We start from the raw sequence: 62,509 nt of genomic DNA, 5'->3' as shown, positions 1-62,509 counted from the left end.
GCACAGAGGTCACAGCTAGATCTTGTCCTTTCTAACTTTGTCTCACACATAACGGTGAGCTGCGCTGATCTCTGGGGCTTTCTTAGGGCAGGTGGTAGATGTGAGTCATTATGCTCTAGAGATGAGCCTGACCAAATGAGAAAAACTGAAAAGACTGTCTACTACTTTGGCATCTGGGGACAAACATCAACAACAACACCTCCAATGATGAGAGAACAATTACTGCAGCACTGCTCTCTCTCTCTCTCTCTCTCTCTCTCTCTCACACACACACTTGCTCACTCTATTTTCTCTCTTTTCTGTCACTCTGTGTACACATTGTTTCTGTCCAAATGCCTGGATTAGCTGGAACTGGGGACTCATAGGTCATTGTTCCAAACAATAGTTCATTTTCCTTGACAAGATATTTTGAAATTTTCCAGGGCAAACTTAGCGAGAGACCTCCCAAGTGGAAGATGGATGATTATGAGCATAAACATGTTCCGGGTGCAGGCCAAGTCTAATATGCACTTTTGGGACCGTTGCAAATAAAGAGCAAGTATGTCTTTTAAAGGAGAGCAACCAGGGAACAATATTGCCGTGTGTTTGACGTAGATGACATTTGCCACTTGCAAGCAGGTAACATTTGGGACAGACCATAATGTTTGGGACTCAAGGGTAGTAAGCAAGGCAATAGATCAATGTAACTAAGCAACTAAACACAAGGCAAACTGGGATTATACATTCACTCTGTTGATAGTTTATTAAAGCAAAAAAAACCAAAAAACACGCTGAATGGCTTGCATATTAATCTTTATAATTAGCATCAATCTTCAATGGTGCCAAAAATTACTTTGTAATGAAATTCTGAGTTGAATTTTTAAGTTAAAACTTTATTTACATGGAAATGACCCACAATGCCATTTGACAACCTGTGATATTGGCACCAGTGGGATTTAGCCCTTGCTTCATCTCTACCTAAAGAGAGCGATGAAGCAGCACTTTAGAGCTTTTTAGTGCTCTTCCTCAAACAGATCAGGTTCTAAAAGTTCAACATTCATGCTAACACCACCATCAGTAAGTCACTAACTAGCCGAGCCGAGTCTCTGCCGTAACTCAGCGCAACTGTGTCATATAGCTATGCTGCATTCTGGAACAGTGAGTCCAACTAATCTATGTTGTATTTCTCATTAATATTATTTTTAAGATGGCTGGAAAATGTTGAGTAAGAAAAGAAGCTCTTGCTCTTCTGTTTTCAGGAGCTAACAGTCAAACCTGACTGTTATCTCAGATCATTAAACTTTTAAAATAGCAATATCCCCCTGTGATGCCAGCATGGCAGACAACATCTCATGGGAACAAAGAAAATATTCAACCAACCAACCAACCAGCAAATTGATACAGACTTTCCCTTTAATTTCACCCAGGCTATACCTGCCTTATCAGATACACCTACTATATAGGTCACTTTCTGTGTACAGTTATTGACTTTAGCCTACCTGTTACTACAGACAGTTTGTCCGACCTCCTCAACTCCATCCATCAATGCAAAGATATTATCTGGGCAATAGTTTATTCTCAGTACAGCAGTGACACTGATATAGTATACTGATGGAAGTGTGTGTTGTAATGAGGTGAAGCAGCAGTGCTGGGATTTTTATCCACAACCCAGTGCTTCAACCAAAAACATGTATCCAAACATATCCATATGTTTAAAGAAACTGACACTGATGAAGGGCTAGGGAACAAATAATCCAAGCGAATCAATTTTTCCTCATGATTCACTGTGAAATTCTGAGATGTACAGCAATGTAAATTCTAGTAATTTGCAACAAAACAGAATTAGAGGGATGTTTGCTGGTAGCTTAAGTACCCTGTGAATAATGAATGAATAATGAATGAATAATGAATGACCAATTCAACAACAAAACAGTAATAAGGAAAACCCTCATCAAAAACAAGTCTCATCCTTGAGCAGCAGGTGTTTTTTTATTATTATTATTTTGAATCGAATGAAATATTTAATTTGAAGTAGTGTACATGTGACATGAGAGAACCTCATTGTCGGTACAGACAGAAAGAGAGAGAGAGATAGAGAAAAGGTTTTACATTTTGAGGTTGTGCCACTCTACTGTTTGTGTGTGAAGCAGCCGTGGCACACGTCCTCTCATGATCTGTATAATTAAAAGGGAGGGAGGGAGCGAGCGAGTGAGCGAGCGTGGTGATGAGTGATGGTAACTCATGCTGCTCCATAATTTAATTAGAGGCTTCTTAAAGAACGTTCACACTGTCAAACACACACAGTCAATGTGTGTCAACAAGCTCAATAAGTCAACAGGAAATAAAGTCTCAGGTCCAAAGAAATAAAAGCTGTTTTTATTGACACTAATAAGGGTTTATTCATTAAAAGCTGACTACAGAGGAATTGCAGAAATGGTTTGGTCTAGATGTTTTGTGAGTTCGCTGGTAAGATCATCAATAGCACTTGATCAACAGGCAAGTGTGACCTAAATCCCAGCAAGCAGAAACCCTGGATTGACATAAGCCATGTGATTTAGTGTTAGGCAGCATGAAAATAGACTCGGACTGTGAGTTGAATTTGATTGTAGTCATTCCATCTGGAACATTCAATTCCAGTCAGCTGGAGTCTGAGCATGAGCTTGTATACAATGAACATTCAAATAAAAATGGTAGAGAAAGGGTATTTTTTATTTGGTGATCCACATTGAACAAAGAGACAGAGGCTCAGGGAAATAGCAAGTGTTTTAAACCTGTAGTTCTTAAAGTGGGCTTAAGCATTGTTATTGTAATTCTGGAAATATTCATGTCTATATATAATGTTAAATCATAACAGCCCTTAACGGTCTCTTGGTTTAACAATTCATTGTGTCTCTTAATGTATCTTAACTCCATTTTGTCCTGATTTTGAGCATCACTAGAAATACATGTAGTTTTTTTCCCCCTTTTAACTCTAATCCTGTGTGTTTGGGTGGAGTGGGGTAGTGTGGGAAGGGGGGTTAAATTGCTAAGATGTTCCATTGTTTAAAATTTTCTCTTTGTATTACATAATACTGTATAATAGTTCTTCTTAAACAGAAAATACGAAAGTCAGCATTACAAGCAAATGTAATTATTTGTTCATTCATTCATCTTCAGTAAGTAATTTACAGTGGTTAGCGATGAATTGGATCTGGAGCTTATCCTGGGAACACTGACCACAAGGTGGGAGAATTCACCTTAGATAGGACAGCAGTCCATCACAGTAGTATAATTATTATCCATTTTTATTGAATTGCAACTTGTAACCATTTTACTCCCAGACCTTAATTCAGTTACTTGTCATAAAGCGTATATTCAGTAACTACTGTGAATTATTTAATAGAGTGAATTGAATAGGAATGGATATAGCCCTGAGAGTGAGGAATATGTGTCTGGTGTTAATAAACCTAGGAAAAATCTGTTTTATGTGATATAAATAATTAAAATCCAAAACCTTTTTATTCTATGGGTGAAAATGCATGAATGAAAGTTCTAACAGTTCCAGTATATAAACACAATGGTACATGTTTGTCATATTTATCTGTAATAATACAAAGGGGGATTTACACTAAAGTGAGTCCTAAAGTTTGCAACCTCCTGACTTAAACTTTAATGTTTTGCAGCTGAACGAAGTAACTCAGGTGGAACTCAGTTCCAGTGCTGATGGCACACTGCCATGCACAGTATGAAGTTTACTCCAATACACCTGATCCAACTTATGAAGCGCTTGACTAATATCTGTTCTGCTGGATCAGGTTTTGCCAGCTGCAGAGAAAATGTCAAGCTCTACAATGCATTGTGTCCAGAGGAGTGAAGAGAAAAATCCTTGTATTAAATATAATACATGTAGTTACATAAAATAAAATGAATGAAACCGGCACACTTGCATCACTGTTACATTGGTCTATAGTCCTCATTCAGGAGCGTCATACACAAACAGAAACTGACTTCTGTTCCTATGTTGTGTGTTGAGAGGATTGAATAGGATCACACAGGGAATTAAAGTGCTGCTTGTTTTGTATTATATGCATCAATTCATATCTTCTGGCCCTCGGTCTACTTCAGACTTCATTGGGAGCAACAAGTGACCACTCAAAGCTCTACACCATTAAATGAGAACAAGGCTGTTGTCATGGAAATCCCTGATTCGGATTTCTATCTTGTTTAGAGGACTCGAGGACCCCAGGGTTTAGAATTACTCGAGTGAAACAGGTTGATTTAGTGCTAGTGACACTTATGTATGCCAGTGACAGCACATTTCACAAACAACCTGATGGCCTCATAATGCCATCTCAGCAGAGAGGCTAATCATTCTCTTCTTTGCTTTGCTAACAGCACCTCACTGGGAACAGTTTATTGGTGTCATTTGCTGTTGGCCTGTAGGCTGTGATGTTTGGATTTGTTTTATGATGTGTGGGTATTAAATGCACGAGAGGCCTGGGGCTGAATGTTGTGCCTGATCTGTAATGAAATTTCACATCTAGAGTTTAATGCATTGATTTAATTTAACCTCTTGCCCGAATTGATATGACTTAACATAAATGCCAATTAGAGGTTAAACATACCCAGAAAACATTCACATGTACAAGACAAGGAATATAAATACTTTAAGCCAGCTATAAATTATGCACATGGGACACATTCACAGCCTGTATGCGATTTATCAGAAGCGACATGGACAACTAGTGCCTCCATTTGGGACAAGTGTGACATTGCAGGTTTGTTTTAGGGGCAGTTTTTAAGGATGGAAAAATTCTCCTAGTAATAACTTGAGATGGAAGATGATCTAATCCAGAATTACTCAAGGATCTGATACCCCATCATGATCACACATTTTCCTTTTCCTTCTGACAAATCAGAGGACTGCTGGAGTCAGTGCAGTTTTATTGAATTCATATTTATTAGAAAGATTATGTTCAGGTTATTTGTATGAAAAGAAAAATAATAAAAATAAAAAAGTGGACTTTAGTAAAGAAATTATCCTATGATATACTTCTTATAATAATACAATAGCTAGATATTGGTCAAAAGCAAAAAAAACTCAGGATTCTAATGAACAGGTCTACTATATCACCAGTGTGAAGCAATAAAAATATAAAATTATTTAAAAAAAATTGGGATATACTAATACGTGACAGTATCCTCCATGATTCCTGGACTGTTCAAACAAAGAGAAAGCAAACGGGAAAACTTGATCATTTTAGATGATCTTTTAGATGAACCCCCAGAAACATTTAAATGACCATCCAAATAAAAAATAAAAAAATTAAATAAAGGATAGATAATAATTTTTTGTACAGTGCAGCTTTGGAGCAACATATAATATGTATTCAAACAGGAAATATAAAACTATCAAGCAAATAACAGTGATGGCTTTGGTCTTATTTACATGAGGTGAGATATTGTGCTAATTAATATAATGTGCAAATTAGCTGTTTTTGTGACTTGGTATAGTGCCGTAAAGCGCATGCTGCAGCATTTATATATTCAGCGTGTCAGAAAGTGTGAGGGGAAGATGGAGGTGGAAGTGGGGAGGTGTCTAGATCTAAACCCTACCATATATCCACTGTATTTCATGTATTCCTTCAATTACCAGAACAAAACATGGATTTTGGCTATAATACAAAGCAAGCATACAGAAACTGGCAAGTGAAATAAGATGTTAAAAAGTGGTCCCTGCTTGTTAAAGATATAGTACATATAATGGCTTTAACTTCCTGTATATAAATCTCACTGATAAGATAAGATAAGATAAGATAAGATAAGATAAGATAAGATAAACTTTACTGATCCCACAGTAGGGAAATTCACTTATCACAGCAGCTCACAGACAGTTAAAGTGCAGGAAGAAAGAAAAGGAAGGAAGAAAGAAAGAAAAGTTAAAACTATAACTATATATGCACCCTTAGGAATAATAAAAGAAATAAAATTATATAAAATTATATAAAATTTATAAAAATATTGCACAGATAAACGGTATTTTGTATGGTATTAAAGATGATAATGCTTCTGTACTACTGTACTTTCTACTACTATTTTACATTCAAAACTACTATATTTAAAAATGTGTTTTATTTTCTTTGATACTTTGATTTTCTGCCCATGTGTCACATTTAGCATGTTAGACTCAGACCTTGGCATGGTCTGATGTTGGCTCTTTTTGCTAATCTCTTCTGTTTGGTAAGTTATTCACAATAACTGCTATAGCAGGACAAAGAAATGATACAGACCATACTGCACATTACTCAAAACAAAGATCAGCAGCAAAACAAAGCACAAAGTCATACCTGAACCTTTACCTTCAGGTTTATCTTGAATTCCAAGGTAAATCAAACTGATATGTTGTTAATATTTGACATTTTTGTGAAAGCCTTATTCATAGATAGACAGATAGACCTTTCTTACTACAATCTCACCTAAAATGCCAAGCCCACACTAAAATAATTTGCACACACACTTACTCAGTGAAATATATAAATGAGGGGGTTTGTTATAAGTGCGTATAAGAGAGTCAGACCTGCTGCAATTCTGCAAGCTGCAAATATGAATTCTCTGTGGATTCTGTCCTGCCTTGCCTTCATTAGCACAGTCTATGGTAAGATACATCTCTGTAGGTAATATTACTTATAAGAATATATTTCTTTTACAGGTATGGGTCATAAACTATCAAGCTAAAATTAATTTGGAATTTAATTGCTTACGCAGTGTTACAGCTCATAGTCGAAAGTTATATCTGGCGTGTTTCTCCCAATTTGATTAAATGATTAAGGTTGAGTGAAGTCTTTGATAGAAGCTTTAATAAAATATATCTAAATATACCCATCTATCACTATATAGATATATGGATATAGATATAGGTATAGGTATAGATATAAATATATCAATCAGGATAGAAAGTATGAAGTGATTTGTCAAGCATTTTTCATCCTCAGGCTGTGGGGTTCCTGCCATTCCTCCAGTCATCAGCAGCTACTCCAGGATTGTGAACGGTGTGGAGGCAGTGCCTCATTCCTGGCCCTGGCAAGTATCTCTGCAGGTAGTACGAGTTATTTTACTATATTTTATTGTCTTCAAAAAAGAATTCCAAGAAATCAGTCAAACATTCAAAGATTTATCAAGCATAAAATGGCTGCATTTTGTTGAACTAGACCAATAAATCCAATGAAATATCTAAAAGTACTTCAAAAAAACTTCAAAAATAAAATCCAAAATATACGTCTTATTAAATTCACTTTTTTTGCAATATTTCACTATTTTGGATTTTATACTTTTTTTTTTTACCTAAAGTCAAAGATTTGCCAGGATTTCCTCAGACTTTTAAAAAGTGTGTGAAGTCTATTACGTCTGATATATGTGCATATGCGAGATGGCACCAATCTGATACCCAGGATTGGTATCTGGACCAATAACAGCAAAAAAAAATAAATAAAAATAAAAAAAAAATTTGAGGCGATGCTGTAATGGACCAGAAAAGATTGGAATTGGATTTGGAAAAGATTTTTTTTTTTTTGGAAATGTTTATATACTGTAGACTGTATAAAGAGAATTGATTGTATTATTTTTGTTATGATTGTCTTTTATTATATTCATATTTTATAATTTATTATTATATGTTTTCTAAAGTAAGTGATTTTGTGTGAAAGCTGCGGTTTTCTGTAAGTTGTATTTTTAACTATGTATATTTTCCTGTATTTTTTTTTTTTGTGTTTCAGTTAAAATAAATCATTTTAAAGCATAGTAGGTTTAAAAATAATAATAATAATAATAATTGGATTGGTATTGACTGAAGTTTCAGTATGAGTATCGGTTTCAGAAAAGAAAAAGTGACATTGTGTCATCTCTATTATTATATCATCATGTTTACCACTATAGCATAATGTTATTTCATAAGGAGCTTTCCATTATGGCTTGCTTGAGAGGTGGAATCATGAGTACTACATTATTGTTGCAAAGCTATTATCATCATGTTGTGCATGATCATCTTTAAGAAGAATATTTACTGTATAATGCAGGGTGCGACTGGTTTCCACTTCTGTGGCGGCTCTCTGATTAATGAATGGTGGGTTTTATCTGCTGCCCACTGCAATGTCCGGTAAGCTTACATGTGTAAGGTTGTGAATCTTGTTTTTAAGAAAAAAAACAACAACTTTAGTCTATAGACTGGTCCCACTGTGGTTCTTATATTAAATCTTGTACATACAAATGAATATAATTTACCAGCTGGTTGGGATGATTACAGCTCTTATGCAGCATGTGGGTCACACTGTACTGAAGCATAATACAAGTTTGACCTTGCATGTATGAGCTTTAATTAAATTTCATTTGCAATGCAGGACTTCCCATCATGTGGTCCTGGGAGAGCATAATCATTCTGCTGATACTGAGGACATCCAGGTCTTAAGAATCGACAAGGTGTTCACTTTAAAAATATAAGCACTCGTTTTAGTTTGTTAACAATGAACGCAAATATCATTCTCTAAATAACAATTCTAAATTCTAAAAAAAAAAAAAATGGAAAAAAAAGAAAAAGTCTAAAAATCTAAAATAAAATTGTTTATTCTAAAAATATAGAATTCTAAAAAAGCCAAAAAGTCTAAAATAAACTAAAGTAATTCTAAAATAGATTTATTTATTCTAAAAATATAGAATTCTAAAAAAGCCAAAAAGTCTAAAATAAACTAAAGTAATTCTAAAATAGATTTATTTATTCTAAAAATGTAGAATTCTAAAAAAAACTTTAAAAAACCCTAAAAATATAAAATATTTCTAAAATAGATTTCTTTATTCTAAATATATAGGATTCTGCAAAATCAGAAAAAAACAAAGATATTCTAAAAATCTAGAACTCTAGATAAAAAAAATCTAGATAAAAATCTAAAAACATAAACCTAAAATAATTCTAAATAGATTTTTTTGCCCTAAAAATATAGAATTCTAAAAAATATCTAAAATATAAAATAATTCTAAAATTGAATTCTTTATTCTAAAAATAGAGAATAAAGAATTAGAGATATATTAACTGTAAACTGTATTGAAATATGCAAATGAGGAAATAGATACTGTATATAAATACATGCTAAATTGGTTTTTTCCCCACTAATGCATTTTTTCACAAAAGGATTGTTATATTAAAGGGATTACTTAAAAAGATATACGGCAAGTGCAAATTTTGTTATAGTTTTATGGATAAAATGTCACTTCAAGTCAAAACTACTGAAGATGTTAAGAAAATCTTTTCGTCAAAGTCCAGCTTTAAATCTTATGAACTAGCATGTGAATGATGTTAATGTACTTCCTTTGAAGATGAATAAAAATGACTTATTCTTGTCTTGGAATACAAAATGGGTAATTTTTCAGAAATGACAGTGAAACATAACACCTTTAATGAACAGAATCCTGGGAAACAATGAATTTTTCATTTCAAATCACTGATTTATCTAAGAAAAAGTCTATACATAGAACTGGACTATAGAACATTATGTTTTAGGTAATAAATTTTACAGTAATATTTGACTGAAATTAATTGTCAGAATAGCTGAAATCTACCTGAAAAACAACAACAAAAATACAACAATGTTATGCGTAGTATAAAAGTACAAAAATATTGATTTAAATTATTGAAATGATTTATATCAATAACTGTCAATTTCTTTTTTTTGTTTTTTTTTTACATACTCTGATATTATGAACATTATAAATGGAAAACATCTAAAATAAAATCTCAAAGGAAAAGCAATAGGAAGCAAAATCACCATTTTCACTTGTAGTGCCAGGACTACTTTACTGTTCTTTTTTACTGTCACTTGTCTCTTGTATCCCTGTTCACTCTGAACTTCTATCCCGGATCAGGTTTTTAAACACCCCATGTTTAGTTCCGTCTCCCTCGGCTATGACATCGTTCTGATTAAACTCGCATCCCCTGCCCAACTCAATGCTCACGTGTCTCCTGTGTGTGTGGCTGAGACCAGTGATAATTTCGCAGGTAGAATGACGTGTGTGACCACAGGATGGGGTCTGACCAGACATAATGGTGAGTTCTTTAGGTTTTTTTTTTTTTTAATTATTGTGCCAATCCTGTTCTAAACTTGCTTTTTGTTCTATTTCCTGTTCCAGCTCCTGGGACTTCTCCTGTTCTCCAGCAGGTGTCTCTGCCTCTACTGACCAACGATGAGTGCAAGCGTTACTGGGGTGCTATGATTACTAAAACGATGATTTGCGCTGGAGCATCTGGCATCTCCCCCTGCATGGTACAATCCTCTGGTCTGTTGTTCTGATCGCACTTTTCTTCTTTACCTTTGCTAACAGTAGATATTTGTGTACGTGTGTGTTTCAGGGTGACTCTGGTGGCCCTCTGGTGTGTAAAACGTCTGGAGCCTGGACCCTGGTTGGTATTGTCTCCTGGGGCAGCAGTAGATGTAGCACCTCCACACCTGGAGTCTATGCCCTTGTTACTGAGCTCCATTCCTGGATAAACCAGACCATCACTGCTAATAAAGTGCTACTTTGAGTAAAATACATGCATTGTGTTTATGGTGCTATAATAAATGATGTCAATCATTTACTGACCTCATTTATTATATAAATGCACCATATCACTGTATATTACTTTCACTTTACAAACCTTACACGTTTTTGTTTCTCCTATTTTGTAATATACTTCATTAATATATGAAGGTGAGTCAAATGAAAACCTTAAAAGTGTGACATAAATTAGAATTGAACTTAACCTTTTCTGGAGGAATCCACACACTTGTTAGGTAGTGTTGACTTTAAAGCAAATCAGAGGTCTATGTTAATTCCCTCATTCTAATAAAGTTATCATTTCTATAGTAATGGATCATTCACTGCGACTTATAGCTGACTCTCAACATCATATAAGTCTAATAATACACTATATGGCTAAAAGTTTGTGAACACCTGACCATCACACCCATGTGTGTCTTCCTCATACTGTTTCAACAAAGTAGGCAAAAATAAATAAAATAAAATAAAAAAAAGCTTGTAATGCGAGCATAAGGTCTATAAAAATATAGCAAATATCTCTTACTGGAATGTGCACAATAATTGTGCTATTCACACTGTGCAAAATTGTATAGCCTTAAACTTTTTACTTAATCAAACACTAATTATTAGATTATAATAGTTTTTTTTTATATTATATTAGCTTCTTGACAAACTTGAATAGAGAAGAGAAAATATACAGGCCTTAAATTGTAACATTCCAGGATAATCAGCATGAAAGAATCCTCATGAGACACCTTTGTACGATTATATGACTTTGCATATAGAGAATGATCTAATATGTAAAAGTGCATAGAAAGTGAGGAAAAAGTGGCTCAAGAGACAAAAGTTCATATATTTCTACACATGTACAGAGATTACAGCGACACCTTTGTAATACACATTGTGTGGGAAATGTACAGATGGTTGCTTGGAAACACAAATATGCAAAACGCAAACTCATTTGGTAACATGTTATTTAAATAGTCCAAAGTAGACACACTGCAAACTACCTATAGACTGTCAAAGCAACCTAACTTCTGATTCTCAACCACATGACAACTGGCATTTATTATTTATTATTTTCCAACATGTTATAATGTCCACATGAATGGAATTGAAATTGTTGATAGTCAGTGTATGAGCTACTATATATAGAGCTATAACCTGGACTATTTAAATTAAGTGAAAGAAAAGTGGTGACAAATTATCAGCCTATAGAGTGTGTATCTACTAATGAACTTTTGACATATTGGTTAAAATACGTTGACAGGCTGGTTGATGACAGAATACAGATTTTATATATGATTTTCCTGAATGTAGTCTCACACTATAAACCATTACAATATATATATACAGTGCTCAGCATAAATGAGTACACCCCCTTTAAAAAGTACGAATTTAATCAGTAGCTCAATGAACAAAAGAACAATTTCCAGAGTTTTCACAAGGCTGAGTTTTATTGAACACTTATTTAACTCCATAACATGAAATTAAGGTTAATAATCTAACTTAGATCACAAAATCTTCAGTTTTACTCAAATTGGTTGAAGCAAAAATGAATACACCCCGCAACAAAAAGTATTTTGTATGAGCACCGTGATTTTTAAGGACAGCACCAAGTCTTCTAGGCATGGAATGAACAAGTTGGCAACATATTGCAACATCTATCTTTTTCTATTCCTCAAGAATAACCTCTTTTAGAGCCTGGATGCTGGATGGAGAGTGATGCTCAACTTGTCGCTTCAGAATTCCCCACAGGTGTTCGATTGGGTTCAGATCAGGAGACATACTTGGCCATTCAATCACCTTCACCCTGTTCTTCTTCAGAAATGCAACAGTAGCTTTAGATGTGTGTTTTGGATCATTGTCGTGTTGGAAAAGTGCACGACAACCAAGTGCACGGAGTGATGGCAGCATCTTCTCCTTCAGTATAGAGCAGTACATTGTTGAGTTCATGATACCATCAATGAAATGCAGCTCCCCAACACCAGCAGCACTCATACAGCCCCACATAAGGACACTGCCACCACCATGTTTCACTGTAGGCACCAAGCATTTTTCTTTGAAATCCTCACCTTTACGACGCCATACAGTTTTAAACTCATTAGTTCCAAAAACAGTGATCTTTGTCTCATCACTCCAGAGTATAGAGTCCCAGTAGTCTTCATCTTTTTCAGCATGGGCCCTAGCAAATTCTAGGCGTGCTTTTTTGTGCATGGGCTTTAGGAGAGGCTTCCTTCGTGGACGATACCCATGCATGCCATTCCTCTGCAGTGTGCGCCGTATGGTGTCACGGGAAACGGTCACTCCAGTTTGGCTTTCTACTGCTTTAGCTAACTGCAGTGAACTTGCATGGCGATTTTCTTCAACCCTTCTCATCAGAAGACGCTCCTGTCGAGATGTTAACTTAAGTGGCCGGCCTGGACGTCTCTGTAAGATGGTTGCACTTCCATCTTTCTTAAATTTTTGGATCACTTTTGCTACAATATTTTGACTGATATGTAAAGCTTGGCTGATCTTCTTGTAGCCCTCACCTTTTTTGTGTAAAGAAATGATTTCCTTTCTCAGATTTTGGGACATTTCTCTTCCATGGGGAGCCATTGCTGACAGCATGAAATGGGAAGGGCTTTTCTTTGTTAAGTAATGCCCTTTTATAGTCACCTGTCTGCTGGACACCTCTTAAATGAATCATTAGACTCACCTGTGGTTGAATGCCTGTTAAGTAGAATTTTGTAGTCTTAAGTGTGGCTTTTCTCCTAAGACGATAATTGGGGTGTACTCACTTTTGCAACATGGGCTTGAATGAATTTGTTAGGAAAATCACTTTTTTGTGTGTGCAAATTAACAAATCTTGTTTGCAATCAATGGCCCACATTTGTAGGAGTATTTTGTAGTATAGTATCTCATAGAAAATGTTGATTCTGAAAGGAAACTAAAAGTTTTCTGACAAATGTAGTGGGGTGTACTCATTTATGCTGAGCACTGTATATATATATATATATATATAAATACTCAATTTTGTTGATTTCTTTTGTTTAATAAGTGAAAAAGTGATTTTTTTTTGTTTACATGCAATTACATCACTTTCATCTACAGGTACAAATTAAAACAAGAAATTGACATGATGACATTTCTTAACAAAGAACTGAATATTTAATGGGGTGTCCTAATTTTTTTCACATGACAGTACATTATATATATATATATATATTATATATATATATATAAAATATATGCACATTTCAAAACAACAATCACAAGAGGCTAATATTAAGAGTTTTTTTAACTTATTAACTTAAGAGTTTAATAAGTTATACCATACAAAGCCATCTATTACTAATCAATTGATATATCATTCTGAATTCTCATGTCTGCTTAGTTACAAGGTGTTGTTTCATTTTCTATAACAGCAGCTCTGACAGTAGTTCTGACAGAGACTTCGCAGAGACTGTTCAGACACTCCATATACAGTAAATGGATGAAAGTGTGCAACATGACAACTTCAAGAGAGCGAAAGGGGCAAAAGTATGTTTACACCTTACCTTCAGACCCATACACTCCTTTGCAAAAAAAAAAAGGCCTTTTCTTCATGGAGCTCACTTTGTACCCAAGGGTATTGTCATGTTTGCATGTCTGGGCCCCTTAGTTCCAGTGAAGGGAAATTGTAATGCTACAGCATACAAACACATTCTAGACAATTGTGTGTTTCCAGCTTTGTGGCAACAATCTGGGGAAGTACCACATACACTCCTGGGGGAGGGGAAGGGCCAAGCCCAAAATGGCAAAATATTAAGCTTCTGATGGCCTTAACATCAGTCGCTAGTCAGGAAATTAGCAAGAATTAAAAAAATACTGTACCTCTCTCCCTGCTCTATCAATCCTGGTTCCGTTTGTGAGCTTGTTATTAGGCCCTTGATGGGCTGCATCAGGTGTATCAGATAACCAAATAATGACTAATCTTTTAAGGAAAAAAAAAACATCCCAGAAGATATTTAAAAACAATTTTGTATACCCAGATGTGTTAGATTGATGTAAAATTCAAACATTTTAATCACCATCATGATTTTACCTTTGCGTACAAGAAGACTATATAAGTAAATTTCCCCGTTTCTAGATTTTCTCCAAACAGTTCACTGCAGGAAAAATAAACGAGTTGGGGGTGGCTACATCTGGAATGGGATGTTCAAAAAGCACATATGGGTGTGCTGGTCAGGTGTCCACAAACCTTTGTCTACATAGGGTATTTATCATTCAGTAAATGTTAGTCTTCGTAAAGTCCTCATTCGCAACTCCATACATTTTGTTAAAATTCTTATCTTAATCTATCGTATCTATCGCCTAGATCTTGTATTATTTTAAATCTGGCATTTTGGCAAACAAAGTGTAAGTACATACAGCGTGTCTAAAAGTGTCTCTCTTTTCCAATTCCTGAATGTTTTAAGGTCTGTGATTTCCGAGATGTAGTTGGGCTGGAAATTTTGCTGAAACCTGCCAAACCTGGTTAATGATATGATGGGGCATTCTATCTAATGCTCATGTTTTATTCCTTACTTGCGGTATCTTTAATTAAACATAGCTAGATAAACTCTTATAAACATTATTTAGCCGTATAGTTAAATAAAGTTTTATGTGTGTTTGACGACTGATCAAAAACAAACAAACAAAAAACCCACTCTCTTAATAAGTAAAACAATTCCTTCTGAAGTATAGGTCTCATACATACTATATACATGGTACTGTGCAAAAGTCTTAGGCACCCTATCTTTTTTTTTTTTTTTTTTTTTTTTTTTTTTGTGCTAGGTATTTTTTTTGATGTACATTGCTACATAAGTAAAAACTTTTAAATGTCCAAACATTACTTTTCCAACAAAAAATAAATGTTACAAAAAATGTTTGTCTGTCAGTAAAGATACTAACATATTATGTAACAGACCACTTTTTAGGCACAAAAAAAAAAAAAAAAACGAATGCTGGTTGTCAGGGATTACGTGGAAAAACAGAAGTGTATGATAGTTGACGTCTCTAGAAGAACTCCAGATTCTCCAAAATGTTCAGTAAAAAAAGGCTGTCACATCAAATGCTGACTTTGTTTAGTTTATTATTGTTTCCTGCGCTTTCTAATATTTTTTTTATGTAGAAACATTTAACATATCTACTGTATACATATACTTTATATATAAATAAATGTGAAATACATTACCATTGAAATTTTCCAGCCGAAATGTCAAAACATAGAAACCCAATGACTCAAAAGTTCACACACAGAACACTATACAGAACATTATATAGAACATTATAATACTAAGAATAGTTTTGAAACTTGAACAGTGTTTGTGATGTGCCTCCTATTGATTGATCATGACACACTCATTTATCAATGACAACACTAAGATGAATCTCATTTCATTGATGATAATGTGGAGAATTTGTCTCATGTCATTCTGGCACATCTGTGAAAAGTTCTATTTCAAGGTCAATTGACATATGCGAACTTTCCAAAAACATGCTCCCTCCCTTACAAGCTGTACATTATCCCACAGGTTTGAGATAAGATATCACGCTTATGGCTTGGTGTGAGGTATATAATGCCCTCGGAGTGAAGCACACAATGAAGCTGAAACCATGGCTGCCCTTTGGATCCTCTCCTGCCTTGCTTTTGTCAATGCAGCCTACGGTAAGGTTTAGGGGAATCTCTTTGATTGTGTTGCTTTTGAAATTTTGTGAAATGGTACAACACATATGATTTGTGTATCTCTGTCTCAGGATGTGGGGTTCCTGCTATCCCTCCTGTCATCACTGGCTATTCCAGGATTGTGAATGGTGAGGCAGCAGTGCCTCATTCCTGGCCCTGGCAAGTGTCTCTGCAGGTACAGATTACATCGTTTCTTATTTTTCCAGTATCAACTAATCATACATATTATTACAACAGTAGTATATAATCAAAAGTTGAATATTACTATTACGTTTTCAGTAAGGAGAAGTTAATGCTAGATGTCTACTGAACGTTGTTGAAGCTATTTGTTTAAGCTCATTTATGGTTATAACAGGACTCAGCTGGTTTCCACTTCTGTGGTGGCTCCCTGATCAGCGAATGGTGGGTTGTTACTGCTGCCCACTGCAATGTGATGTAAGTCTCTCTTATTCCTAGTGTGTCATTCCCCTCCAACATTCCCAAAAAACAGTTTATGCCTATGTCTCAATCTTTCTCCTGTGGATAATGTCACTTCAGTGCTGTACTAAGAGCTGCTGCTGTAATCATAAAGACTCTGATGCTCATACTGAACATCCCTTCAACACACTCAAGTATTGTTTTACTTTATAGTATACAGTTGATGTAGAGTAATGATTTATTATCTCACTATCTGCTGTCTCCCTTCTGAGTCTGGTTTCCCTCAAAGTTTCTTCCTCGTGTTGTCTCAGGGAGTTTTTCCTTGCAACAGTCTCCTTTGGCTTGCTCATCAGGAATCTAAATATAACTCCACATTCCTCCACATTTCTATAAACCTGCTTTGTGACAATGCCTATTATTAAAGCACCATAGAAATAAAACTGAATTGAATTCTGACTGTAACTGGTATTCTTATACCAGGGCTTACCATCGCGTGGTCCTGGGAGAGCATGATCGTTCTTCCAATGCTGAGCCCCTCCAGACCATGAAGATTGCCAAGGTGTGCTTCTAAGGAACAACAGAACCCATTTAATCATAATAATCATAAAATTATTCAGTGTAGCAGTCTCACAAATGTTTAATTAAATACACTGCTGTATCCTGTTTTACACTAACCATGGCTTCTTACTCCTGTGATTCAATGGCCAGGTTTTCAAGCACCTACGGTACAACCCTCTCACCATCAACAACGATATCACTCTGATCAAGCTCGCCTCTCCTGCCCAGCTCAATGCTCAGGTGTCTCCTGTGTGTGTGGCTGAGCACAACGACAATTTCCCTGGTGGCATGAAGTGTGTGACCACAGGATGGGGCCTGACCCAACACAATGGTACCTTCATTATATCACTAATCACCACCTTGAATACTACTACTACTACTACTATTATTATTTCAATAAAACCTGAATGATTTCAAACCTTAGTTAGCAACTGTAACACTGGTAATGCTTCTGTAACAATGTTCCTCACAAACATCATATCTTTGTGTTCTGGCTAAACTAAAGTTACTTTCTCTGGAAAAATACATTATAGTACATTATATAGGATGACATTTGTTATATAAAGAGAAAACAATATTGGGCCTAAAACAGAACCTTGTGGAACAGTGCACTACTATAGTTTACTGTAGTATAGGGTACTTTAGATTAGTATAAGATCCTTTAGTATATTTTTGTATAGGCAGAATGGAGGTGCAGCAGGTAGTGTTGCCACCTGACAGTTCACAGTTTGATCCAATAACTTAAATTTTGTATGAATTTTATATAGTCTATAAACAGGAAGTAAGAGTGTGAGATGGTTGGTGAAGAAGGATCTGGAAGCTGTTGCAAGGTTGCGACAGACTTTAACAGGAAACATGGCAAGCACATCAGACATGACACTGTTGCCAAAATTATTAACAAATTCAAAAATACTGGAAGTGTTGCGGACCAACCGAGAAGTGGACGTCCATGAACATCCACTGACGAAAGGCATACATAGTCCCCTAACTATGGACATTTTTGGGACACTTTGTATTTGATATTTTGGTTTACTCTAGTATATATTTGTATAGTAATGTATAATATTTTGTTGTAGCCCATCTCTTAAATTATTTTGCTTTCAGCTTTGTCATCATTTAACACTTTTTCTTCATTACTGTGTTACAGCTCCTAACACCCCTGCTGTTCTTCAGCAGGCCTCTCTGCCTCTTCTGACCAACGATGAGTGCAAGCGCCACTGGGGCAGTAAAATCACTGATGTAATGATTTGTGCTGGAGCCAGTGGTGCCTCTTCCTGCATGGTAAGGCATAATACCTTATTAACCAGCAATAAAACTTGCTAAAACTGAAGACCTCTGATTAACTACAAACACCTCCATGTGTTTTTAGGGTGACTCTGGTGGCCCTCTGGTGTGTGAAAAGGATAATGCTTGGACCCTGGTGGGTATCGTGTCTTGGGGCAGCGGCAAGTGTAACACCGCAACACCTGCAGTCTATGCCCGTGTCAGTGCACTCCGCTACTGGATGGATGGGATCATAGCAGCTAACTAAAGATCCAACATTAATAAAGATGATTTGATATCCTAATCTGCCCTTTGTACACTGAACTTTCTACTGGAGTTTCACAGATAAAGTGCATATCTTTTGTGCTGGTGGCAAACATTAGTACAATTCATTTGAAGCTCTAAACTGATTCACAGAAGAGGCCATACATCACTGAGTTGATATTTATGGACACATTATAGGTGAACCATGTTGGCTGTCATACCTTGGTCTTAAAAAAGTATCACATTTTGATAAACAGGCCTGATAGCTGTTGTAACAAGGGGCTCAAGGAGACAGAAAACAGACCCATATGCAGAGATATATTAGAACAATGCTCAAAGTCAATACCAGTCTGAGTCATTTCCAAAATACATGAAAAGCTAACTAAATCCAAATCAAATGTCAAAAACATGGTCACAAGACCAGGCAGGGTCAGAAATACTAAATATCAGAATTAGCAACAAAACCAATGGGCTAAACAAAAGGCAAAACAGGCAAGGCATGGTTACACACAAAAGATCAATCCACAAAATATACAACTCAGAACTCACAGGCTTGGTAGGCAGACTGTAAGGCTTTACAAAGGTGTTCATGTCTTTTATATAGCAGTTTAACAGAAGTGCTTAAGAAAACAACTCAAGTGTTTCAGAATTTGAGGGAGGGCGCCCTCTGGTGGTCTGGAAGAAGAGTGTCAGGACAAGATGTTAGAGCTGTATTTAGGTGTTCAACTCCACCCTGTCACCCTGTTATTTCACAGCTGAAGCCTTCTTGCAAAGAGTAAACAATTTCCAACAGTAAAGAGAGACTCTTTAAATCAAGGCACACCAAATTTTATAGCCATACTAACTCCAGCTGCATTAAAAAAACTCTTTGTTTAGTTCTTTGTTAAGGTCTTTGGATTTGGATAATTAATGGTCTTTATTTTCCTGACAGAAAAAAAAAAAAAAATTCGAATGTGTGTATATATATATATATATATATATATAAATACACACACACACACACACACACACATACAGTATATATATAAAACACCTGTATACCTGCATCTAATCAGCAGCACAGCTGGCACAAACTGCTGAACAAAGGTACAGCAGCACCTTTGTAATACACATTGTGTGAGAAATGTGCAGATGGTTACTGGGAAACACAAATATGTGACCAGCAAACTCAAGGAGACACACTGCAAACTATCTCTAGACTGTCAAGCAGCCTATCTACTGATTCTCAACAAAATGCCAACTGGCATTTATCTATTTTTTCAGTATGGCCTAAAATGTATTAATAGAGATGACATGAACGGAATTGAAATTGTTGATAGTCTATACCCAATCTACTAAATAGAGTAAACTTTCAAGAGCTGTAAACAGGACCATTCAAATAAAGTGGTGTACACTTCTATAAATAAACCTGAAATACACTACCTTAGATATTTTTAGCTGAAATGTCAAAACATTTCAAAACACCCAATGACTAAAAAAAAAAAAAAAAAAAAAAAAAATGTAACTATTCTTCACCCAAACAGAACATTGTAATACTAAGAATAGTTTTGAGACTTGAATGACCTTTGTGATGTGGCTCTTACTGATTGATCATGACACACCCATTTAACAACAACAATATTAAGCTGAATCTCATTTTGATGGTAATTTGATATTAATACTTTGATAACAGGGGAAGTTGCCTGATGTCCTTCTGCTGCATCTGTGAAAAGTTTTATTTTAAGCTCTTTTTTTAAAACTTTCCAAAACTATTCTCTCGTCCTTACAAGTTGGCCATTATCCCACAAGTTTGAGATAAGATATCCAGCTTACAAGCTGGTCTAAGTATATAATGCCCTCAGAGTGAAGCACACAAGGAAGCTGAAACCATGGCTCTCCTTTGGATCCTCTCCTGCCTTGCCTTTGTCAGGGCAGCCTCTGGTAAGGTCTGGGGGAATTTTTTTGACTGCTATACTATTGAAATTATGTGTAAATATGCTATAGTTGCAATAACTGAATTTTAACATTCTGCTCTGTCTCAGGATGTGGGGTTCCTGCTATCCCTCCAGTCATCTCCTGCTATTCCAGGATTGTGAATGGTGAGGCAGCGGTGCCTCATTCCTGGCCCTGGCAAGTGTCTCTGCAGGTACAGATTACATCGTTTCTTATTTTTCCAGTATCAACTAATCATACATATTATTACAGCAATAGTATAGAATCAAAAGATGTATATTACTATTACATTTTCAGTAAGGAGAAGTTAATGCTAGATGTCTACTGAACGTTGCTCAAGATATTTGTTTAAGCTTATTGTGGTTATAACAGGACTCAACTGGTTTCCACTTCTGTGGTGGCTCCCTGATCAACGAATGGTGGGTTGTTACTGCTGCCCACTGCAATGTGAGGTAAGCTTATGCCCAAGTCTCACCCTTTCTTCAGTGGATAATCTCACATAGATATCATACCTATAACACTATGATGCTCATACTGAACAGTGTTTCAACACAGTACTATTTGACTTGCATCTCTTCTGTATAGTATGCAATTACGGCAGAGTACTGATTTATAATTCCACTATGTAGTGTCACCTAGAAGAGGATGGGTTCCCTTTTGAGTCTGGTTCCTCTTCAGGCTTCTTCATATCATTTCCTTGCCACTGTTGCCTCTTGCTTGCTCATTAGAGATCTATACAAGTGCTATACAAACAAAAACTGAATTGAATTCTGACTGTACCTGTTATTTATACCAGGACCTCCCATCTTGTGGTACTGGGAGAGCATGATCGTTCTTCTAATGCTGAGTCTTTTCAGGTCATAAGGATTGCCAAGGTGTGCTCTTGAGCAACAACAGAACTCAACAGAACCCATAGTAACAATCATAATATTATTCAGTGTAGCAATCTCACAAATTATTAATTAAATACAATGCCGTATCTCGTTTTACATTAACCACAATTTCTAACTCCTGTGATTCAACGGCCAGATTATTAGGCACCCACAGTACAACGCCTACACCAACAACTATGATATCGTTCTGATCAAGCTCGCCTCTCCCGCCCAGCTCAATTCTTATGTGTCTCCTGTGTGTGTGGCTAAGACCAGTGACAATTTCCCTGGTGGCATGAAGTGTGTGACCGCTGGATGGGGCCCGATCCAATACAATGGTACCTTCATTATATCATTAATCACCACCTTGAATACTACTACTACTACTACTACTACTACTACTATTTCAGCAAGTCCTGAATGACTGAAAACTTTAGCAACTGTAATGCTGGTAATGTTTAACACTTACATGAGTCTATAACACAAGAATAATCAATCTTCCCAATAAACATCATGTATTCAAATTCTGGTTACAGTAAGATTGCATTCTTCAATTTCTAGTTTCTCCGAGTTTCCTTTAGAAAAACATCTGATTCTCATTAAAAAAAAATTGTATAATCTATATTAGGGATGCAATTTCGGAGTGAACAGATAATGTGTTCTAAACACATTAATGAAAACACATTAATAAGAACAAGAGGCCCACTATTTGTTTGTGCCTTTTTAATTTTTAAAAAAAATTTTTTAGAACGCGTCTGGGATAAAGAAAGACAACTGAGCATTGCATTTAAATGCCTCCTTAGTAACTGCCTGCTCAGGGTTGCAGTGATTTAAATTAGGCAGCTACTTTGTTTATATTTTGGGAAATAGGACCAACTAGCAAATAACGAGGGCCTGTACAAACAAAAATAATAACTATGCAAGCTAGATTAAAACTAGCACATCTCTATTTGAGCCCAATTATGACCACAGAGCCAGAATTCACACGCCATGCTGACAATGCTGATATTTCTACCTCTTCACATCCCTGAGTGTTTTCCAGTGTTTCTGGGGGCGTAGTGGTAGGGTTCATAATTAAATAAAAGTACAATGTGGCCACACCCACTTTGGGTTTAAATCTGAATAGAAATACAGATATTTGGAGCACAAAACAAATGGAGATACAGATAGTGGCATTACATTACAGGACCCTGTGGGACACTGCACTATATTTTACTGTAGTATAAGATACTATAGGATATTTTGGTTTTCTTTAGTATATTTTTGTATAGTAATGTATAATATTTTGTTATACCCAGTCTTGCCATCATTTAACACTTTTTCTTCATAATTTGGTACAGCTCCTTCCACCCCTGCTGTTCTTAAGCAGGTCTGTATGACTCTTCTGACCAACAATGAGTGCCAACGTTACTGGGCCAATAAAATCACTGATTTAATGATTTGTGCTCGAGCTAGTGGGGCCTCCTCATGCATGGTAAGGCAAAACGTGATCTATTATTCACCAATAAAACTTGCTGAAAAGTTCTGATTGCCTACAAACAACTACATGTGTTTCAGAGAGACTTTAGTGCCTCGCTGGTGTGTGAAAAGAACAATGCTTGGACCCTAGTTGGTATCAGCTCCTGGGGCAGCAGTGTGTGCACCACATCCACACCTGCAGTCTATGCCCGTGTCAGTGCACTCCGTTCCTGGATGGATGGGATCATAGCAGCTAACTAAAGATCCAACATTAATAAAGATGATTTGATATCCTAATCTGCTCTTTGTACATGGAACGTTCTACTGGAGTTTCACAGATAAAGTGGATACCTTTTGTGTTTGTGGCAATCATCAATTCATTTGAAGCTCTAAACTGATTCACAGAAGAGGTCATACACCACCGAGGTGATATTTATGGACACATTATAGGTGAATCTTGCTGGCTGTCACACCTTGGTCTTAAAAAAGTATCAAGTTTTGATGAACCTATTTAGGCTTGATCGTGGTATCTGGTTGTTTAAATTGTAACTCCTCCCTATTACTATGCCAACTTATTTTACAGCTGAAGTCTTCTTTCAAAATAAAAACTATTTCCAGCAGGAAACAGAGACTCTTTAAATTTTACATACTAACTCTGTCACCAGGATTCAAACAGCCTCTTTGTTTGGTTTTTTTGTTAAGGTTAAGAAATTAAAAACTACTATTATTAATTCAATAAGCTACTTAGGAGACAATAACAGATGTAATAGTAAACTGACAGCATGGTGCATAAAGGGGAAAAAAAGTGGATAATTAATGGTTCTTAGTTTCCTAACAGGGGAAAATAGTGTTTTTGCAGGAAGAATGTCTCAATTCAATGCTGAAAATAGTGTTCTGAAAGGAAACACACAAAAAAACAAAACAACTGGGATTGGTCAACCATCTTTTCTGAGTGGACAGTGTGAACAATCTAAAACTGAAACGGTCACCCCTCAAGATTATCTTGAAAATAACATTAATTCTAAATGACTACTTCATTTTATTGGTGTTCATCCACATCAAATAGGAGAACCCGAGATTGGAACTTGAATCTTTCCCATTTATTCTGATTTCAAATAGTTATTCATTGAATTAGTTATTAGCACACTCATTATTGCAGGCAGTGGGTCCCTGGAGGACTAGTGGTTAGGCCACAGTGCTCTCACTGCTGTGGGCTGGGTTCGATTCCTGGCCAGGGAACCAGTGCTAGCCACTGGGGTTGCATGCAACAGTGCGCTCTCAGTGCTGGTCCCAAGCCTGGATAAAACTGGGAAGGGTTGTGACAGGAAGGGCATCTGGTGTAAAAACTGTGCCAAATCAACTATGTGGACCAATAATCTGCTGTGGTGACCCCTAAAGGGAGCAGCTGAAAGAGGAACAACAGCAACATTAGTGCAGCCAGTGCACCTTCTCATCAATGTGAGATACTTTTTAGTCCTAACTGTTTAGATATTCATTCACGGTAGGTATACTCCCTGGATAGGATGCCAGTCTATTACAGGGTACTACACACACACACACAACTCATTCACACCTAGGGACATTTTAGGGGAATGATTTAATATAGTTGCATGTTGTTTTTTTTCTTTTGGGAGGAACCAGAGTACCTGGGAGAAAACCACATGGACATGGGGAGAACATGCAAAACTCCGAAACAGTAACCAGAGTTTAGGGTCAGACCCTGGACCCTTGAGCTGTGAGGGATCAACATTACCAGCTGCACTACTGCACTGCATGTTCCTACCAGTCTAACAGTATTGCATTCTGTGTTCTGACTGGCTCCTAACACCTCAAATTTAAATCAGTGATAGTAAACTGGTTTGAATATATATGTGTGTGTGTGTGTGTGTGTGTGTGTGTGTGTGTGTGTGTGTGCGCACATGGTGCCCTCAGGGTGTATTCCTGCATTGCCCCCAGTGTTGCCACCAGGCTCTGGATCCACCACGACCCTGACCAGTATAAAGTGATTACTGAAGATAAATGAATGCACAATAGTAATTGTGATAGAAGTATCAGTTATTTTAACCAATGAATAGATAACAAATACTACAAATACTATAAAATTTAACAATTTGACAACAAAGAGGTGTAAACTATTAGAACTAGATATCACTAAATTCAGGCCTCTGTGCGTCACTGAGCTCCGTATCTGGATGAATGGGATCATTGCGGCTAATAAATAAAATTTTACATTTAATTTAACTTCTGTACTGACATTCCACAAAATCAGTAAAATTCATCAATTGGCCCAAAATGTGATCTAGAATACACCACACATCTACATTCAGCTAATGCTCATGGCAACTAGACATCTAGTTGATAGTCATAGGAATTAGTATCACATGGTGGGATAAAGTTAGGGGACATAATCTTTGTTATAGTTCATAGACAGGGTCTAGAAACAGGGTGAAAAAGTCCACAATAATTTAAAAACGTACGTAAATGACATCAACAAAATTACAGCCATGTGCTTTGCCTATTATTTATTAATGACACACAATTATATAGGTTTTGCAACATTATAAATAATAATGCATACCAATTTGCTATGGTTTTAATAACATAAAAAACACACCATTTTCACATATATTTGTACATGTATAAACAATTACAACAATGCACAGTCATTGTTGTCTACTTGTTGCACTGAGGATCTCTGAGTTTATGCCTGTAAGGTTTTGTAAATTTATATCTTTGCATGTTAATCATGAATGTTACACTTCACATTAAGGTTTCCTTTATATAATAATATTATTTACTGCATTAGTTAACATGAACAAATCATAAACTTCAGCATTAATAAACCATATGAAATATTAACAAATAAACCAGGTAACACAATGTATTAATGGATGTTAGAGCATTGTTGATAATAACCTAAACTTTAGTTTTCAAGTGTACATATTCAAATCCACTATTCAGCATCTCTTAAGACGTTTGTCAGTTAAGTGGCAATTAATCCATTATTTTGGACTCCTGATTAACATTGGTTAATGTAGGTGCTGGTTCATTATTTTAAAAATGATAAGTGTTAATGAGTGTTAAGTTCATGGTTTGTTCAATGTTGGTTCAGGGCACTTTAATGTAAAGCAGTACCATCATGGATTCTTGTGCATACTGAGAAATGTGCATTGGCATAAGGTTTCATTTTCACACCCGCATATCATCTTTAACCCAGCCTCCTGCAGGGCCAGTGTTGTGAGTGCTAGGCGCGTCTGTGTTTGCAGGTGTGGTCCATGCTGCGGCAGTAACAGAAAGCTTTGAAAAAGCGGCAGTAGCACGTATCACACGAGTCGCAGCAGGGCAGCTGGTGGCCCAGGCATGACTGTTGGTGTGGAATACAGCGGCCTGGTGAACGTGTGCCTCTCCTCTGGAGCTGTACTGCATCTGCCATGTCCTGTGGGTACTAAAAGGTCAGCTTTTTAACCCAACCCTCATTACTTACCAAAGATTGCACAAATGACCCTGGTCATCTTTCTGCTTTGCTAAATTTATTTTTAAAATGAACCCTAATACATTTTAATTGACATTTAACAGATAAATTAGTAAATGATTAATTATTAAAGACATAATATTTATGGAAGTAGACATACCAAGCCTCATCTTTATGTACCAAGCCTCATGCTTAAAATACTCAGACTAAGTAACAAATAGATTATAAATACATGGAAAATACAGACTGGTTAATAAAACACTTTTTGCAATAGAATACCCTGCAGTGAGCAGACTTGATAGGTTTGTTCTCTACACTGTACTTTACTCAGATAGAGTTAGTGGTCTGGTTGATGTCTAGCAGTGTCAGATATGCAGAGACTCATCTTAGATGCAGATAGACAGGAATACACACAGGCCTATTGTGTGGTTTGGGATGCAGCCCTGAGATTAATCCTCAGAGTGGATAAAGGAAGCAGCACATCCCTTGCAAAAATTCCAAAATCTTATATCCAGTAACTAAATTAAAGAATTAAGCCAAGCACTTAAAGTTTCAAAAAAATATTTTTAGTGTTCCCCTTAATTTTATTCCCTATTATTTAGTTTCCATTTGAAAAGGTTAGTTGATCTTAACAAAACATAAGGGTTGGAAAAAAAGGCTCTACATGTTCTACAGTATTTTATTTCATACTCTGGCAATAAATTATGAAATGTCTGCTAATACAAATAAAATCAGCATTCTATTTCAAGTAGCAGTCATCTTTCCCAAAGCTAATTAATATTATAACTAATTACAGTACATTATGATACTTATAGTATATTGGCTGTGTAGTTAAGCGATATATATGTACAGGCAGACTTAAACAGGCTTCGTTTGACATTATTATTATTATTATTAACTGTAACTCTTCTTGCCACATGACAACAACAAGCTCCTTTCTTTTCTGTATCACTGGCACTATCAACTGAACACAGGCTTTCCCCCACACACACACAATAAAAATACTTTGGCTTATAAGAAATTTGGAAAGTTTCTTTAAGGTGTTTATCTTATTTTTAAAAAATGGAGCATGATTTAGAATGATTTTTCCAAATGTGTTATTTAAGGGAGTGCTACAATTTCTCTAAAAACATATCATATCACATCATATTTATATTGAAGAGATGTTCATGCAATTTGAAAAATACTAGAAACGCTGTAAATGTTAAACCCTTATCCCTCTTTTTACTATTTACTAAGAATAAGAAACCAGGAATTTAAAAATTACTGGTCTTTGCAGATATGAAGCATCAGTAGGATACATATTATGGGTTCTCTGTGCCTGTTTCCATAAATATAAATTAAATCTATTACATGATGTTTAATAAATTATTATATCTGGATTGCCATACATTAAAATGCACTTTAATGCTAAAGCGTTCATCTATTGCTAAACATGAGGACTAAGTGAAAATCAAGCCTACCTCATCATAGGAAACAGGATCCACCATCAGCTGTTCTTCAACTGAATCAATTCTAAGTTGTACTGTGTCCACTGCAGGACCTGAATCTTGCACAGCTATAAAATAGGAGTCATTAGTGTCAATCTGAAATATCACTTTAGTAGTCTTGTATTTAGTACATAATAGATGTTACCTCATTTTGACCTAAGCAATGCACCTAAAAATTGCACATTTTGAATAAGTTCATAAGAATTCCTATTGAACTGAAGTGTTTTATGGTTAAGAACACAAGTTTTAAGACAATTCCTCAATTTCTGAGACATTCTTTCACATATGTTACAAGACTCAGTGCCAATAAGCACTTCACAAGATAAGTGTACACCCATCATTTCTTCTCATCACTTGTTTAGAAAATATATGTTGAAATATATGCCACTTACTGATGTCAGGGAAAAACGAGGTATCTGTCCTCCTCAGACTCGGGTGCGAGACCTCCATGCGGTTAGTGTGGACGAGACCTGACGCCACCCGGACGGCACTGAGACTCAACCAGCAGAAGATCACAACACTCAACATGATCACTGATTCACAAACGTTTCCTCCACTCTGTCAGCAAGCTGGCTATCCACTGGATTGAGATGAGGTTTTAGAGGCAAAGTACAGTAATCAGAATCAGGACTTCATGCTAGTTTGGTCAGTTACAATCTGTAGAAATTGGAAAAACTGTGTTTTGATACAAAATTATTTAAAGTTACTTATTATCTGTCAACATGTAACACATCTAGTGTAAAACCAGTATACTAAGAGGTTCTAAATTGATGCTTAGCAGACTGAACTGTGTCATTGTGTCTGATGTCTAATCTTAAAGCCCAGCATTTACAGGTAAGAAGGCTTTCAATTCTAACTTACAAGAGGTATACACTATAAGCTGCGTAATTAAACCCAGGACTCTGGGAAATCAGCCCCTGCTGCAAGAGATGTTTTTCAAATGGATAACAGCTGACAGGAGTAAACAGTAATGCTATGCCTGAGGCTATGTGCTGTGTGTTTATTTTTTATACATACATACTTTTTACACTACATGCATTTTAATGTGTGTATATAAATGTATATGTGTTAGTGCGTATGTGGTCATCTTTCTTACCTGCAGCGTTCCTCACCCCTGGTTAAGGGTGTGTACCCAACTCTTGTTTTTAAGCCTCCAAGGAGTAGGAGGAGTGGGGCCACATGATCCTAATCAGTGGGTGGGGGGTGTAATCTCTTACGTCGTGCTCTTTTCAGTCACACACATACACACGCTAGTGATGGGGATTCCGGCTCTTTTCAGTGAGTCAGAGCACTTGGCACTCAGCTCAGCAATAAGAGCTGATTTTTTCCATTTCCAAATGGCTCATTGCCAGTATTGTTTCCCATCAAAAACTGCCAAAAATTGTTTACATGGTTTAATAAAATTCTTCTTTAATTAAATTAGTGATTATCAACATAACATTATAGGCAACACTGTATTTCTTATAAGCTCTATTTAAATAAATGACAAATACAGTACATATTCCTGTATTAATATTATTGCACCTATTGTGTCTGAATGTAACTTTCATAAAAGTGTAGAGTTTTAAAGGAGATTCCTGTCCACTTATCCTGATATTCACCTCTCCAATACATTACACTACATACATTATTATTATAGCAAGGAGTTTTGAAAAGATTTGTCATATTCACATAGAAATTAAGCCACACAAAGAGTTTCGGAAGAATATTTTTTGTATTCTCCTTCATTGTACCGATTATTTAGTTTCACTTTTAAAATTAGTCATTCAACCTTAACAAAACATCTATTTTTCTGTATTCTAATGAATTTATTTTTATATCATACTCTGTCAATACGTAACAAAATGGCTACTAATACAAATGAAATCAGCATTTTATTCCCAGGAGCAAAATTCAGAGTCAATAAAAGTATATGATTTGATGATAAATGATACTCACCTTCCCTATACACTACACTACACTACACTACATATGTTGTTATAAAGCAATTATGGTCTCTATAGCTGGTTCTAAATCATTATGCTGTGCCAGACATCTCACGTGATAAGTTTCACTGGATGCTTTCTGATCACAGTTGCAGTGTCTCTGATTAATGGCCAGGGGCAGCTGGTGTAAATGTGCTAGCAGAGCCAAGCTTCCCTGTGACAAAAACACATTAATATAAAGTTTCATTTTTGGCACCTATTTGCTGTTAACAAACATCTTAAGGTGGATTATTTTGGACTTTTGTCGAATCAAGTGCAACAGCACCAAACATGGTGGGAAGAGTAATACACAGAAAGTAGATAGACCGAGCACACATTGTACAAACAAACTACAAATTAGACAAAAAGACAGATGACAGAACCATATTTTTAGAAGAAATCACAAATGCATTTGACTATGTGCATTGCACAACCCTAATAGTTTCATTATTGCGATATTGATAGGTATTAGATTTTAGGATTCACATCTAATATCACGAATAGCCTTCACTGTTACTGTTAGTTTCTCAGCAAAACCTTCATCACCTCCCACTGTATTTATCCTGTCAAAAAAAGATAAAAAAAAAGATGTTTTTGCAGAAAAGTTGACTCCAATCATTCATCTCAAAGAGCCGGCTGAGAGAGTTGAGCCATTAGTGAATGACACACAACTAACACACACATGAACACGTATACAGACATAAATGTTTTATTAGCACACAAGCACCACACGGATAGTCATGATCATCATGTGGATTTTCCATTACGGTGCTTTCCTAATGCCGCCTAGATGGATGTTTGTGTGTACGTGTGTGAGACAGCAAGCTGAACTGAAACAGAGTACAAAGTGACCATTTAATTTTACTTCTTCCATTAGATGTTCATTACAGCTTGGTCAACAGTGCATTACATTCATAAAAGCATCAAAATAAATCCTCCATGAACTGGTGACGTCTGGTCTTTTTAATGAGTGACGCAACAAAGTAGGCAGAAAAATAGGCAATAAAATTGTTCTAGGGTCTGCACATCAACTTCAATCAGCTCAGCTCCGTAATTTTTTGCTTTTTGTCAGAATTTGAGCGACTGACAGAAAATTTGCGGAAATTGATAGTAATGTGCGATCAATATTATAGGATGTTGATCATGAACATCAAGTGAAATTAAATTACCTGCCAAAACAAAGCATGTTTCTTGCTTTGATTTTGTTCTGACAAACATGAAATACATATGAGTGATACTGACAGGAACTATGAAAGCAATCAATTTGCACACAAACATGGATGTGAAGGGTCCGTGTATATTGTGTTCATTCATTTTTCATTTGGAAGTGAAAAAAATACATGCCCATATGAGATGAAAATGTCTTTTATTTGCTTTAAATCAAAAAATGTTACAAAAAGCTCTTCTCCTTTGCTTGTTTTTCATCATTAAGGATCATTAGTGCCTGATGAACTGCTAATATGAATCATTATGTGCTTTTTAAAAATAGCAAGAGGGTGAGGGTAAAGGAGGATGACACGGCGGCTGAAAAAATCAGCAGGAATTTCCTGGTGGTGTGATTTAACAACATTTTAATCACCCAAAATTTATCTCTGCATATGTTGTTCCTGTTTTTATCATTCCTTTTATGGAAACAGAATCAGTTCTAATATAGGTACACTTCTACCAGAATAAGCGTAACCAGAGAATAGTCTGTAGAATATTTGTACTTGCACTTCCAAGTTGACTCAGAGTTGTTCACACAGAAATGTTTTTCATATTTGGGCTCTTGAATATTTTATGTTCTAGACTTTGTGTGGTGAAACAAATAGAAACAAACATGGATAAATGACAAATTTAAAAAAATGAAATAAATTCACAATTTCCTATTTTAGTGTGTACCAAGAAACACAAATATATAATAAAAAAGCTGTTTCCCTGTTTTCCCTTTTTAATGTCTAAACAAAAAATGAACGAACAATTTGTACACAACACATGAAAGAAGACAATCTATTAAACCCACCAAATTACAAAAACCTACATTCTGTTGTACTAAACAAATTGTAATTTCAATCAACTTTTCCCTGTACAATTTATTGGATCTTTTTTTTTTTTCCTAAAATGGAATGAAAGCTTGAAAACTATCTTAAGGCAATCATCAGCCATAAGCCACTTGAAATATTTAACCCTAACAGGCTTTTAGTGGGACTACATTAAGGTCATTTCTATCTAATTTCCTGTTTATTGTGATTCTGATGGGTTTTTTTGTTGAGTGGAAAGTCACATAGAGCACTTACCTAACTGTAATGTACATTTAAGTCAAGATTGCTTATGGCTTAAACATCAACTCGCTTTTATCAATCTACACAGCATCAGGGAAGAAAAACATGCTGATTACATGTAGTACACATTTTTGAGTGCAGAGATTCATCTTAACACACACACACACACACACACAGACACGATTATATGCACAGTCTGCAAGAAGTAAGTCTCTTGAATGTGTGAGGCTATACACAATTAAGCTGTAGATCTTAATGAGCAAATATGGAAATCTTAATATGGAAATCTCATATACTAATATTGTCAACATGGCATCACAAATAAAGAGTGACACCTAAACGTTTTTTTTAACACAGGCTCACCAGCAATCTAAGCTGTATTTTTACATCATTGTGACAAACTATTGACTGTCTTTACAAGTATGCTTTAAAAAATATTGCCAGTCTAAAAGCTTTCCTAAAATACTTGCAGTAATGATAGTGTTCTATGCTGGTTAATTTAGTCCTCTGTCCATTGTGCATTCTGAGATGCTTTTCTGCTCAACACTGTTGTAAAGAGTGGTTATTTGAGTTACCACAGCCTTCCTGCCTGCTCAGACCAGCCGTTTTCCTCTGAACTCTCTCATCAACAAGCTGCTTCTGCCTTCAGAACTGCCGCTTGCTGGGTGGTTTTTGTTCTTCACATCATTCTGTGAAAACTCTATAGACTGTAGTGTGTGAAAATCCCAAAAGATCAGCAGTTTCTGAAATACTCAAATCAGACCATCTGGAACCATCAACCATGCTGCGGACGAAGTGACTGAGATCACATGTTTTCCTCATTCTGATGTTAGACGTGAACATAAACTGAAGCTCTTGATCTGTATCTGTATGCTTTTATCTGCTGACATATGATAATGGGTAACTGAGTAATTTCATGAATCAACATGTGTACAGGTTTTCCTATTAAGGTGGTCGGTGAGTGTATAATATAGTGTGTCCAAACATTTGACTATATATATATATATATATAATCTTTTTCGTCCATATCATTACAATCCTGAATATTCACTAAAAATGATCTTTTCATGTTAGCACATACATTTCACTTCTTGGGTAGTTTATTACAGTGACGAGGACGCGCACAGCTAGGTCACGTGATCTGTCACATGAGCAGCTCTCTTCCTCTGCAGTCTGGCCCGCGCGCGCACACGCACACACACTTGCCTTCCTGAGGATTTAATATCCTGTATCCTGATAGATAAAAAATATTCAACATGCCGTTTTCGGAGTTATATTTTAACGTGGATAATGGCTATTTGGAAGGGCTGGTGAGAGGTTTTAAGGCTGGAATCCTCACTCAGGGCGATTATCTGAACCTGGTTCAGTGTGAAACACTGGAAGGTGAGCCTTCATGATTTCTTTGCTAGCTCTCCGACCTTCATACAAGTCAATATTTCTCTCCAAGTTTTCCTTTATTTAGTATCGTACATTTTTACACTTTTGCAGGAGGTTAAGACTCCTAGCTAGCTGCTTTACTTAAAGTACATCGCTAGCCAGATAGCTACACAGCTATTTGACGAGCTAGCATAAAACAGTTTAAAAGCTAGCTAATGTAATCCTGCTGTCAAACACATTAGGCTTTCAGGTTCAAATTTTTGGAGTTGTGTAAATATAAAAAAACAAAAACAAACCAAGAACATTTCTGCATTCAGCACCGCAGAGTCTTTAGATAGCTAACTAGCTAGCTAGTAAACCATTGCTATGTCTGACATCTGGCTAGCTTGCTAGCGCGTCTTATTTACTTCGTTTATTTGACATTATTCTACCTGTTAGATAAATATTAAGGCCGGCTATTTTCTGACAGCTGTTCACACGCAAACCTAGGTGTAAAATATTTCACTTTATCTTGTGACTTGTATTGCGGAAATACAACCCTGATATGTACAGCGTTACTCACTGGTCATGTGATGTAGCTATGCTAAGTGGTACAGTTTACATAGCAGTGGCGTTGATGTGGCCTGAAATCCTCAGTAACTCATTTATATCTGTTAACAGCTCAAATTTATATTCAGGGCGAGATTATTTTTTAGTTAAACACATGTAAAAATGTTTGATAGCCATCGTGGTGCACTACAAACAGGATTTATGTTTCACCATAACTGATGTTTTCTGCATTTGTCTGAGTCACAGGGATTTTCAGCTTCTTAGTTTGAGGAACTGGAATCAGTTCTGTCACAATCTTGGAAAAAAAAAAAAAAAAAGAAACATCTGCAAGTCGTCTGACCATTCTCTCTGAAAATGGAAATAAGTTTTAACACCACTGCCATGCACCAAAGACTTGCCTAGTTGTCTACGGCTGCATCTATATCAGTACTGGTGTTGGGTATCAGTCCAGTACTGTGCTCAGTTATTTGCCTAAAATTGCTCTGATACCAGCATCCAGTACCACGTGATACTATGTGATGTCAATCTAGTGTACATTGTTGCACAAATGAACAAATTACACAAAATGTCAGAGATATGAAAGTATTTCATGATCGATGATGGCAGCCTGCAAACTCTGTTCTGTGAATATATCTTCCTACAGTACAAGTTGTAGTTTTTTCGGCTGCTTCTTTTAGGGGTTGTCACAACGGATCATTGCTCCGCTTATTTCATTTGGCACAGTTTTTACGTCGGATGCCCTTCCTTACACAACCCTCCCCAGTTTTATCCGGGCTTGGGACCGGCACTGGGAGTTTACTGTCATGTGCACCCCCAGTGGCTGGGGTTGGTCCCTTAGGCAGGAATCGAACCTGGGCCTCACTAGTCCTCCAGGGACCTACAGTACAATTAACTGGATGAGACATTTCAACCTTTTTAAACAGTGTCTTTAATAGACAGCATGAAGGCAGGCACCCTGAGCGTGCAGAGCAGTATCAGCGAGCGTAGTCATTAAAAATGAGAGCAAGATGCCATGAATTGCACCCACACAAAGTTATTTGGAAGTGTGGAGCAGAGAAATATACAGAGACCCTGTCGCATGTGGGAGCACTTCAATTCTGCGAGCACTGAGTGGTCTGATTACAAGTGGACAGCTGCGACGCATAGCCATTCGCACCTGCCGTTATCAGTTCATATCCTGTGACTACTTGTGTTCAGATTTTTTACATAATTTCTGCAGGAATCTCAGCCTTCCGCTGCAGATGAGACAATCAAAGATGCTAAAAAAAGACGCCGGTTTAATTTTGGCTGTTTTAGCCACAACACCCCGTGGAATGCTATGGCTGCACACAAGAAGGGCAGCAGAGAGTTGTCATTAGTGGATAGAGCAGATTTATTATCAGTTCAGCATGATTTCCAAACAGTTTCGCAATGATTTCCAGCTAGGGCAATGATGCAGACGATCAGATGGCCCTTTGTTGAGTCTGGGACGCATTGAGACACATTCCTGTTCACACTGCAAATGTGATATGGCCATGTGCATCCCAGACCACTTTCGAATGTAGTTTGAGTGATCAGATTGCAGTGTGGTTTCCAGATGCATTTGACCCTGTTTACACCTGTACTTGGTGCCGTCTACTTACAATCGGCTCACCAAGGACACATGTTAATGCCAGGTGTGAATGGGGCCTGAGACATGTGCTCTTCCTTTCCTCTTGGTCACCAGGGTCTACATATAGCTCACGAATCAGAGTACAGTTCACAGGACCTTGCACTCATTTTTAATGACCATGCTCAGTGATACTGTTCTGCACGCTTGGATAGGCCACCTTCGTGCTCTCCATTAAAGACACTGTTTAAACGCCATTACATCTTAAACATAAAACTCAGCATGAGGAGTTCATCATATGCTAGTAGCATATGGCACCAACCAACACAAACAGAGCTAATAAAATATAAGCAATCAGGGTATGATTTTATTAAAGTAGGGTATTCATTTCAGTATTGGGATTGGTGTTAAGTACCAAAAACTACTCGTATTTGGCTTGAAAATAATTGAATTTGTGCTGCTTCAGTTTGTGGCCTTTGTCTTCTCCTCAGATCTGAAGCTTCACCTGCAGAGCACAGATTATGGAAGCTTTCTGGCCAATGAAGCATCTCCCCTCACCGTATCGGTCATCGATGACAAGCTGAAGGAGAAGATGGTGGTGGAGTTCCGCCACATGAGGAACCAGTCGTATGAGCCTTTGGCCAGCTTCATGGATTTCATCACGTAAATAATTCACAACATTAGTTCTTGGATTTAGCTGAGTAAAATTTACAAGCAAATTATTTAATAAGGTTATTCAGCTTTTATTAGACCCTCTTTCACACACAAATCCCCTGGACAATACTGGTACCTTTATCTGTAATGTTCAGGCTTTGACACAATATATTATGTATAGTAAATCAGTAGATTTGGAGGAATTCAAATTTTAATGCTTGTTCATCACCAGTGTGACCACTAATTTAAAGACTTTTCTCTTCTTGTTGTTCTTTGCTAACATTAGGGTTTTCCCTCTTGTTGTGAATATGCCAATTACGTGTTAATATCAGGAAGCAGGGTTTCATTTAGTGGCTCTATTGTTAGTGAGCTATAAGAAGAACTCTAATGTCCTGAAAAACCTGTGTAAAAGCTGTGTTGTGCTCTTGTTATTGCAGGTACAGCTACATGATTGATAATGTCATCCTCCTGATCACGGGCACGCTGCACCAGAGGGCGATCTCAGAGCTGGTGCCTAAATGCCACCCGCTGGGCAGCTTTGAGCAGATGGAGGCCGTCAACATTGCCCAGACCCCTGCTGAGCTCTACAACGCCATCCTGGTTGATACACCACTGGGTGAGAAATTAACTTGATAGGTTGGCCTGGTGGCTTAGCAGTTTTAGGGCTCTATAATTTATTTTTTTTCCTTAAATTCTGCAATATTGAATTTACCATAAAAAAAAAAAACTGTGATTAATGATTTAATCATCCAGAACTGATTAATTGATTCAGTGTAGGCTTTTTAGGTCACAATGTTCATCAGTTTTTCTCTTTTGGCCAAAATTTATTGGTGCAATCCCTAATTAACATAGTTAACTGATGTTAACTTTATTCATGTTTAATGTTAACTAAGTGAAACACATCAGTTAAAATTCAAAACACTCGCGAGAGTTCAAAACACCTGCGCAACTCATCCCAGATTAATTTGTCTATTTGCTTGTCTGCCGTTCTTATTGAGGAGAAAAACACTGCTGTTTTTGAGTAGGAACTCATAGCAGTGTACTCCAGTGTTAAATTGTGGCACTCCTATGCAACATGCCTCAAGGTTGGCAGGATTGGTAATATAAGTTAGATTTAGAGAGTTGTTATTTAGTGTTTACATTACAGAGGTTGCAGACAGCAGGGTACGCAATCAACAACATGTAGTGCAAAAATTGAGAGGGACAAAGATAATGTAATCATCGTAAACATCACTGGATATCGTGGCAGTGTAATGTCATGTAGCGACGTTATAAAATCAATATATCGCATGAGCCTTCTTCACTGTGCAGCAAATCTTTATCAGACATTACACCATGTTTGTAGTTTCAAATTTTTCACATTCGTGCATGTAATAGTGTTTCATTGAAGGGACTGTGTGTGAAATGGCAATGCACTTTGTTTTGAGCAAGTGGCTAATTTACAGCCATGGCTGTATCTGAGTGAGCTAGGTGCTTTTTTAGTACAAGCATTTATAGTACATTTATAGTACAAAAATTGCACTACATTACTCACTCATCTGTCTTGTTTCAGCTGCTTTCTTCCAGGATTGCATCTCAGAGCAGGATCTTGATGAGATGAACATTGAGATCATCCGTAACACCCTGTACAAGGTGACAACCACAGCTCACTTCCCAGGGAGAATCTTTAAATTTGATTAATAAGCACGAAATGAAGAGAACTATTACAGTGGATGACAAATTTTTTTTCTTTTGTGCTTCTCCAGGCTTATCTTGAGGCCTTTTATAAGTTCTGCACCAATCTAGGTGGGACCACAGCAGACACAATGTGCCCTATTCTGGAAGTGAGTAAGCCTTTGCCATAGTGCATGTTAAAAACTGTCAGAAGGTGTTGACTCATTTTCTGTAACAGCAGTAATGACAATTGTGCCTGCTGCAAGGCCACTCGCAGGGTTTATTCATAGGTTAACATGTCTGTAGTGACAACTTACACAGGGACGTGTATGGGGGACTTCACAAAAATGTGTCATTGTTGACTGTGAGCATTTTTGAAGCAGTCTCCAGTGTCAGTGCTTTGTAACAGTAAGAGCTAAAGCTACAGGTTTCCCTGTTCTCCCCCACAGGAAAGTCTTCAGGACAAGAGGGTATTGCAGTTTCTCTGTAACAGCTTTCCTATCTTTAAGAAAGAGGAAAGCAGAGAGGCTGGTGAGGGAATGAGTGATTATAGCTGTAGGCGATAAAAAGGAATTAACTTGTTTTATAGACATTCCATAAAAAAAAGCTATAAACTGAATATTGATGTGATATGACATGACTTTTTAATAATTTTAACAATTGTTATTGTTGACACCAATACCCAATACCCATATTGTTGGGCAATAGATGGGTATAAGAAAACGGAAAAATAATGCTCATCCTTCAGTGCATTCCATCTCTGTTCTGCTAGAATGATGATGCCTTACCACTGTATGTATTCTAAGTGTGTTTTCTCAATCAGTTTGAGGCAGACCGGAGGGCCTTTATAATCACCATCAACTCATTTGGGACAGAGTTATCTAAAGAGGACCGGGCTAAACTCTTCCCTCACTGTGGAAAGCTTTACCCAGAAGGCCTAGCACAGCTGGCACGGGCTGACGACTACGAGCAGGTCAAAGCTGTTGCTGACTACTACCCTGTAAGTTCTCACAGAACACCGGCACAAATGTAGGATATAAAAAGTGATTGATTTTAACTTTCTCAGTTTACATGAATCAGTACGAGTGGTCCGATGTAAATTGATTAAAACGAATGCTTTGCGTTTTCATCTGCGGCTCCATGCCTAAGTCCTCTATGTGGAATTTAGAAAATGTAGTCAAGGCATCTTGACAGAAAATTGCTGGGAAAATATTTAAATATTACTTTAATAAAACATTAATGTGCCTTTAATAGATCACATTAACGTCTAGATGCCTTTACACTACCATTTCCCAATTCTGGCCAGTTTGAGTAATAAATCTAGAATCCAACTTCCTAGCGACTCGTCTTTTTTTTTTTTTTTTTTTTTAAAAAGCTGCAAGGAACACTTTGATGTGTTTAAAGAAACACGTGACATGGCCGCATTACGCCAACCGCATCTTTACTGTGTTTTAATTTTTTTTCAGGAATACAAGCTTCTGTTTGAGGGTGCTGGGAGTAACCCAGGCGATAAAACGCTGGAGGATCGCTTCTTTGAGCACGAGGTGAGCATGATCATGGGAGAGGACAGAGGAGACAATGAGCTTAGTGAGAATAGAGAGGACCAAAAAGACCACAGTGTTTGCTTCTGGCATTGAGTTATGTAACACTATTGACCTTAGTAATTAGAATATGCACTGTTGTGGAACTAAATTGTAACCGCCTAAGAAATAATCATAAACTGCCCTTGTAGTGTTGCATGGCAAACAGCAGGTTGAAAGTCTGTTTCTCTCTACTAATGAAGCCCACATGTCTGTACTTTGTGCAGGTGAAGCTGAACAAACTGGCCTTCCTTAACCAGTTCCACTTCAGTGTGTTCTACGCTTATGTGAAGCTGAAGGAGCAGGAATGCCGTAACATCGTGTGGATTGCAGAGTGTATCGCGCAGAGGCACCGCGCTAAGATCGACAACTATATCCCCATTTTCTAATGTTAGACCCTCTCATTAACTCTTGTCTGAAATTGTCGTTCACACCCTGTTATTTATAAGTGCTGTATATTTTGAATCATTTCTGTAATATCTAATGGTGTATGTTTGTCTAGAAGTCCAACTTTCAGGCAACAGCTTTCTCTGGTTGAGATTTATCAATGTTTACAGCTTGCCTTGGAGAGAATCATCCTTGGTGGTTCAGTTAAAGTGTTGAACACTTTAATATGGTACTTAGGGATCAAAGTAGCATTAATCATGTGACACGCCAACATTTTGTTGTAGCTGCCGTGTCTAATGTCTATATTGTCCAACCAGACTAACATCTACTCTCTGACATCCTGGTCCTGGCACATCACTATGGATAAAGCAAAAGAGTGTAATTAGACATTTTACAGACTTTAGGACTGCATGATTGATTGAGTCAAACATTCCATTATTTTAACATGTCTGTACATCCATAGCTTATTATACTACATCACTTTTAATTTCTGAAAGTTTCCAAATTAAACCTTGCTGTACAGACATGTCGCTTTCCCTTTGTAAAGCAAATTCCATCGCAGTCATTTCTTAACCTTATCCAGTGGTAATGAGTATTAAGAAAGCATTGGTGGAAAAAAAATCTGAACATGAAGTTTTATGATAGAAACATACTTAAGTGGAAAAGTGTTGCTTTTTCTTGTGTATGAACGCTCTGTGTCGAAGCTGATGTGAATTGAACTCTTCTGTTTTTGTAAATTAGTGTTGACTAACTTATGGTGTAGATCAGATTTTATCAACGAGAGCCAAATGTGAAAGGTCAGACCTATATAAGAATATGATTTGAATATGATTTAAATATGACCTCGCATTCAGGTATCCCGTGCTGTAAAAATTGTATCGTATTTCTGTAGTCTTGCTTTTGTTTTGTGTTGGAGAGAAATATATGGAATCTGTGTCTAAATCTGTCAGTGGATTTATTTATTAAACACAGGTAGGACGTGGTGTTAAATGTTTATTTACTAAAAGTACCCAGCCACATTATAAGTTTTTGTAATTCTGTTTAAAAAAAAAAAAAATTTTTTAAATTTCCCATACACAAGCACTTTCATAGATGAAATTTTCTGAGCCTTCAGCAGGGGGCGCTAATGGCCCAGTCATATTTTGTAGTGTGGTTTTGCAGATACAGATGCAACTATGCAGGTACATTATGAGGTGCCTACATTTTTTTTTTTTACTTTATCATTTCACTTTTTACTTATTTGGCACACGTTTTGATCCAAAAAGACTTATGGTTGAGATTATTGAGGTCATGGGCCATGCTGAAGAGATGATCATTAGGGATGGTATAACTTGAGTTTAACCTGCAGCCCACACAACAAAAGTATGTCTTTTGTATGACCAAAAAGCTGTCTCTCTATCCACCTGTCTCTCTCCACTTCATGGATAAAAGGGCAGAACTCCTGCACAACATTTTACACCATAACAAATGAACAGCAAGCAGTGGAATGAAATTACTGAGATGGAATTACTCAATAATTGTTTCAGTTAGCTGCACTCCATAAATACTAAGAAATGCTGTATGGTTTGTGGTGAAATGAAATATTTTCAAATTATTTCTCCATACTGTTACAGAATATCACAAAGAGTATTCCCAAATATTGTGTTGTTATTTGAAGGCAGCATTGCCCACCTCTACTGGTCATAGCAGGTGAACATGTACAGAATTTTCATGCAGATGTCATTTCACTTTCAGGTTGTTTTCTATCCCCTTTACACACTAAAACAAACTTATCAAGCTCAAATCCAGGAAAGAGATGTGTGTTTAGCCCCTATTCTAAAGCACCAAATTTAGCCCATGATGAGTTGAATCAAATAGTAAAATGCTAAACTAGGAAGTTCTGGAGTCTTGGCACCCAGCGCTAAAACATTTAAGCATTATGTGCTCTGGGTTGATGAGTTGTTTGAGGGTAGACAGAGTAACACCACCAAACTGTGTAACCAGTAATAACTGATCTGCAGGGAAAAAGGACAATCTCAGAGTTAACCCAAGTTCATTCACCTCTAGCACACACACACAGCTGACATTCCTCGAAAGTATTTTTATCTTTTACCTCTGCATATGACATTTATGACTATTAAGATTTATGCCATGATAACTGGTGATAAATGGAAATTTATCATCGGTTGTTACAGGTTGTTACAGTTGTTACATGTTACAGTGCATTCTCTTATCATAGAATAGCATATGTTTAAAAAATAGTTTCTATGTTGGGTGGATACCTGTTCATAAATGTGTGATATTACTATTTTATTACTATTTTATTGCACATTTATGGAAAAACTATTTGTATGAAACCTGACCTGAGCCATATTGTACTGGGTTACTTAGAAAATGGACATCAACAAAGAACAGCAATGAAACCCAATCTTGTGAGTGACATAATCACAACTGCAAGCCTTCAAATGTGGCATGTTCTCTTTAAAGAGTGAGCTGTTAAAACAGAAAAGAACACTTTGTGCTAGTGCAGGATCAAAAGCTTATCAAGCAAGTCAGCAAACCAAAGCCTGTGTCTCACAAGACATTTTTCTATAACACTTCATTTTAGGTAGACCAAAATTGCTTTGAATAAAGCTTTGAATACACAGCCTTAACAGTGGGATATTTGTAATTTGCGTTTCCAGTGCTAAACATTTAAGGTCCCATTCACTGTTCTCTAATTAGAGCCAGTATTTTTTTGCATTTCAGCACAATGGCTTTCCTTTTCTCCTGGATTACAAATCCCCATAATTACTGGTGGGAGAAAAATGTGAAGATGACTCACAGAGAAGCCTTTAGTTTTTCTGCTGATGTCGGGAAACATTGTTCCTAACTTCCCATCCGAGCATCCAACTCCTCAGAGCCATATGTAGTACATGAGAGAAACTCTCTAATTAGTTGTGTGTAAAGTATGGGTGGCTGAGTCACTGCTGATCATTAAAAATCCACAATTCTAAAGAAGGCAAGTAAGCATGAGCATCATGCTGAATCTGGATTTAGTCAGCACTGCATGAAGTGTAATTTACACATAAACAGCTTTAGATTAATAAAAAAAACACACAGACAGACTCTATACTTTCTGTTTGTTAGATGAGAGGCTAAAATCTAATACCCATCAGTGGCATTGCAAATATCAGGAGTGAGCAATGCATTATTTAATGAGGTGGGGCAAACTATTGTACACACACTTAAAGGCAGCTGCATTCATGATTTTTTACTTCTATTTTAAGTCTGTATTGCTGTACTGTGTTCATGCTGTGTTTCCTAAGAATAAAACACATTAAACGTACAGTTCTGTCATTTGTCCTTTTGTGAACTTTATACTTTGTTTGGACAATGTGTGCTTAGTCAGTCTACTTTTAGTTACAGTTTGAAGAAATATCTAGAGTAGGATAAATTATCTACTTTGTTAATAATAATTATTGCAACTATTTCACATGTGCTTTCTCAATAACATGTGTCAGCAAAGGCCAAATCTAGGGGGTTTGTGTGTATAATCACCTGACATATCACTGATAGGATGCATGAATCTACAGTCTGGTCTAGAAAGAAATCAGCCCCAGTCTCACTTCTTCATACCGTTCTGTGTACCGTTCTGGTGCTGTTGTGCTTGATTCCACAAAAATCCAAAATAATCTGCCTCAGAACATTGGTTAACACTAAATAATCTGACACACACACACACACACACACACACACACACACATATATATATATATATATATATATATATATATATATATATATATATATATATATATATATATATATATACATATATGCCAAAAAAAAAAAAAAAATGAAACCTTATGTGTTTTTTTTAATCTTATCTTTGTAATGCTGAGTAGATTAACCTTGCTAGCACATTTACACCAGCTGCCCCTCTTTGCACATCTGTAGGCCTTCTGCATGTTAAATAGTTCTTACTAGACCTTAGAGATTTAACTGGTATTTACAGAGAGGATTGAAGTTCAGTTCACCCTTCACCTCAGTGGAATTTATAGTTCACCAGATACTAAGCTGTAAAATAGGAACACACTGTACAGACCAATTGGACACACACTAACCTTGTGTAAAGAAAATAGAAGCTTATTTGGCAGCCAGACCATTAATAAATGTGAGGCCCATAAAAGAACCTTGGCTGTGCTTGGACATACTTACGTACTACAATCTATTCTTCATAATAGTATGCAGTGTGCAATAATTATCACTTAGCATACAGTTCACTTTACCTCAGAATTATGTTGTACTGCTTTCATTTTTTTTTAGAGCTAGTGTCAAATATTTTTTAATAAATCAAGTACTGTATGAATCAAGTACTAAGCCATTACAGTCAGTTAGGAATTAACAAGCCTTGGAGGAAAAACTATTAATATTAAACTTTTAATTTGTTAATAATTGACAAAAGACACAAACTACAAGACTAACAAGCTCCCAAGAGCTTATCCATTGCTAGTAGTTGTGAATTAGCATTAGCCAGTTCACAAAAGCAATAAATTAGCTAGGGTACATATATTTTGGATTACATTTAGATGAAAACATATTCCTATATAGACCAACATCTTTACGTGTAGCTGCCTTTGCTGTAGTTTTCAGTTTTTATTTTTAAAATGAAATGACTGCATTGCATTGTGAGATCCATGCCATGAAGATACACTATATGGCTAAAAGTAAGTGGACACCAGACCATCACACCCATATGTGAGTCTTCCCCAAACTGTTGTCACAAAGTTGGAAGCACACAATTGTCTAAAATCTTTTTGTATGCTGTAGCATTACAATTTCTCTTCACTTGAACTAAAGGGCCCAAACTTGTTCCAACATGACATTGCCCCTGTGCACAAAGCGAGCTCCATAAAGACATGGTTTGCCAAGGTTGGTGTAGAAGAGCTCGAGTGTCCTGCACAGAGCCCTGACCTCCTGAACACCTTTGGGATGAACTGGAACGCTGACTCTGCACCACGCCTTCTCCATGACATCAGTGCCTGACCTCACTAATGCTCTTATGGCTTAATGAGCACAAAATCCCATAGGCATGGTCCAAAATCTAGTGAAAAGCCTTCCCAGAAGCGTGATTCAGAACTGTTCGCGGGAACACTGGGAGTGAGGCAGGAATACACCGTGGATGGGATGCCAGATCATTGCAGGGCACCATGCACACGCCCTCTAGGAGATGGGAGGAACCCAGTGTTACTGATGTACACCTTAGTCTTAATGTATAAAGGACTGCAGTGCTAATCTTCTACAACACTGCCTGATTCCACTAAGAAGCTTCATTTCCTCTGAGAATTAAGTTACCTAAAGTGCTTCATATGCACTGACTCATAGGACTTATTCTTGTGCAAGGAGATAGTAGCAAATGTCAGACACTGGAAAATATTCTGACCATCTGGTGATGTTTCGCTCAATCCTAATGCTACCATGCTACAATTTCCTGTGTATCTTTTCCATCCAGCAGGTGGGAGGAGGATAAAAGCAGATGTTGTTATAACTTAAAATAATTTGTCAGTTACTTGTCCATAGTTTATCAAGCCTCAAATCTGGGTTCACCTTCTTTCTCCCATTCTTATTTCTTATTTCTAGTTTTCACAAAGGCTCCTAGATTTATTCCATTTCATGCCCTGTTGTCCCTTCTATACCCCCATTCCTCACCCTATCTCATAGCTTGACAAATTCCCCATTGGTGTCACTTAGCTTAGGTAAGATCCCACTCAGTGGTCTGACTTTCAACAAGCCCGCATAACCCAGGCTGAGTCGAACATGGGACAGGAATGTAGCAAACAATCAAAGGCAAACAAGCAAATGAAGAGGACACCATGTTTTCAAAACATGTGTCTGTAGGTTAATTAGAGACAAGAAGTTTCCATTGAGCAGAAATACTTGGCTTCAGCACCACAAGCCCTGCTGATGACCGTGTAAACAAAGCAGTCTCCTCATTCTCTCAGTGAGCACAGCATATGAAGATGTGTTGAAAAGACAAAGAGCACAATAATAATCAATCTGACCATGTTGTGTGGAAAATATAACACACATAACATCAGGTTTTCTAAACCAGTAACCAGCTTGGTCTGCAGAGAAGCACAACCAATAGGCAATTTTCTAGAAACTAATATCTAAATCTGCTCTAAATTGTGACTTGTCTGTCTGGTTTTAGACATACCTTTGTTTAACTGCGTTCAATACAGCAGGTGTGGTTCCCATTACAGTGTGTGAGGTGTGCGCAAAGGAGCTAAAATTGTTAGCAGGGTTTCCAGGTTTCGGCAAAACCTCCAGCCTGACTAAATCTTAAAAACCACAAAAAAGATCTGAAACCAGCCCAAAAAATCCAGCACTGGAAAAGAGAAAAGGTCACTGCCTTGCACAGACATTTCTGATATACAGATATTATCCACTACATAATACCCATTTCCCTCTCCCAATCTTTAAATACACAGTATTTTACTATAGAAACAATTCTGTACATTACGGGCTCACTATATGCACTTACACATCTTATAGTTCATTTCAATTATATGCTATAAAACAAGATTTTGGAGCCCACAGAGAATTTTGGCTTAAAAGCTGTGACCCTGGCAACCATGTCATTAGTCATATCCGCTGCTCCAGTGCTCCACCAATGAAAATGTTTATAAAGCGAGTATGGGGCAGCATGATTCTCGCCCAAATGGGCCTATGTTAGCGCTTGTTGTATTTTTGACCACTAGGTGGACTGGGCTAGCTAATTATTTCTTTTATAAAAAACAAATCTGGAGGTGCAGAATCTGGCTAATTCAATTACATATTCAATATTGAGAGATATTTCAAGCCCTCTTTCTGGAACAGACCCCTTTTTGTAAGGTTCATTATACCTTGATTATTCCATTTGTACATATGGTATGTACAAAATGCATAAAAATATTTAAAAAGCACATATTCAAAAAGCTGGGAAATTGCCCATTTATTTTTGTCTGCCCTTCAAACTGTTCCCTTGATAATAAATAATAAAATAAAGCTCTCAAATCACATCATGGAAATACACAACTTGACAGTCCTCAGTTTTCCTGGAAAGCTGTCCTTTTGTGGTCTTGGATCTATCTCACTAGAGTGAACATGACAGGTGGTCAAATAATTTTCCATCAGCTCAGCTTCACAACTTGCTTTGAGTAGTCACAGGTTTAGATTACTCTAAATGTCCTGGTGTAGCAGAAGGCCTTGTACAGGATTCCCAGCATCTGTTGAGCTGTGACAATGTGCAGTCCTGCTCTGTGTGAAGCGTCAGATAAAGTGTTCTTGCAAGTGTTTGGCAATGGGAGATACTAAACCTGATCTCATGAGAAATTTGCATGAATTTGGACAAGTGGTTGAACTTCATAACATTTTATATGAATGAAGTCGTAAAAAAGGGGTACAAATGCTAACCCTGCTTCTAATCCTAAGCTTAAACGTTGAAACTTTTCATACAAATTGGGTTGTTATGAATTGTTACTTCACTGTCGGGATAGGCGATGCCGTTGATTTTCTTTTTGAACCAATACCAAGTAATACTAAGACATATCCTGATATGAGTATCAAAACTTCTGGAAACTTGCAACTTCCACTGTGAGAATTTGCAAACATGGATAATAAAAATTCTGAAATAAGTAAATCGATAATGTTTTTGCCTTCCTTTCAAGGTTCACCATGGTTAAAGAGTGGTTTGCTGTCAGCTTAAACCAGTATGGCCATTCTCCTCTGACCTTTCTCATTAGCAAGGTGTTTTTGGCCGTTCATTGGATGTTTTTTGTTTCTTGCACAAAGTAAGTTTATCGGGCATCAACAACCTATCGGGCATCGACAACCATGCCATCATGTCAGCCACTCCTTCTCTTTTAGTCTTTCCTAGCATTAACCCACTGAGGTGTGTTACGCCACTTATGACATGAACGATCATGACTTTTTGTTTAACAGTTTGGAAATCATTTGGTGTAAAGACTTACTTTAAATAATGTCTTGAAGAAGAAACACATAGCTTTCCAACAGTCTTAGCTTCAGTGTTTTGCAGTGAAAAACATATATTTTGGTTGTTTTGGTTAACTGGACAAACAAGCACTATGCTGAGCACTATGCTGTTATATTTTAATTTATCTGTTGTTCAATTTCCAAGCTGGACATTAGTGAAACTATATAAAAAAATACTATTTAAAAAAAATTATATATATATAAGTATATATATATATATATATATATATATATATATATATATACACACACACACACACATATATATATATATACATCTGTTTTACTAACTTTCAAAAACAATAGCTTATATATATATACATATATATATATATATATATATATATATATATATATATATATATATATATATTAAGCTATTGTTTTTGAAAGTTAGTAAAACAGATGTAGATTTCTAAGGGTTAAGATTGATAACCCTGAAGATGGTGGGTCTGATAACATGCTGAAGTAATAAAGTATAAAACAGAGCTTGCAGATGGCCCATTTTCAGCTGTGTGACCCCTGCTTTGAGGTGAAGTTGGAACACACTGCAATGTTTCATTATTTTATTTCTACAGCAGTTATCATGCTTCTGGACATATGTATTTCTACAGTTCCAACAGAGCTGATGTGACTAATCAAACAGACTGATTAGAATTATGTAGAAGGTACATTTTCCAGAAACAGGGCAGGTGACAACTGGTCTGCATCGCTACATGGTGCAATCTGTTGCCCTTTACTCTGTTTTATTTTTTTTTTTTACTTGCTACATCTTTGTTTTGATTCCTCCTTTTTCTTTGCTTAACCTCTGTGGTTTGGCTAAGATTGGCTAAACATGTACATCCTTGTTCTCACTCCTGCACAGCTGGTCTGAAATTACAAATCTTGGACAGATATCCTGGAAACATTTGTTCTTCTGAGTGGGTGATTTGGAATCAAGCTAAAACAATGTGTCCACTATTGTCCTTCAATTTTGTTATCCTAGCAGCATTGTTGCAGAACATCTTGCATAATGCTACACAAGAGAGAATTTGACAGATTTTTTTTCACAAGTGAGGAAAATTGTGATTGATGTTTGAACATAAGGAGATCATGAATGTGCAAAAGCTTTGATTGTACATCATTATGTCCCACTGTTTACAGTAGGAGCCCTAGTTTGCGAGCATGTGTGGCACAGTCACATGCTTATAAACTCCTCTTCTATACTCAGCTCACACCATGCGGAGGTACTTGGCTACAGCTGTGGCCTGCTGTTGGTTGGAGGGAAACTGGAGTGGGATTGATCAAAGAAGCAGGCTTCACAGGGATGCATGGATTCAGAAAGACGGGGCAAAGACATGTGGTTCAGACCAGTCATGCTTAGAAAGGTTCCCTCAATGTATATGTGACAAATGAATGCTTATTCTTCTTTTACTTCCTCAATCGAAATCCTGGTATTAAGATGAAATATAACAGAGGAGAAAAAAAACTTTGATCCCAAAGCATACTGAATGATACCAAGATGTATGTCACTTGGACTGCATATTTCCTAACTAACAGTGATAAACTGAAATCTTTAACTGATTCTTGAGATAAAGGCCATGCCTGAAATCCCATGCCTGTTCTCCACTCTTTAATCCAGCCCAAATTATTCTTTTTAGCAGTTTTTTGTTCCTTTTCTATAGACTTGAAATTGACCATGTGTGTCTTCACATCTGCAAATTGCAGATGGGACTGGACTGACATTGGCCTGCAATTTACTTTGTGAAGGCCAAAACGAATGTTTTTCATTCACCATGTTTTTGAAGTTTGAAAAAGGCCTATCAGTATTTTTAGGTAGCACAGAAACTCTACAGAAGCTAGCACTCTTATCTTCTGAGCTCTTAAGAACAAAATGTATTGCCTAGTGGAAATAATTTATCTGATCACCAGTTTCCAGGCTTCTGTCATTTTAATTTAAGGGCTGCTTTTTCCTGGAGAGTCAGACAAAGTACCACAGAGGAAAGCTTAGTTTCGATATAGTCCTAGAGCTCTGTTCATGTTACATAAGCACTGTTCACCCTTTCAATGTTGACATGTTGGCATTGTTTGTGAGCAAAGTGCTCATCAAGTACATGCCCAAATCTTCAAGTGATGTGCAACATCTCCTTCCTTTTGGGAACAACACAGTCTCTGCTCTCAAAGAAACTCAACACTGTCCAAAACCAATGTGCAATTAATGAGGTAAACATGCATGACAGCAGCTAAATGTCTGGCACCGTAACCCCACTCCAGTGGCCAAAGTTCCCATTTGAGAGGGAAAATCACGGTCCCCTTGTTCCCCCATGGTTCTGTTCTCATCCTCCATTCCAGGTAATTTAAGGTCATTTCCAAGAATCACGGACACTGTGTCTACTCCTGCCAAGCACGGAAATGGAACAAGATGCTATTTCCTGAGTGGACAAGGAAACATATCTAAATCTGTGCTCTTTCTCAGTTGCTGACCATTCAAAAATCAGATTCAGAATTATTGTCACCCTCCAAAAGGGGAAAAATTAAATATAAAACAAACCTTACACACAATATTTCCACTTAAACAACTGAAGAAACTACTTACTTTTTCTCTAAAACAGTAGTTCTCAAAGTGGGATCTGGGTCCCTCCAGGGGTCCCTCAAGCATAGACGAGGGGTCGGTGATTATTTTTTTTAAAAAATGTTGCTGGAAATTACAATCCACATTTATCAAAGTTATATTTATTATTGAGCTCTTATATTTATTAGCCTGTTTTACAGGTCACTTCAATTGACTGGGCTTAAGCCAAACCTCAATAGCTCAAAACCATTTAGGCCTGTCAATAATGCCAACTTAGTCATAATGGGTTCTGTTGTTGGAAAGTTCAGGGGAAAAAAAAGCTCTAGGGCTCTAATAAATTGCCAGAATATTACAGAATATTGCATTTGACTAATGAGCCTAATATGCTGAGGGAGTCTGTGGAACTCATTTTACAGTTAATGGGGTCCCTGGTCCAAAAACCTTGAGAACCCCTGCTCTAGATATTATATAATTTTTCCTTCTTTTAAAAAAAAATTACAGTCTGGTTTTTAATACTTGGCTGTGGAATGGTCTGTGAATGTATGTTGGACTGTGTCACACCATCCCATCATTGATTATTTATACACACACACACACACACACACACATGTATATGAGTCATTGCTCATCTTTTTGACAAGGAATGCATGACACTGCAAATGGATTTCTTTAAAAAGTCAAATTTAATATGATCTAAGAATGAACAAGTGGACAGTTTACATTTTCTTTCTTTTAATTTTTTTGTATAAAAATTCACAGTTTATATGATTCATAAAGAAACAGGAATAAATATTTTTGATTTGTAGTAATAATGGTGCCATGGAAAATCAAAACAAACAAACCGGGAAGTAAAACTGGAAGAAAAATGGTGATCTGCTTGATCTGCTTAACAAAAATTGAATTATTTACAGGAGATTGTGACTATGGGTGGACATTCTATTGCTTGTAGCTGGCTAAGTAAGCAGGAAATGAAGTTTCAGGTTATCTCAAAAAGTAGATGAAGTAGATGAACTTATCTGATGAATTGGAAGTAGAACCATGAATGGATTTTGCATTCAGTAGCAGCAATGGTGTGAGTTTTATGAACCTGAGGTTAAGAATGTAGCTCAGTGGTGTGCACTGTTGATTCAAAGACTTCTGAAGGACTTTTGTAAGCAAAGTCTATGATCTGTTGAGTATCCAAGGCAAGTAAAAAAATGGAAGGTGTATGAACTATACACATCTAGTGTTATCACATAGTGAAATTTAATATTACCAAAGAAGTTGGAGGGAATGGATCAGCTGATATTAAGGGGAAGCCACATTTTAATTTCTATCAAAATGGTTTTTAATAGTTACTCAGAAAGCAACCCATTCAACAATCCCTTCAAAATGACAAAAAAAACCAAACCAAAAAACGAAAAAACATTATACATTATATAAAACAGCACAAAAACAAATACACATATTGGCATTGGGTCACTATGAATGGATTACAGTGGTCCTCTAGCATCTTTTATATACATGGAGCTACAATAGGTTTACTCCATACTGGTGATGTTGTTGTTGTTGCTGATGATGTCGTTGTTGTTGTCCTTGATGAGGTTCAGCTCATTCTGTTTCCTGAGTGCACGCGGTATCACTTTCTTCTTCAGAAATAGCTTTTGCAGAAACTTGTCACTGATGCTCAGGGGGAAGTAGCTGTGGATGAAGTACATAAGGCCGACACCAGGCCCGGCATAGTAGCGTACCTGAGGCTGCGGCGATAGCAGTGCCTCCACAATGGTGTTAACGACAGGGCTCAGGTCCTCGTTGGCTGATTTGGCATAATTCTGGAAGAGGTCCTTGGTCTCCATGATGTAATCTTCACCATACTCTTCTAAAAGACTCGGTGACAGGTTCTGAAGGAGGTGCTGGTACTGTTTCTCCCAGTACTCGGTGTTACTGCTCTGACCTAGGAACAATAAAAGAGATGTGCTTTTAAAAGAGGCAGCCTCTTGTTCTAGGAAAGAGCTGAAACCTTAACTCTATCCAGGATATAAAAAAAAAAAAAAGCTGACAAAACAGACATCTGTGGTTTTTCAGGAGCACATTTAACAGTTGTTTATACAAATTATATTTAGCCACACTAACCAGAACATCTTCTGACGCACACAAATGCTACTGGGTCATACAATAAAGGTACTCGCTTCCAAGATTAGCGCATATTCCAGCATAATGTGAAGAAGCTTGACTGTGAGATTAGAGATGAATTCATTGAGAGGAATGTAAACATGGCTCTGGGTACACTTTATCCTGCTGTTTCTCTAGTAATCCTTTTTAACTGCTTTTGGCTGTGCAGCCTGTTAAATTAACGAGTGAAAAAAAAAATTGAGTTAGGGTTTCAATTAAAAGAACTGAAATGGGGGTTTCTTCTAAAATGTTGCACAAAAATCTGTTAGTCCCTCCAGAGATTTTAAAGGGTCTTGAAAATAGCACAAAGCTTCAGTAAATTCACCCGGCAGTGAAAGGAAATGTAGTTAAATGTATATTGTGACATATTTTAGCCTTTTCTTAAATTGGTATGGCTGGAATCTATTGATTTTTATATAACTTCAGTACTTTACTGTAGCTCACTATGTCATGAAATAAGATCGTCTGTGAGCATTGACCCGTAAAGGCTACCTCTTTCATTTTTTCCACACTGCTAGGCTTCTAACTTTGTAGCTCCAATATAAACCAAGTGGCTTTTTTTTTCTGTGCATCCTAATCTACTTAGATACATTACTGTATGTGTAATTATTAGTATTATGCTTATAGTATCCTTATTATTTTAATGTAACTGGAAAAAAAACTCATTCATGGTACTCCATTTGATGATCCTGGCTTTAGGGTGTAAGATGGAACATTTTTACACTCTAAGAGTGTATGTTCTGATATTTATTCCACAGGTTTTCTAACATAGCATGTGATTCCCTACTGACAGCCATGATCAATACACTCTTAGAAAGAAAAAAAAATTACATTTAGGAGCATGGCTATCTTTAGGAGATCACATGCTATTTCAGAAAACCAGTAGTATAAATATCAGAATATCTTTCAACTGTATTAAGTGCTAAACTGAACATTTATCTGTCTTTACAAACCTTGATTATATTATTTGGCACTTTGTCAAATAATGTTCTCACTGTTCTAATAATATGTGTAGGAAAAGAAAATTGCATTAATTGTAGTTTAAGGGTGCCTTTATGTGATCTTCAGTAGCAGTAGAGCCCCATATACGTACATCAGTCATTCAACAAGCGTTAATCTTCATAAGGTCCTCTTTCGCAACTCCATACATTTTAAATTCTTTTGAAATACGAATTATCTCTTCATCAGCTATTTAAATTTTTTTTTGCTATTTGTCAGATTTATGCTGATGTTCCAGTGATTTGTTCGCCTTTATGGAAGTTGTGCAATCTAGAAGTTGTGCAGAGCTAAAGGGATAAACCTATTTAGCTCCAAAAAGTTCCTATTACACCTAGTGGTCAGAAATGGGAACTGCAGCAAGCACTAATAGAGGCCCACTGGGCAGGAATCATGCTGCCCCTTGCTTGCTTTATAAACATATTCAGTGGTGGAGGGTCGTAGTTTTTACACCAAATTGGTAAAAAAAAAATAAAAAATACTCCATGGTCACCATGATCTTGTTTTAAAGCAAATCAAGCAAATCAGAATTAAATCTAATACATTTGTTCAAACAAAGGCAAAGTGTAAATGCAGACAGTGTGTCTATGATAGACAGAACCATTTCTATTGTAAGATATATATTGCAAAGACTGGGTGAGGGAAAGAGGCATTATGAAGTTGATAATGTCTGTGCATCAGAAATCTGTGTGCACCATGGTGAGCTTATTTGTCCATGAAAAGGAAAAAAAGAAGGAAAATGTGTCTCCCTTTTCCAATGGCCAAATATTCTGGGCTAATTTCAAGTCTTTTGTGTGGATTTTGAGACATAGTTGGGATGGATTTTGCTGAAACCCTGGCAACCCTGGTTAATGATATTAGCTCTTCTGTTTGTATGTGTGTGTGCGCTTCACTGGTGATGGAAACCACTCCTGCTGTATCAAACACTGTTGAACAAAGGTACATTTGAAACCACTTAAGACAATCTGCTTGACTGTGCTGAATGACAGTATGCTGTAAGCAGATCTCAGCTGCTTATTACGGATTACTCTAAAAATTCACAAGATAGTACCCAGTGACATAAATCAGTTGTGATAGTCTCCCGATATAATATTGTTTAAGACCATCCACATTAATGTAGAGGACCCACTTCATAAAAATATTCTGAGCTCATGAATGAATGTGTTTTCTCACCTGTTTTAAAGGCAGAAGGTAATATCGTGGACACTTTGATCCCCCATGGCTCCAGCTCATGACGGAGAGTATTAATGAAGAGGTTTAGTGCTGCCTTTGAGGCCCCATAGGACGCTAGACATGGGAAAGGCTGTTCACCTGCACACACACACACACACACACACACACACGCAGAGTGAGTAAATGTACCCCAGGTAGTCAACATGATTTATATGTTTGACCATTAAAGCCATTAGCAGAGTTATTTGCTTATCTTCCCCTTATTAGTACCATATGCATTAGATTTCATAAAACACACAATAAAACCACTTTGAGCCTTTGATTTACTGTCCAGCCTTTTATGATGTACTTTTATTAGTGCACTGTTCTGTAGGTAAATGTGGATAAGTTACATAAATTATGCATAAGGTACATGTGAAGAACAGAATTAGCTTACTCTCCAGGCTTAGTAAGTGGAGTGTCTGTGTTTCAGATACACCATGACAGCTGCTGATCCAGACAGATAATTGTGCTATTGTTAAAGTGAAGTGTTTGCTCCTGACAGCAAGAATGAATCAACGAGACGGCACTGTGCCAGGACCAAACTATTCACAAGTGCAGGACCAGCACAGCTTGCTGGGGGTTAATTGCACATTGCACTGCTTTGTATAAACATGTGGTTTTGCCTAGGGTGACGAGTAGTAAAAAAAAGAGGGGGTTTTGTGTTTCAAACAGTGCCAGATAAACCGTTGACAGGATCTGAAGAACGTTTGAAAACACAGCCCACCTGTGAGGAGGCTTACTGGAACATGGCAGGGAGACATTCACATGGTAGCGTCTGTTGTTCTTAAGCGCCAAAATACGCCCCTACTCTGCCCCCATTGCCTAGTGAGATCCCTCTGATGGAGACATCTTTGTTTAACAGGGCTGGATGCCAGTACTTTAGCCAGGACTCAGATAGCAGCATGCCAGGCCGTAGCTTGAATTGGCATGATGGCAGTAAACAAGGGGTGATAAAAATCGCTAGTATGGAAGGAAGGACAGAAATGCCACTTGCACTGCACTCATGTTATCGGGTACATCTGAGAATGAGACAAGAGCTGTTCTCAGAGGAGGCAATCACTGATCCCACATGAGTCAAAGACACATCTGGGAGATAAGAATCTCGGACTGAATGTCAACCTGTGGATCTATTTTTATTATGTTTAGAAATTTTTCTAAATTTGGAAGAACTCCAGGTCTTTAAATGGGATCAGATAAAATCTTACACTAGTTTAAGAAGTATGTGTGTGTGTATGTGTGTGTGTGTATGTATTCATTACAGGTTTATTTTCCTCCAAGTGGTTGTGCAATGGTTTGTAATGAGATTTAATATTTAAATTTTATTTGTGTAAATGGTCTTTAAAGATTTAACAGGTAAACAGTAACTAATTCCATCTGCACTTGATGGTCTTCTAATAGGATTCAAATGTGTCCAACAAGTGTCTGCTGGTGTCTGATGGAAACCTTGTGATAATAAATTGTGATTTAATGGACCTAATGGACCAAATGAACCACATGTATACATATCTGAACTTCAGGCTTTCTGTAGGAAAACAAGAGATCACTGATATATTCAGGGTTATTTAGATAGAACTGTATGGAGTCGATTTTGTGCCAAAATTATTAAACAAAATGTAATCATAAATGGACTAACAATGAACTTGAAATCCTTGACTCACAAAATGGCGTTATTTCTCTCTGTATGTTCCTATGTGTGTGTATAATAGTTTTATGCCTATGATAAGACCAGGCGCTTTAAGGCTCAACCATAATGGTCAGATAATAGTCAGTCAAGTTACTCATAGGTTGACTAGTTTTTTTCAGACGTAGGTCTTCTAAGACTGTCCTACTCATGTTACGAAAAAATCAAAGAGGAAGTGTAGTAAAGGGATAGAGTGTTATTTAGTTTTAGATATGACCATTTTTAGATGAATAATTAATGAATGAATTAATTATTAATGAATTTTTTTGCTTGCAGATTTTGAAACTCCAACTCTATAGTAAGTCCATAAAACTGACCAGACTGAATATATCCTGGATCTGTACTATTATACCATGTTTAATGGAAACCTTTAGGCCAATTCCTATGAGGAAGTGAAATCAGATTTGTATGTGTGAATTGATGTGTGTATAAGGGTGTATGTACCTGAAGGACTTGAGATGGTTACTATTCGGCCTTTGCTTTGTCTCAGCAGAGGGAGGAAGGTCTTGGTGATGCAGAGGGTTCCGAAGAAATTTACTTCCATGCAGCCTCTGTAGTTAGACATGAGAGAGAGCTCGGCGTCTCCAAAGTTTACACACACTCCTGCATTGTTCACCAGAGCCCAAAGTCCTACAAGATAGCCAATGACAAATTACATTTCAAAAACTGTGACTGGGACAAAAACTATTAAGGGTGAATTGACGCATTTCAACTTGTGGTTTATTAATCAGTTATCGTTATATGAAAAGTATGCATGCTCATGAGGAGTGTAAGGAATGTATTAAGAGGTTAAAGGAGATGTACTGGTGTGCTATTTTCTCATACTCCTATGAATTACACTATTGTGGGTATGCAAAGAAGGAAATAAACAAGTGCCAGAAATGACACTTTCTCTTTGATTTTATTCTGAACAGGTGGAAGGACTGCACTTCAGTTGCACAACATTTTCAGCTGTGACAGCCCAGCTGTTTTGTTTGTAGGCTTGGCCTTGGGTTCCACTGTGTCTCTCTCTCTCTCTCTCACACACACACACACACACACACACACACAAACACAAACACATACACTCCATCTCCCTGCACTAATGCTTCCTGCATGTCTGCTTTGACCGCAATGTTTACAGACATCTGGAGTGGAGAAGAATTGGATTCAAGCAATGGACAAAACAGAGAAATAAACACTTCTCTGTAGTTAATTAGCACTGGTGCAAATGAAGAACAGGCATAAATGTGTTTGATGGCTTGTGGATCTGGAAGGGAAAATGAGATGCCTGTAGAGTGCTGGATCTGTGATTTGTGTGATAGTGAACACTGGGAGTCTCTGTAATCACCCCAGAGCATCGTTTCTTTGCCAAATGTATTACTAGGTTATTCAGTGGTTTATGATGATATGTTTATCCAGAGCAGTAACACATTTATAGATCTTCAGAGAAATCATAATATAAAAAAAAAGTTAGATTGAATAAGTAAGAAATAAAATATGGTGTGGCCTGCTGTTATAGGAAAATAGGAAAAGTGACTGAATAAATGAAACAAAGCAGTTTCTCTTATTACCCAGCATTAGCAATTTAGAAATGAACATCATATATTTCAACCATTTATAAATTTATGTTGTGGAACATGGAGGCTGGACAAGCCTCACCAGCCACTGTCTTTCTCTGTATTGTACAGAGAAATGGTACAGAAAACTTGGAAAGCACAAAGCCACCAGTTTTTCCTTTAATTGGTCACCTATCTACATCAGCACACACTTGATAAGGAATAAGCAATGCATAAAATCTTGTAGATACAGGTCAAGAGCTTCGGTTAATGTTCACATCAAACATTAGAATGAGGAAAAATATGTGATCTCCATGACTTTGACTGTGGCATGGTTGTTGGTGCCAGGTGGGCTCGTTTAATGATTTCAGGAACTGCTGATCTCCTGGAATTTTCATACACAACATTCTCTAGACTGTTTTTTGCAGAATGGTGTGAAAAACAAACAAAAAAAAAAAGAATTTGTGAGTGGCAGTTCTGCAGGTGGAAATGCTTAATGATAAGAGAGTTCAGAGGAGAATGGCCAGACTGATTTGAGCTGACATGAAGGCTATGGTAACTCATATAACCGATCTTTATAACTGCGGTGAGCAGAAAAGCATCTCAAAATGCACAACATGTCAAACCTTGAGGGGCTACAAAAGCAGAAAAACCACAGCAGGTTCCACTCCAGTTAGCCAAGAACAGGAATGTGAGAATCCATTTGGCACAGGCTCACCGAAACGATATAGTTAAAGATTGGAAAAAGACTAGGTGATGTTTTTCTAATATTCAGCTCTCCATTTTATATAACTACTTTATCGTGGTCAGGGTTGTGGTGGAACCAGAGCCTATCCTAGGAGCAAGGGGGAGAATTCAACTTGGATGGGATGCCAGTCGATTGCAGGGCACCATGCACACACACATTCACACTGAGGGGCAATTTAGCCTAGAGTATCTCCCTACCTGCATGTTTTTGGACTAATATAAGAAATTCCACAGAAAAGCAGCCGCATCAACCCAAATTCTTACTCAATCTTACTCTTCACTCAGAGTGGAAAGTGCTTTAAGGAAATACACAAGTGCAGTCCAACGGACATGTACCCTCTTGTAGCAAAAAACACCTGTTTTGTGGGAGATGAACACACACTCTCATACACTATATATACACGGGAGCATGGGTTCGCCTCCAACAGCACAAGAGGGCACATGTCCTTTTTCATAACATGATATGGTTCCTTGTTTTCTGTCAGAACCTGATATGACACTTTTCTGTGGAAATTTCCTTGTGCATCAATCATTTACGAATGACATGCAGGACCGTTTATCTTTTATAGCCTTAATTGTCAGATTATGGACAGTGTCTGACTCTTATGCTGGAAATATGGAACCACTTTTCCTTATGTTTCCTTATGTTTGGCCTATTAAGCAGCTTGCACTTCACTTGAGTCTGAAAATAAAGTGTGCTGTTGATACGCTGCCAAGCCGTACACATGGTTCAGCAAGAAGGCCATGCATTATTGAGTGTCAGCGACTTTTTCCAAACTCAACGATTACCAACATGTAAATGTACCCACAAGCTGTTTTTCCTCAAATGACTCCTGCAATGCAAACAATAGTAGAGGAAGTCATCAAAAGAGAGTACTTGCCTTAAAAAGGTCATTGCTACTCTACAGTGTTTTATTTATAGTTTTCTATAAATAAAAGTTACGTAGTTGTAAGTTTTATTTATGACACACTGTTTCTTCCAAGGAATGAGAGGGAACAGAGAGAAAAAGAAACAAAGAGGAGGACATTTAAAGGAAAGTGTTAAAGGAAAAGTCCACCCTGAAACACACTAAAAATATTTCTGATGTGTTTAGTGGCTCTGGTGCTAATTTGTTCTTTGTTGCTGTAATTTGTATCTATTCCTGTGAGAAATTAGCACTTGTATGCCAATCTGACGTCACTGGGTGACATTGCTAATGCTGTTACATTACTGGTGTTTAATTTCAGCAATCTCAAACATAAAGCGAAATGCATAGTTTTCATTTTTAGCTCCTAAAAACAATAGAGCAAGAGCTCCTTTGCACACTCACCAATGTTAAACACCATATTAATGAAAAAGTAGAAGTAGAAGTAGCGTAAACTTTGGAACAAACATCGAACTTGGAGTTTCAGAATGCAATCCAGCTATACGGCGCAACTGCACTGAAGTACAGCAGACACCCAGCTTGGCTAGTTAGCGATTTACGAGATGATGAGCATGATGGTGTTGACGGAGGTACCAGCATGAAAGTTGAAGCTTGTGAAAAGGTAAGATAACTGGACAAAGTAAAGACTAAAAGACTAATGCGCTGCTGTATCACGGCATCTTTAGGTAGAGCAGGCACCAATATCAGCAAATGGAATTGTGGGTAAAATACACTTGTGTGAACCCTCACCATTCATGCCCAGCTTGGCCTTGGTGTTGAGCAGAGCCTGTTGAACCTGCTGTGGCTGAGTGATGTCCACCTGAAGCAAGGTCAAGCGAGGAGAGCAGCTACTCCTCAGACGCTTGGCCCCCTCACCATCTGCGTCCAATACCGTGGCGAACACCTGGAACCCCATAGCGTCCAGACGCCTTGCCGTAGCATGCCCAAATCCTGAGTCACACCCTTCGGATGGAGAGAGAGTGAAACTGTTAGGCTCAACTGAATGAGCACGAGCAAGCTAATTCAACCTCTGGATGTCTTTACTTGATATAAATATAAATCTTATAGCCCCTTGCACTGCTGCACAATATGATATGATATGGAAACTGTCAATACTCTACAGTATATAACACCAACCAACTTCTTCTTCTTCTACTTCTTCTTTTTCTTCCTACTACTACTACTACTATTATTACTGTTACTCATAACAAGTAGCTGAATGGATGTTAAATATTTTATTCTAGTTTCTGCTGAAGCAGAAGCAGTTTTATTTGCATAATATATTGCGTTAAAGATACTAAATAATGGACATTTTTCATATTTTGCTCACAGCTCTGATTCTTTGATAGCATTACGAGAGTGAAACAGAAATCTTAACATGTTTTTATTTAAAGATGACATTTACTATCTTGATGATGTTGCTATTAGCTTAGGAGGTAAAAGGAGAAGATGGTAAAACATGACTAATTACATCTTTTTCATTAATAGAGTTTATTCATACTCCTTTCAACTGCTCTTGCGAGAATGGTGACAATCAAAAATCAGGAAACATTGAAAGGTGGAAGAAAGTTATTCCATTTTGACAGGTTGTTACCCCCTATACTGTTTTGCGAGTGGTTTAATTTCGGATGGTCTTTAACACTAGGAAAAAAAATTCACTCTCATAACGACACACATTTCCTAATAGTTTGGAACTCACACTTGGTAATGTTTGCTTTAGCAGTTAATGATATGCTTTTGGGTGAATAACTGAATAACTGGACAATATGCCAGGACTTGACTATGATTTGGGTTATGATATTTTTGTTATATCACTCACCTCTGACACCATGATAATTACCCTGACGCATACAGGAAGTTATTTAACTGCTTAAAAAAGCTATAAGGAATTCAACAACTATAAAATTTAACAGCTTCTGCAAATGTGAAGGACTGGTGATAAATGTGCACAGTTCATTCAGTAAGAAGAGAAGCATTTTCTTTCAAAACAGTTCCCTGAAACAGTATATGTCTAAGTTTCACCTTTGTTTCAGTGGATAATCTCACCTGGATCCTGTAGATTTGTACCTAAGAGCTGCTGCTGTACTCATAAAGACTGTCCTGTGCTCATCCGTGGACTCTTATTGAAAATATACTCATACTGAACATCCTTTCAACACACTCAATACTGTCTGCTTTTTCTGTTCTTCACCTGCACACTGTAATGACTTATAATCTGTTCCCTTCTCTCTTTTCTCCTCCAGGTTTCTTCCTCATGTTGTCTCAGGGAGTTTTTCCTTGCCACAGTTGCCGTATAGAAACTGTATAGAAACATGAGGATTTCTATACAGCTGCTTTGTGGCTATGACTATTTTTTAAACCACTGTATAAAAAAATGGAATTGAATCGAATCTTAGAAATACAATAAACAGGTTACACACAAATCCGTCACACGGCAGCCCTGTGCTCACCAACCCAAGCTTGTAAATAATTTGAAAAACATACCCACACACACACACACACACACACCACGCAGTGGGTGACAGGTCACATGCTGGCAGCAAGCACATTTTAACGCATTCATAAGAAATCAAATACTCCATTGCTGTAAACCCAGCTGAACTTTTAACCGGATTGGAGCTGAAGATGGAGAAACAAGGAAGGAAAAAAATTCTCACCTGTTCTGACCTCTGATCTTTTCTCTGTTTACTCTATGCCCAGTGCTTCATAAATACAATAGATCGATTTTTATCGTAAGTTCTCTGCATGAGATTACAGATCATGCAATAAAAAGGTTGT

The 62,509-nt window shown here is 37.0% G+C and overlaps 6 protein-coding genes across 8 annotated transcripts in view; 4 read left to right on the top strand and 2 right to left on the bottom strand.

Annotated features, from left to right (window-relative positions):
- The first annotated feature begins 6,522 nt into the window (after window positions 1-6,522).
- Window positions 6,523-11,688, top strand: LOC113540809 (chymotrypsinogen 2-like). The gene is made up of 7 exons (XM_026937405.3): window positions 6,523-6,613; window positions 6,951-7,054; window positions 8,031-8,110; window positions 8,352-8,430; window positions 9,868-10,048; window positions 10,132-10,265; window positions 10,352-11,688. The coding sequence occupies exons 1-7, from the start codon at window positions 6,562-6,564 to the stop codon at window positions 10,523-10,525; spliced, it is 804 nt and encodes a 267-aa protein (XP_026793206.2). The 5' UTR covers window positions 6,523-6,561; the 3' UTR covers window positions 10,526-11,688.
- A 4,419-nt stretch (window positions 11,689-16,107) lies between these two features.
- On the top strand, window positions 16,108-18,755 carry LOC113540780 (chymotrypsin A). Its single transcript, XM_026937358.3, has 7 exons — window positions 16,108-16,195; window positions 16,285-16,388; window positions 16,569-16,648; window positions 17,111-17,189; window positions 17,339-17,519; window positions 18,336-18,469; window positions 18,558-18,755. Exons 1-7 carry the CDS (start codon window positions 16,144-16,146, stop codon window positions 18,717-18,719), a joined length of 792 nt encoding a protein of 263 aa, XP_026793159.3. The 5' UTR covers window positions 16,108-16,143; the 3' UTR covers window positions 18,720-18,755.
- Window positions 18,756-20,538: 1,783 nt separating this feature from the next.
- On the top strand, window positions 20,539-23,274 carry LOC117595655 (chymotrypsin A). The gene is made up of 7 exons (XM_026937360.3): window positions 20,539-20,635; window positions 20,737-20,840; window positions 21,020-21,099; window positions 21,444-21,522; window positions 21,677-21,857; window positions 22,860-22,993; window positions 23,077-23,274. The coding sequence occupies exons 1-7, from the start codon at window positions 20,584-20,586 to the stop codon at window positions 23,236-23,238; spliced, it is 792 nt and encodes a 263-aa protein (XP_026793161.3). The 5' UTR covers window positions 20,539-20,583; the 3' UTR covers window positions 23,239-23,274.
- A 2,222-nt stretch (window positions 23,275-25,496) lies between these two features.
- Window positions 25,497-29,140, bottom strand: agrp (agouti related neuropeptide). 2 transcript variants are annotated; one of them, XM_026937704.3, is made up of 4 exons: window positions 29,036-29,140; window positions 28,332-28,519; window positions 27,913-28,007; window positions 25,497-26,422 (listed from the first exon to the last, which is right to left on the bottom strand). In XM_026937704.3, the coding sequence occupies exons 2-4, from the start codon at window positions 28,465-28,467 to the stop codon at window positions 26,222-26,224; spliced, it is 432 nt and encodes a 143-aa protein (XP_026793505.1). In that variant the 5' UTR covers window positions 28,468-28,519; window positions 29,036-29,140; the 3' UTR covers window positions 25,497-26,221. The 2 variants fall into 2 exon arrangements, with proteins under 2 accessions (XP_026793505.1, XP_026793506.1); XM_026937705.3 differs by lacking the exon at window positions 29,036-29,140 and having other exon boundaries at window positions 25,497-26,413; window positions 28,332-28,686.
- Window positions 29,141-33,315: 4,175 nt separating this feature from the next.
- Window positions 33,316-40,894, top strand: atp6v0d1 (ATPase H+ transporting V0 subunit d1). The gene is made up of 8 exons (XM_026937656.3): window positions 33,316-33,547; window positions 36,170-36,341; window positions 36,770-36,948; window positions 37,885-37,964; window positions 38,078-38,155; window positions 38,809-38,985; window positions 39,452-39,529; window positions 39,793-40,894. The coding sequence occupies exons 1-8, from the start codon at window positions 33,421-33,423 to the stop codon at window positions 39,952-39,954; spliced, it is 1,053 nt and encodes a 350-aa protein (XP_026793457.1). The 5' UTR covers window positions 33,316-33,420; the 3' UTR covers window positions 39,955-40,894.
- Window positions 40,895-51,162: 10,268 nt separating this feature from the next.
- Window positions 51,163-62,509, bottom strand: part of hsd11b2 (hydroxysteroid (11-beta) dehydrogenase 2) — a 17,968-nt gene continuing 6,621 nt past the window's right edge. Inside the window, exons 2-5 of one of the 2 annotated variants that reach the window (XM_026937585.3) lie at window positions 60,482-60,694; window positions 56,986-57,171; window positions 54,819-54,956; window positions 51,163-52,431 (exon numbers count right to left, since the gene is read on the bottom strand). In XM_026937585.3, coding sequence (XP_026793386.1) covers window positions 52,019-52,431; window positions 54,819-54,956; window positions 56,986-57,171; window positions 60,482-60,694 — 950 coding nt within the window. In that variant the 3' untranslated portion in view covers window positions 51,163-52,018. The remainder of the gene's footprint in view (window positions 52,432-54,818; window positions 54,957-56,985; window positions 57,172-60,481; window positions 60,695-62,509) is intronic. The other variant, XM_053229523.1, reaches the window with a different exon arrangement.

This window comes from Pangasianodon hypophthalmus, chromosome 25 (genome assembly GCF_027358585.1).
Source record: "Pangasianodon hypophthalmus isolate fPanHyp1 chromosome 25, fPanHyp1.pri, whole genome shotgun sequence".
Classification (NCBI taxonomy): Eukaryota; Metazoa; Chordata; class Actinopteri; order Siluriformes; family Pangasiidae; genus Pangasianodon; species Pangasianodon hypophthalmus.
This window is presented reverse-complemented; position numbering and strand designations above follow the sequence as displayed.

Excerpts from the sequence above, each read along its gene's own strand:
- LOC113540809 (XM_026937405.3), top strand. The coding sequence starts at position 6,562 with ATGAATTCTCTGTGGATTCTGTCCTGCCTTGCCTTCATTAGCACAGTC. Across the intron at positions 8,111-8,351 it reads GCTGCCCACTGCAATGTCCG|GACTTCCCATCATGTGGTCC; the intron begins GTAAGCTTACAT and ends TTTGCAATGCAG. Across the intron at positions 8,431-9,867 it reads AGGTCTTAAGAATCGACAAG|GTTTTTAAACACCCCATGTT; the intron begins GTGTTCACTTTA and ends ATCCCGGATCAG.
- LOC113540780 (XM_026937358.3), top strand. The coding sequence starts at position 16,144 with ATGGCTGCCCTTTGGATCCTCTCCTGCCTTGCTTTTGTCAATGCAGCC. Across the intron at positions 16,389-16,568 it reads CCTGGCAAGTGTCTCTGCAG|GACTCAGCTGGTTTCCACTT; the intron begins GTACAGATTACA and ends TGGTTATAACAG. Across the intron at positions 18,470-18,557 it reads GTGGTGCCTCTTCCTGCATG|GGTGACTCTGGTGGCCCTCT; the intron begins GTAAGGCATAAT and ends ATGTGTTTTTAG.
- LOC117595655 (XM_026937360.3), top strand. The coding sequence starts at position 20,584 with ATGGCTCTCCTTTGGATCCTCTCCTGCCTTGCCTTTGTCAGGGCAGCC. Across the intron at positions 21,100-21,443 it reads GCTGCCCACTGCAATGTGAG|GACCTCCCATCTTGTGGTAC; the intron begins GTAAGCTTATGC and ends TATTTATACCAG. Across the intron at positions 21,523-21,676 it reads AGGTCATAAGGATTGCCAAG|ATTATTAGGCACCCACAGTA; the intron begins GTGTGCTCTTGA and ends TTCAACGGCCAG.
- agrp (XM_026937704.3), bottom strand. The coding sequence starts at position 28,467 with ATGTTGAGTGTTGTGATCTTCTGCTGGTTGAGTCTCAGTGCCGTCCGG. Across the intron at positions 28,008-28,331 it reads CTCGTTTTTCCCTGACATCA|CTGTGCAAGATTCAGGTCCT; the intron begins GTAAGTGGCATA and ends CCTATTTTATAG. Across the intron at positions 26,423-27,912 it reads ATCCTGTTTCCTATGATGAG|TACCCACAGGACATGGCAGA; the intron begins GTAGGCTTGATT and ends CTGACCTTTTAG.
- atp6v0d1 (XM_026937656.3), top strand. The coding sequence starts at position 33,421 with ATGCCGTTTTCGGAGTTATATTTTAACGTGGATAATGGCTATTTGGAA. Across the intron at positions 38,986-39,451 it reads CTGTTGCTGACTACTACCCT|GAATACAAGCTTCTGTTTGA; the intron begins GTAAGTTCTCAC and ends ATTTTTTTTCAG. Across the intron at positions 39,530-39,792 it reads ATCGCTTCTTTGAGCACGAG|GTGAAGCTGAACAAACTGGC; the intron begins GTGAGCATGATC and ends TACTTTGTGCAG.